This window comes from Aotus nancymaae, unplaced genomic scaffold, assembly GCF_030222135.1.
Source record: "Aotus nancymaae isolate 86718 unplaced genomic scaffold, 86718_ANA_hifiasm-v0.15.2.pri h1tg000003l, whole genome shotgun sequence".
In the NCBI taxonomy this organism is placed as follows: Eukaryota; Metazoa; Chordata; class Mammalia; order Primates; family Aotidae; genus Aotus; species Aotus nancymaae.
Window position 1 is genome coordinate 46,010,721 of NW_026988414.1, and position 72,089 is coordinate 46,082,809.

The window sequence follows — 72,089 nt, forward strand, 5'->3', positions numbered from 1 at the left end:
GAAGTTGTCACTTTGGGCTGTGGATTTCATGATTTTTGGCTCAAAGATGGAGTTTTTCCAGGGGCCCACCCATCTGCCTAGAATTTCTCTGCCTCCTGCCTCTATGAATAACATGGATGGTGAAAGGAGGGGAATCCAGGAATAATGTTGGCTGAGAAAACAGAAGCAGAAGGCGAAATGGGACGTGAAGAGGTAGTTTGAATATATTGAACGTTAAGTTTTGCCAGTAAACAAAATCTGTGACTTCTGTAAGTCTTTCAGTGACACAAAAACCTCAAAGTTGACAAAATTGATATTCTGACTTATTCTACATTTAATATCTTTAGAAGATAAGATAGACAATTTTACATATAAGATCACACAAAACTCTTGAAACTTCCCTGGATTATTCTTATTTGTAGATGTAAAGAAAATGCTCTGAGGAATCATGACCTAACATCTTTAGTATTCTAATCTAAGACTCTCTGTGTCTCACTCTATGGCATAGATTAAAGATTTCAATTCCATGCTAAATATTTATATGTGTCAATAACGATAATAAAAATGATGTAGCTATAACTTCGGAGTGTCTGCTGTATCACATACTAGACTTGCACTGTTGTATCTGGTAGCCAAAAGCTGCATGTGAATTTTGAGCACTTGAAATGTGGCTAGTCCAAATTGAAATACACTGAAACTATGAAATATGCACTGGATTTTGAAGATGAATGTGAAGAGAAAATGTAAGATACTTTATTAATAATTGAAATATTGATTACATGTTATATTTAGAATGTTTTTGATATAATAAAATATAAAATTCAACTTTTTTTTACTTTGCATGTGGCTACTAGCAAATTTAAAATTACACATATGACTTATGCATTTAAATTGGAGAGTGAAATACTAGACAGTTTAACCTTTCAGGTTGTAACAGTCTGTGTCTACTTGGAATTGTAATTTTAGGTAATTAATATGTAACTAAAAATTTATTAAGGTATGCTTTATTATGGTTGGGGAAGCAGCAAAGGAGAAAGGACTTACAGAGTGCCTACATAAATTGGTTATAAGTAACATATAAACAATGGCAAACTAGAGAAGGCCTCTGGGAAGGCAAACTTCTCCATGCCTCATGTTCCGGGTGCAGGGTGACCTAGGCTCTGTTACCATAAACATTGTGCTTAAGGACATAAAGCCCCTTCATAGCACTAAAACATAACCAGACTTGTAGGCTCCTTGTGAAGCCCTCGTTTCACCAGCTGACATAGATAATAGGCTAAGATAACCACATGTTCTTGTTTTGTGAAACTCCCAAAACCACCACTGTTATCAATCTTTAGAATGTCGTACCAGTTCCCACTCACCGATTCACTCCACCATCAGGCCACTCTCTCCCCACCATCACTCCACCACCTACCCTATTGGTTAAAGTGATTGTAATAATAAATACTGTGGAAGATCAGAGCTCAGGGCCTTTGCAGCCTCCTTTATACACTGGCCACCTGGTCCCACTTTATGCATTCCTAATCTTTTTTTCACTCCTTTGTTGCCACCAAACACTGGGTACCCATGGGTGGAGTGTGGGAGCTGGTTCCCTACAATTACTATTTTTAAAAATATATTATGCATTTCTAGTATAGATAGATAGTGAAATAAAGCAATTTTGTTTTTAATCTCTCCTGCTAAAACCACACACACCCACTCACACCCCAATACACATAAAAAAGACATTTGATAGAAATAAATAAATGTCCTGCTTTAGTCCATTTGGGCTGATTAAAAAAATATACTAGGTAACTTATAAACGACAGAAATTTATTTCTCACTGTTCTGGAAGCTGGAAAGTCCAAGATTAAATGCTGGCAGATTTGATGTCTGGTGAGGGCAGCACTTAATCATGGATGGTGCTTTCTCACAATGTCCTCATTTGGTGGAAGTGGCATGTGCACTCCCTTGGGCCTCTTTTATAAGAGCACTAATCCCATTTCTGATGGCTCTGCCCTCATAATGTCATCACTTCCCAGAGGTCTCACCTTTTAGTACCATCACCTTGAGGGTTACAATTTCTTTTTCTTTTTCTTTTAAAACTCCTACCTTTTAAAATTATTAATTGAAAATAATAATTGTATATATTTATGGGATACAATGTAATGTTTTGATATATGTATAAAATGTGGAATTATTAAACCAAGCTAATTAACATTCATCACCTCATTTACTTTTAGTTTTGGTGGTAAGATGTTTGAAATTTGCTATTTTAGCAATTTTGAACACACTATAATCACCATGCTGTGTAACAGACCTTAGATAAAACTTATCTTTACTGTCTAGCTGAAAATGAATCCTCCCGTCTCCTCCCCACCAACCCTCAACTTCTATTAGCCACTTTTCTATGTTCTACTTCTATTGAGTTCAATGTTTTTAGAGTCTACAAATAAGTGAAACCATGCAGTATTTGACTTTCTGTGACTGGTTTATTTCTCATACCATAATGTCCTCTAGGTACATTAATGTGGCAAATGAGAGAATTTCTTTCTTTATAAAGGCTGAATAGTATTCTATTGTGCCTATATACAACAGACATTTCCTTTATTCATCTGTTGATGGAAATTTAGGTTGAATCCACATTTTGGTTGTTGAGAGTTAAGATTTCAACATATAAATTTTATGGGGTAAAAACATTCAGATCACAGCATGACCCTAACCTAAATACAAATCTATAAAGCAACACTATGAAATACAAACAAAAATGAAGGAGGACTTTGAAAATTAATAGATTTTCTGACCTTGATCAAAATTCAAAGATTTCTTAAAGAAAGTTAGCAATAACAATACAAGGATATGTGTAAAATATTGAGTAGCACAACCAGTGATGTCGTGATTAGGTGGACCATGAGAAAAACAAAGATTGTCTGTGTAGAGACCCAATTCCACATAACAGAATGGCAGGGAAAGGAAGTACAGCTCAAAAAGAAATGCTGACATGTCATTTTTGGTTTCTCAGTAATGTTAAAATCAATAAACAAAGTTGAATGAAGAAAAGTAACCAGCAGAATCTGCCATCAGTTCACAATTCAGTGGTCCTGTAACTTAAGCAACAGTGACACCTGAATCTTTAAAGCAGAGAGGAGGGGAGTACTGACAAGATGGCTGAATAGGAAGAGCTCCGGTCTGCAGCTCCTGGCAACATCAGTGCAGAAAGTGGTGATTTCTACATTTCTAACTGAGGTACCTGGCTCATCTTACTGGGAGTCATTGGACAGTGGGTGCAGCTCACAGAGGGTGAGCTGAAGCAGGGTGGGGCGTCACCTCATCCAGGAAGCAAAAGAGGTCAGGGAACTCCCTTGCCTAGCCAAATGAAGCCATCTGGGACTGTACCATGAGAAATGATGTACTCCAACCCAGAGAGTGCACTTTTCCCATGGTCTTTGCAACCGAAAGACCAGGAGATTCCCTCTGGTACCTGTGCCACCAGGGCCCTGGGTTTCAAGCACAAACCTAGGTGGCTATTTGGGAAGATGCTGAGCTAGCTGCAGGAGTTTTTTTGTTTATGTTTTTTTCATAGCCCAGTGGTACCTGGAATACCAGAGAGACAGAACCGTTTACTCCCCTGGAAAGGGGGCTGAAGCCAGGGAGTCAAGTGGTCTGGCTCAGTGGGTCTTACCCCCATGGAGACCAGCAAGCTAAGATCCACTAGTCTCAAGCTGTCACTGCCAGCACAGCAGTCTGAGGTCTACCTGGCATGCTTGAGCTTGGAGCAAGGAGGGACGTCACTATTGCTGAGACTTGAGTAGGTAGTTTAATGCTAACAGTGTAAACAAAGCCTCCAGGAAGTTTGAAATGGGCAGAGCCCACTGCAGCTCAGCAAGGTCACTGCAGCCAGACTGACTCTAGATCTCTTCTTTGGGCAGGGCATCTCTTGAAAAAAAGACAGCAGCCCCAGTCAGGGACTTAGAGATAAAACTCTCATCTCCCTGGGACAGAGCACCTGGGGAACGGGTGGCTGGGGTCGCAGCTTCAGCAGACTTAAATGTCCCTGCCTCACAGGTCTGAAGAGAGCAGTGGATATCCCAGAACAGTGTTTGAGCTCTGATAAGGGACAGACTGCCTGCTCAAGTGGGTCACTGACCCCCATGTATCCTGAGTAGGAGACATCTCCCAGTAGGGGCCAACAGACACTTCATACAGAAGAGCTCTGGATGGCATCTGGCAGGTGCCCCTCTGGGATGAAGCTTCCAGAGGAAGGAACAGAAAGCAACCTGTGCTGTTCTGCAGCCTCTGCTGGTGATACCCAGGCAACCAGAGTCTGCAGTGGACCTCCAACAAATGCCAGCAGACCTGCAGTAGAGAGACCTGACTATTAGAAGGAAAACTAACAAAAAGAAAGGGATAATATCAAGATCAACAAAAAGGACGTCCACTCAGAGATCCCATCTGAAGATCACCAACATCAAAGACCAAAGGTACATAAATCCACCAAGATGGGGAGACTCCAGCACAAAAAGGCTGTAAATTCCAAAACCCAGAATGCCTCTTCTCCTTCAAAGGATAACTCCTCACCAGCAAGGGACCAAACTGAATGGAAATGAATTTGACAAATTGACAAATGTAGGTTTCAGAAGGTGGGTAATAACAAACTCCTCCAAGCTAAAGGAACATATTTGTTTTAACTTAATGCAAGGAAGCTAAAAACTTTGAAAAAAGGTTAGACAAATTGCTAACTAGAATAACCAGTTTAGAGAAGAACATAAATGACCTGATGGAGCTGAAAAACACAGCACAAGGACTTCATGAAGCATACACAGTAGCAACAGCCAAACAAATCAAGTAGAAAAAACAAATTCAGAGTATGCAAAAATCACAAGCATTCCTATACACCACCAACGGACTAATTAAATAAAGCACAAAGATAACATTAGAGAAATAAGAATGAAAAGAAATGAACAAAACTTCTATGAAATATGGGACTATGTGAAAAGACCAAATCTACGTTTGATGGTTGTACCTCAAGGTGACAGGGAGAAAAGAACCATGTTGGAAAACACTCTTCAGGATATTATCCAGAAGAACTTCCCCAACCTAGCAAGACAGGCCAATATTCAAATTCAGGAAATACAGAGAACACTACAAAGTTACTCCTCAAGGAGAGCAACCCCAAGACACATAATCATCAGATTCACCAAGGTTAAAATGAAGGAAGAAATGTTAAGGGCAGCCAGAGAAAAAGGTCAGGTTAACCACAAAGGGAAAGCCATCAGACTAACAGCGGATCTCTTGGCAGAAACCCTACAAGCCTGAAGAGAGTTGGGGCCAATATTCAACATTCTTAAAGAATTTTCAACTCAGAATTTCATATCCAGCCAAACTAAGCTTCATAAGTGAAAGGGAAAAAAATTCCTTTACAGACAAGCAAATGCTGAGAGATTCCATCACCACCAGGACTGCCTTACAAGAGCTCCTGAAGGAAGCACTAAACATGGAGAGGAACAACCAGTACCAGCCACTGCAAAAACAGACCAAATAGTGAAGACTATTGACACTATAAAGAAACTACATCAACTAATAGGCACAATAACAAGCTAGCATCATAATGACGGGATAAAATTCATACATAACAATATTAACCTTAAATGCAAATGGGATAAATGCCCCAATTAAAAGACACAGACTGGAAAATTTGATAAAGAATCAAGACCCATTGGTGTGCTATATTCAGTAGATCCATCTCACATGCAAAGACACACATAGACTCAAAATAAAGGGATGGAGGAAGATTTACCAAGCAAATGCAAAGCAAAAAATGCAGAGTTTGCTATCCTAGTCTCTGATAAAACAGACTTTAAACCAACAAAGATCAAAACAGACAAAGAAGCACATTACCTAGTGGTAAAGGGATCAATGCAACAAGAAGGGCTAACTATCCTAAATATATATGCACCCAATACAGGAACACCTGGATTCATAAAGCAAGTACTTAGAGAACTCCAAAGATACTTGGACTCCCACACAATAATACTGGGAGACTTTAACACCTCACTGTCAATTTTAGACAGATCAACAAGACAGAAAATTAACAAGGATATCCAAAACTTAAACTCGGCTCTGGACTAAGCAGACCTAATAGACATCTACAGAACTCTTCATCCCAAATCAACAGAATATACATAACTCTCAGCATCACATAGAACTTATTCTAAAACTGACCACATAATTGGAAGTAAATAACTCCTTAGCAAATACAAAAGAACAGAAATCATAATAAACAGTCTCTTAGACCACACTGTACTCAAATTAGAAATCGGAATTAAGAAACTCACTCAAAACCACACAATTATATGAAAACTGGACAACCTGCTCCTGAATGTCTATTGGGTAAATAACGAAATGAAGGCAGAAATGATGTTCTTTGGAACCATTAAGAACAAAGACACAACATACCAGAATCTCTGGGACACATTTAAAGTAGTGTGTAGAGGGAAATTTATTTATAGCACTAAATGCCCACAAGAGAAAGCAGGAAAGATCTAAAATTGATACCCTAACATCACAATTAAATGAACTAGAGAAGCAAGAGAAAACAAATTCAAAAGCTAGCAGAAGACAAGAAACAACTAAGATGAGAGAAGAACTGAAGAGATGGAGACATGAAAAACACTTCAAAAAAAATCAATGAATCCAAGAGCTGGTCTTTAGAAAAGATAAACAAAATGGATAGAATGCTAGCCAGACTAATTAAGAATTAAAGAGAGAAGAATCAAATAGATGCAATAAAAAATGATAAAGGGGATATTACCACTGATCCCACAGAAATACAAACTACCATCAGAGAATATTATAAACACATCTATGCAAATAAATGAGAAAATCTAGAAGAAACTGATAAATTCCTGGACACATACACCTTCCCAAGACTGAACCAGGAAGCAGTCAAATCCCTGAATAGACTAATAATAACTTCTGATATTGAGGCAGTAATTAATAGCCTACCAACCAAAAAGTGTCCAGGACTAGATGGATTCACAGCCAAATTCTACCAGTGGTGCAAAGAGGAGCTGGTACCATTCCTTCTGAAACTATTCCAGACTATAGAATAGAGGAAATCCTTCCTAACTCATTTCACGAGGCCAGTATCAGCCTGATACCAAAACCTGGCAGAAACACAACAACAACAACAAATTTCAGGCCAATATCCCTGATGAACATTGATGTGAAAATCCTCAATAAAATACTAGCAATTGGAATCCAGCAGCACATCAAAAAGCTTATCCACCACGATCAAGTTGACTTCATCCCTGGGATGCAAGCCTAGTTCAACATACACAAATCAATAGATGTAATCCATCACATAAACACAGAACCAATGACAAAAACCACATGATTATCTCAATAGATGCAGAAAAGGCCTTCAACAAAATTCAACAGGCCTTCATGCTAAAAAGTCTCAATAAACTAGGTATTGATGGAATGTATCTCAAAATAATAAGAGCTATTTTTGACAAACCCACATACCGAATGGGCAAAAACTGGAAGCATTCCCTTTGAAAACCAGCACAAGATAAGTTTCTCTCTCTCACCATGCCTATTCAACATAGTATTGGAAATTCTGGCCAGGGCAATCGGGCAAGAGAAAGAAATAAAGCGTATTCAACTAGGAAAAGAGGAAGTCAAGTTGTTTCTGTTTGCAGGTGACATGATTGCATATTTGGAAAACCCCATCTCTCAGCCTCAAAAATCCTTAAACTGATAAGCCACTTCAGCAAAGTCTCAGGATACAAAATCAGTATGCAAAAATCACAAGCATTTCTATACACCACCAACGGACAAACAGAGAGACAAATAATGAATGAACTCCCATTCACAATTACTATAAAGAGAATAAAATACCTAGGAATACAACTAACAAGGGATGTGAAGGACCTCTTCAAAAATAACTACAAACCACCTCTTGAAAAAATAAGAGAGGACACAAACAAATGGAAAAACATTCCATGCTCATGAATAGGAAGAATCAATATTGTGAAAATGGCCATAATGCCCAAGGTAATTTATAGATTCAGTGCTATCACCAACAAGCTATCATTGACTTTCTTCACAGAATTGGAAATGTAGTTTAAATTTAATATAGAACCCCAAAAGACCCCAAATAGCCAAGACAATCCTAACCAAAAAGAACAAAGCTGGAGGCATCATACTACCTAACTTCAAACTATACTACAAGGCTACAGTAACAAAAACAGCATGGTACTGGTACCAAAACAGAGATGTAGACCAATGGAACAGAACAAAGGCCTCAGAAATATCACCACACATCTAGAACCATCTGATCTTTCACAAACCTGACAAAAACAAGCAATGGGGAAAGAATTATCTAATAAATAGTGTTGGGAAAGCTGGATAGCCATGTGCAGAAAGCTGAAACTGGATCCCTTCCTTACACCTTATATAAAAATTAACTCAAATGCATTAAAACTTCAACATGAGACCTAAAGCCATACAAATCCTAGAAGAAAACCTAGGCAATACCATTTAGGACATAGGCATGGGAAAAGACTTCATGAAAAAACACCAAAAAGCAATGACAACAAAAGCCAAAATTGATAAATCGGATCTAATTAAACTAAAGAGCTTCTGTACAGCAATAGAAACTATCATTAGAGTGAACAGGCAGCCTACAGAATGGGAGAAAATTTTTGCAGTCTATCCATCTGACAAAGGGCTAATACCTAGAATCTACAAAGAGCTTAAACACATTTACAAGAAAAGAACAAGCAACTCCATCAACAAGAGAGAGAAGGATATGAACAGACACTTCTCAAAAGAATACATTTATGCAGCCAACAAACATTAAAAAAAAAAACCTCATCATCACTGGTCATTAGAGAAATGTAAATCAAAACCACAATGAGATACCATCTCACACCTGGTTAGAATGGCGATCATTAAAAAGTCAGGAAACAACAGATGTTGGAGAGGATGTGAAGAAATAGGAATGTTTTTACACAGTTGGTGAGAGTGTAAATTAGTTCAACCATTGTGGAAGATAGGGTGGCGATTCCTCAAGGATCTAGAACTAGAAATACCATTTGACCCAGCAAAGCTGTTACTGGGTATATACCAAAAGATAAATGATTCTGCTATAGACACATGCACACATATGTTGACTGTGGCACTGTTCACAATAGCAAAGACTTAAAACCAATCAAAATGCAAAGACCTGGAACCAACCTAAATGTCCATCAATGATAGATTGGATAAAGAAAATGTGGCACATAGACACCATGGAATACTATGCAGCCATAAAAAAGGATGAGTTCATGTCCTTTTAGAAACATGGATGAAGCTGGAAATCATCATTCTCAGCAAACTAACACAAGAACAGAAAACCAAACACCGCATGTTCTCCCTCATAAGTGGGAGTTGAACATTGAGAACATATGGACACCAGGAGGGCAACATCACACAGAGGGGCCTGTCAGGGAGTGGTGGACTAGGTGAGGAATAGCATTAGAAGCAATACCTAATTTGGATGACGGGTTGATGGGTGCAGCAAACCATATGGCACATGTATACTTATGTAACAAACTTCCACATTCTGCACATGTACCTCAGAACTTAAAGTATAAGAAAAAAAAAAAGAGAGGAGATGCCATGTAGTGCAGCACATATGTACATACAAAGAATATGTGCGAGCATGCAAAGAAGAGGTTATAAAATTGTAAGACTTCAGAAAGTAATAACAGTAAATTTGAAGCAATGCTTAGGTGAAAGTCATATTAAAACAACATAAAACTGAATAAACTTGCCTGAAAGAACAGTCAGGGATACAGTAGGCAGCTCAAGGAGATCACATGAAATGAAATGAAAAACACCAAAGCGCCCTCAAATCTCATTAGAGAGAAGATATGAAAAAAGTCCTACAACAGAACACATAATAACTGGTATTCCTAAAGAAAAGAACAGAAGAAATAAAAAAGAATTCATCAATTAAATATTGATAACAGTATTGATGTTTACAAGGATACAATAAAGACTGACCTATTGAGATAAACACAATCAAGATTGACCTATTAGGATAAGTACATGATGCCACAAATTGAAAGAGCATCCTATGTCTAAGAAATATCTGATAAAGTTATTAAACTTGAAGTTTAAAACAGAATCTATAAAAACATAACTTGAAAATTATGTATATTAGCATGTGTGACAGATACAAATTTGCTAACATGCAACGCTAGGGAATAGAGTGTCGAACATCTTGGTTTTTGGGTAGGGCAATGGTCGATAAGGTCATAAAATCCAGCCAACTAAAGAAAAAATTAAAATACAGAATTAAAAGGATAGAATAATCATACTGCTAGGACTGTAAGTAGGAATGAATTCATTTAAATGTAAGACAAAGAAATAACTAAAAATTACAGTAACAGAACAGGGTATAATTGTAATAACTTGACAATGTATAAATAGTAATACAGAAGAAAGACTAAAAGATTTTCTCATCTTTCAGAGATGAGAATCAATAGTCATCATGTAAAGTTGAAAACTGTGATTAAAATAATGATTCTTATAACAGCATTTAAAATAACCTTTCTTAATATTAGAACTGAATTTTCGATAACAATGTCTGATGTAGTAAAGCTATATTTCCCTGATTCTCAGCTCTGTCTTCAATTTCACATGAATATATTTTTATTCTATTAAGTCAACGTAAAATAAATTTATTTTATTAAGGCCTTATTGATTCATTTATATTTATCATATATCTATCTAACCATCATCCATCTATTCCTTTGGTGTACCAAGGTGGAGTTACATTGGCAGGGGTCCACTCTAATGTGGGAATATTTCATCATTACTGTTTAGAATTATTGGCACAGGGCAATTATAAAAAGAGGACTCTATTTTAGCTAATTTTATTGTTTCCAAATGTTCAACAATCAGTGTATTACTTTATTGCCTGCATCCAGTGTCGAATGGAGAACTCTCATAGCTTTCTCACTCATGACATGGATTCATGGCTTGAGCCTTCTTTCTATCTCTATTCATGCTTAGAAACTGTTACCAGACATTAATTGTGATTATTCCTGGTTGGTGCAACTTAGAGGTTAATTTTTAATTTCTTTGTTGTACTTCCATGTATAGGTTAGTTTTTTATAATGATCTGTGTTATATTTCAAATAAAATAAAATCATACTTATTTAACAGGGGAAGTTAAATATCATATTTTCAAGTGCCACAAATGGGAATTGATGGCATGTTTTCTTCCATGGGAGTTCAGTTAAAATAAACAGCTTTACCTTGGTCTATAACAGTGTCCTGCTGTGTGATCACAGTTTATTAACACAAAGAGACACTTGTTAGAGACAGAACAATTTATTCTTTCTCACATATTTTCATTGTGTACATTTCCACACAGAAGTCTAAAAATGTGCTCTTAAAAGTGATATTTATTTCTATTTGACTTCTAAAGTGGAACATACATATCACATAGCATGGAAAATGTTAACCACTAATGTCTGGACAGAAAATATTGGAAAATATATTTCTATTTATATGATATCATTTGTAAATTTCTATTTTGGGATATGTTTTGAAATGTGAACTCCATTTTAATACAAATGTGTGTATACATACATGTGTATTTATGTGTGTATTCACACACATATAATCAATTATGTATACATATGTGTATGTGCATGTATGTATGTATCTACACAGACTTTGGTGTGTCAATTTTTTAGTGAAACATTTTTAAGACTAGCATTTGTGTTATAAATGACATAAATATTATAATATGAAAATTAAAATCTTTCCCTTCAGTAAATCTCTATATTTCTGCTTTACCTTAGGTCCTAATTTATTGATATGTTAAGGCCATTTATTTCAGTAAATTGCTTATTATTTATAAGAAGTTTCATTCACATTCAAGTTTGAAATCAGCATACCGAAAATTGCTAACCTTTGGTCTAGGCATCTGAACTGTAGGAACAATTCTTGTGAAATGACAAATTATTTAAAAATTTCATTCCTACATTCTATTATGTAAATGTAGATTCTATTTTCATCATTTATTCCCTGCTTTCCAAAATATAAACAAAATGGAATTTCTCAGATCCAAGGTCTAGAAGACCATGTGACATCTTTGTCTTGTTTCATATTTGATCTCTGCCCTCCCAGTTTGGCTCTCTCCCGGATCTCTTGAATTTTCTTCACTACTACTCTCTCTGGTAACCTAGTTTGAATATCCATGAATCCTCTTGTTTCTATTCCATTCAGGTTTTGCCACCATTTTCCCTTCTAAATCATACTAGATTAGGTCCTACAATATTGTATGTCTTAGAGAGACTTTATCTTCTCTCTAATTGAAGTCTCAATTATTTGAAAGCATAGCATTTCTGGGGTGCAATCATAATTATACTACTAATTATTATAGTCAATGTAGTAATATTTTGTTAGCCGAAGTAATAATTCTCTCATAAAAACTCCAAAATATTCCTTACAGATCTGGTATAATTGGAGGGTAGGATATTTAAACTTGAACAAAAATATACCAAATAGAACTACTTAAAAAAAAAAAAAGTAAAAACCCAGTAAGAACCTCTTTCTTTTGCAGACAGAGTTCAAAGTCCTAATGAAGGTGATATGTGATGATTCTAATTGCTGGATGTGATTCTATTGCTTCATGTCATGGCTACTTAAGGCCTTTTAAGTCTTCTCCAATCTAAGAAACAATAATATCTATAAAATTTTTATGCCTTAGGTGACCTTATGCTTTCTCACTCATTCTCTTGTATTCCTTTTATTCACTTTAAGAAAAACATGCCCCAGGTACCATTTGGTCCACATAGAATGGGAGTGTTGTATAACAGACCTAAACCCAATCTTCATCCTTGCCCCAAATATAAAATACAGCCAATCTCTGCTGAGTTCTTGTGAACCCACAAGTCTACTAGTCAGTTAAATTCTATTGTTTTAAATCAGTGAATATGGGTACTGTTTATTACACAACATTTATGTAGTAATAGCTGACTGATAAATTTTCAGAGTGCACATACATTATTTAACAAAGTCTCTGGTACATACCAAGAGCTCAATAAATATCAACTATTTTAATTACTTATCTTTTGCATTGTTTAATAGCAAATAAAAGTTGAAATCAGAAAATGGCCAGTTATGTCACTGGCTTACTGAGGATTATTACTTGCAGAGTATTTTTTTCAAACTCATTTTCATTCCATGTTGTCAATATCTTAAAATATGAATAATTGTCACTTTGACATAAGTTTAAATCTACTTATTATCCACATCAACTTATATATTTGATCATTAAGCTATTGACAGACTATTTATTATATTTCTTTTCCTTTTGGACACAGCATCCTCTTATGTAAAAGGAAGATACTGATAAACATTTTACAGAGTTGGCAGGAGATTCATCATAAAGTAAATAAAGAATGTAGCATAGTACTTGGCATATTTAAAAAGTGCTGCATTTTTGATAGTTGCTATTACTAGGTAATCTATTTCTTTTTTTTTTTTTTTACTTTAAGTTCTGGGGTACATGTGCAGATTGTGCAGGTTTGTTACATAGGTATACATGTGCCATGGTGGTTTGCTGCATCCATCCCCCTGTCACCTACATTAGGTATTTCTCCTAATGTTATCCCTCCCCAATCACCCTACCCCTGCTGTCCCTTCCCTTGCCCCCACCCCTGGACAGGCCCCAGTGTGTGATGGTCCCATTCCTGTGTCCTCGTGTTCTTACTGTTCAACACTCACTTATGGATGAGAACATGGGATGTTTGGTTTTCTGTTCTTGTGTCAGTTTGCTGAGAATGAGATTTCCAGCTTCATCCATTTCCCTGCAAAGGACATGAACTCATCCATCTTTATGGCTGCATAGTATTCCATAGTGTATATGTGTCACATTTTCTTTATCAAGTCTGTCATTGATGGGCATTTGGGTTGGTTTTCAGAAATATCCTTTCTTTTCGTGCAAACATATCTGAATCAGTTGATACAGTTGCTAACAGACATGTCATTTTTATCTACTATCAAGGTAAAATCATCCCTTACTTATTTCATTTGCAACAAGTTGTAAAGAGACAATTAAATGATCTTAATTTTTGTATTTTATTGAAAACAGAATGATAAAAATTTAAGACAATTTTATTTTCATAAAACATGAATATTTAAAATTATATCAGTAATATGGGAGCATGAATTTTCACAGCAAAACACCTGGGCTTAAGTTTCTGATGTTTGCAATATCATGATTATGGTCTATTGCTGAATGGCTTAACACAGGATTTCTCAATTGAATCTTCATAAAACAAGTTTTATGTTCATCCTTGCATAGTTGAAACTAGACTGTATAGATTCATTCACACATAAAAAATGAATCCCCAAGAACAGACTCACTTTTGTTTAATTCACATGAGACAGATTGTAGCAGAGGTTAGATACGTGCTCAAACTTGCTTCTCTTCTCAGACACAGAGGGAGACACAGTTTCCTTAGAAATTTGGTTGGTCCCATGTGATTGGTTTCTAACCAGTATAATTTGGGGGTATGCTATCCCTAGGACTGGCTCATTAAACTCCCCATGAAACTTTTCATTTTCTGTCTCAACCCATCAGCCAGACAGATAGAGAAGATCCAGAGAATGACTCAAGGGAGGCCTTGGATCTGGCAAAGCCACAAGGTGACTGGAGAGTGGATCCCTTAGTCACTGTTCAAAGAAGAGTATCCCCTCGCCAAGAGCTTCCCTGGACTCATCAGCTGTGAAATGAGCAAGAAATTAACTTTTGCTTTTTTAGGCACTGAGATTTTTCATTGTCATATAAAGCTGGTGATGCTACCCTGGTTAACATACTCTGAAATGTAAATCAAAACGTATATTTATTTCTAATAGGGAATTCTATCTGTTTAGGAGGTAGAATGCTCTTATTTCCTACCAAGAAAATATTCTTCTCTTGATTAAAAATAGCTGGAAGGCTAAAAGATGTATAGAGGGGATTTGGGTGAGGAAGACTCAGAACAAGGAAGGTAGCAACACTGGAGGGAGGTATCTCACTTGATGACTTGGAGAAAACAATGACATATCTCTATTGCAAAGGAGAAACTGCTTTTCAGTTGACTCGATTTATTTGATATACCATGTGCTCTCTTGAGCACATTAGATGCATACTAAGAAAATGTAACTTTTAAGCTCTAGGGTTATTTGTTTTAAATCTAATGACCTTTATTTAGTCTGAAACTAATATTGTATTCTGCATCAAGACCAGAAAATCCAAGTGGATTTTGTTATATACAGGAAATCTGAAAATATGTGGTTGCTCACAATCTTTAGAAACTCAGCAATGTCAAAGAAAGCATTTTTACAATAATCTTGTCCTTTCCCTCATTTTCACTACCTAATGTCTCAAAATGGCTATTGCAGCTCCAGGTATCACACTAAGTTCAAATAGGAAGAAGAAAAGTTAGAAAGAAGATACAGCCAAAAGATTTTTGCTTTAATCTCAGTGACCAGAAATGTGTTAACTGACTATTTTTCACTACAATAAACCTGGAAAAATAAGTCTTTTTTGTTACTTGTTTTTAGACATTACAGCTTCTATACCATGGGGAGATAAGAGAGAAAGGAGATGAAATAGCTATTCAGTGACCCAGACTATAATGTCTACCAAAGTGGACTGGAATTACTCTGGCAGTCAAGTCCCTCCTTGTGTGGGCCTAAAAAACATTCTACATATTTTATTGTTCATTGATTTAGACAGACCATCCTCTATGTAAGACAGTGAATTTACCCAAGAAAAAAAACATGTTATTGTTATTTAAAGTAAGATATTTAAACTTTGACAATTGAAAAGAGGTTGTAATTTACAAAGTGAGATATGCCAGAATATAAGGCGAGAAAAGACAACTTCAGGAAATTTCTATCGGTAGGGGTTAGGAAGAAGAAGAGCTAGATTCAGGTGGCTTTCAATTCTCAAGTTGAAGGGCTGCATTAAATAGTTAAAACTCAGAGAAATGTACAACATATTCCAAAACTTACAGGGTGATGTACAACACTTCTCCATGTGATATAGTTTGGCTGTGTCCCCACTCCCATAATCCCCATGTGTGGTTAGAGAGACCAAGTGGGAGGTAACTGAATCATATGGGCAGTTTTTCCCATGCTATTCTTGTGATAGTAAGTTCTCATGAGATCTGATGGTTTTCTAAAGGGCTCCCCGCTTTGCTCGGTTCTCATTTTTCTTCCTGCCCCCATGTGAAAGAGGACATGCTTGCTTCACCTTCCACCATAATTCTGTTTTCTGAGGTTCCCCGCAGCCATACAGAAATGTGAGTCAATTAAACCTTATAAGGTGATATATATATATATACACATACATATATATATATCTCACCTTAATTGAAGCAGTATGACCTAAAAGAACTAGAGTAACTATGATATTCACAAGCACATAAGGACTGCATTAAAAAATGCTTGGTAAATATTTGTTCTTTTTTGTCCCTTTTTCTTCCCAGAAAAGAGAAGGATGTACTACATGGCATGGCAAAAAGCCGTGGGTTTTGGAGACTACAAGACACAGGTTCAAGTCTTAGCTCTTTAACAAACCAGTTGAATAACATAAGACATTACATAACCTATCCTATGAAATGCTTCTTTGTATCATTGCTATTAACATTAAACATAGGAATCCTCTCCATGAGGCACAATGATGGTCCTTCATTGAAACACCCTAGCCTCCCAATTCTCTTCCCTTTTTGCACCTCTCTACTAGAAATCAGGCTTCATGCTACTTCTGTAAATGAGAAAATCCTGCCTTCAACAATTAGGGGTATAATATCCTCCAAAGCCAAATGTTAGTCTCAATACTCTCCCATCAGCAGGAAAGTGGCCATTCAGTCCCTATGTTCTTTTAAGGAACCTATTCTGCCTCCAATTAGAATGGCAATTAATTAGTAATGGGATTTTAAGTTTGGTAGTCAACCAGAACCATTCTCTAAGGGTAAATGCTTCAGTACAGGCCATAATAGCAGGATATAGAGTTCAATCTAGTGTGCCCCCTCCATTAAAGTGGACTTGTCCAACTATTATACAGTTTTTGTTTTTGAGATTTATTTTTTGAGGAGCCAGGCAGGTCACACAAGTCTAGAAAGTCCAAGGGAAATCACAGCCAGAGAACTAGAGCCACTTGGGTGAGTGTGACTAGCCCCAATCACTTAATTCCTTTATTTCCATAGCTGGGGGTCATGCTTGCAACCATGGGTGACATATTCAACAAGGTGCTGGGACCCAGGAATTATGGAGTGAAAACAGCAGGGAGGATGCCCCCACTGTCTTCCTCTCCACTCTGGGTCACACCAAAGGGAAGGAGACTAAAGGGATGCCTTTTTCTCACTTCTCTTTATTATCTTTGGCCTGCACTCCTCTGGAGTGCATTCTGAAGCACTGGAACAACTTTGACCCTGAGACTTCAAAGAAAAGGCTCTCATTTTAATTTGCATATGGGCATGGCCTTTTTACTAGATCTTTTGCAGGATTACAAAATTAACCCAGTTCTTTTAGCAATTATTTTAGGCAGGTACAAAGAGAATAATACCCACAAATTAGAGAAGCAACATCCAGGGGAACCATTTGAGGATCTTCCTTTTTTGGGGCCCCTTCAAATTCTGTTCTCATTGCAGGACCTTAGGCATGTAAAGAGAGACTTAGGCCAATTTTCTGATGATCTTGATAGGTATATAGAAGCTTTCCAATATTTAACTCAGGTCTCTGACCTCTCATGGAGTAATGTTATAGTGCTCCTAAGCCAAATCCTAACCACAGCTGAGAAGCAGGCAGCCATGTAGGCAGCAGAGAAAATTAGAGATGAGCAGTATGGCTCCTACAGTAGGCCTAAAAAGAGAAGAAAAAATAGGAAAGGCAAAAAAAGAAGGGAAACACCATTCCCAACAGGAAGAGAAGCAATACCTTTTGACAACCCTAACTGAAACACCTGGACTTTTCTATGGTGTTTTTCCTCCTTTGACAGTTTAAAATGGCTCTTTTTAATTTTAATAGCTCCCAGTTCTTCCAACCTGGGAAAAGTTAATTTCCTCAAATCTTAAAATGCTTGGCTTAGAGTTGAGCTGGGGGAAGGGAACCCAGAAGGCTGATGTGCTGGCAAAAGGATAAACATTTCTTACCGGTCGGGATTTTGGAAATGGACAATAAGGATCATTGTTTATATTCTCTGTAAAGGTTTAATTAATAGAAATGGATGTGTGATGTTGATCTTAAGCTGTAGCTAATCTGGTATGCTTTGTGTATCTTTCTGTATGGTCCTGTGAAAGAAAAGGTATTGTAGGTTAGGATGTAGGCCTAGGACCTCATAAGCCTGCCGTTCAAGTCAGCCCAACAAAATGGTCAGTAACAAACTTGGCTACAAGCCTCCATCTTGTTTCATGTCCTTGGGAACATGACCTGTTTTCCTAGGTCATTGTGGCAATACTTCCTTTTAGTTTTTGCCATTTTACAATGATGCCTGTCTTATTGTGCTAAATCAGTTCCTGGGTGAGGGCCACAAAATCAGATAGGTCAGTTTATCAATCTGGGTGGTGCCAGCTGATCCATCAAGGGCAGCACTTAGAAAATATCTGAAGCACCTATGGAGGGTCAAAATGTTGAAACCTCTGGCTGTGTGACTCCTAGGCCATGGTTTTTAATCTTGTATCTAGTTTCTTGTTCTAGTCCCCATGCAAGAGGTAAATATATTTTAAGAAGGTGCTGTTATCATCTTTGTTTTAGACTATAAACTGTAAACCAGGCTCCTCCCAAAGTTGGTTCAGCCTATGCCCAGGGATAGGCAAGGACAGCTTGGGACTGGAAATAAAATGGAGTTGGTTGTGTGGGATCTCTTTTACTATCTCAGTCACAGTTCTGCAATGATTGTTTCAAAAGTTGCCTATCACCCCTTTGAAAATATTTTGTTCACCAATGGTTAAGTCATAACCTAATTAAGTCTTGTTATTTTCACCAGTGAGGTTACTGTCTGTTAAGTTTCCAAAAAAATCTGAAAATCTTAACTGCTTGGCATGGCTAAAATTGAGTAACAAGGGATTTAAAAGGATTTTCTTAAAGAGAACTCAGTTTAATTAAAAGTGTACATTCAAGTTATAGGTATATTTATAAGACCTTTGCTTTTCTATTTTTGGATCTGGTTTTTCTGTAAAAACATTTTTTTTCTTCTCAGTCAACTGAATTTTTTTCCTTTTTTGTCTTGTCACTCTTAGTGCATGCGTGAGAGGCCCAAAGATAACTTCTGGTAGCATGGGACTCCTAGGGAAAAACAGAGGAGGTGCCATGTACCCTGTTTTTGGGGGGAAAAAAACCCCTCTGTTTTCATCATGAAATCCAAGGAATTAAAAGCAGATTGTTCCCTCTCAAAATCAAAGGTTTTGTTCTGTTTTGCATTGTGTTATCTGACTGTTTTGAGTTTGGGGATATCAAGACCTTAAGATAAAATGATCACCAAGCTCACAGGTATTTGAGGATACAAACCCATGGCTGGGCTCAGCTTTAAGAGATCTTATCTGAGATTCCTTGTAGAACAGAGTTCTATCAAAGCCAATCCAAAAGCCTATGTAGAAATAATAATTCTTGCTGCAATTTATGCAAAAAATCAGGCCAAGTATAAGAATAAAGTTTATTTATTTTTTTACCAAAAATGAGGACTGAAGAGAGAAATCATGCTCCAAAGCGTATCATACATTTGTCACTAAATTCTAGTCTCATTCATTGTTTTTAGCTTTCTGCCCACATTTTACACTAACCTTGCATATTCCTATGAATCAAATGGTAATCTTCTGCAGCTTTGAAGAAAGAAAAAGGGATAGGTAATGTAAAAATCTGGATCAATATGCTAGTTCTGGAGAACTATCCTGCAAAGTCTGCCAGGTAATAAAAGTGAGTAGGGTGCCCATAACCAAGAGATGTCTTTGTTTGGGAAAATAACACCAAGGAACTTCATAGACCCCTAAAAGGAAATTCTATATCTTGGTAAGTAAAATTTTAAATGGAAATTATCCACTACATCACACTTGCAAAAACTGCTATACTCATTCTACTATTTGCAATTGGGTTATACCCAGTAGCACCTTCTAACTAAAATATTGGACAGAGTTTCCATTGCTGTAGTATTTTGCTTAATTTTTATCCTTAGAGCAGGGATAATAGCTACCAATAAAAAGGAAGCATGCAAGTTTTACCATCACTGAGTTTGGTAGAACTTTTTAGGTTTGGTAATATGTACCCCCCTGGCTGTATAAAGAAAGTTACAAAGGAAATAGATTTTTTTGTGGAAGTCATGCAGGGATTTACAATTGCAGGAAAGATCTGCCAAGGTTAATATTAAAGTTACTCTAGCCATCCAAATTCAATGCTACTTATCCTAAAAGCAATGTTACTATTTTATTAATGTTTCAGCAACATCTAGTGAAGACAAACCAGTTCTACAACCCATCAGAATAGCTGACAGCAATCAGACTACAAATGGTGCTGCAGACTGAACCATGCATAGACACTCCTTTCTTCTGAGGACCCTTAGATTGACCTCACCAGGAGCACTAGCTGCCATTCCCCACATGAAGTCTTTTTTTCAGCAGGAAGTAGCCAGAAAGAGTCATTTCCCAACAACCCCTAACAGCAGTTAGAGTTAGAGTTACAACTACAGAGGGGTCAAGTTTATGGGAGTTAAGAAGGAATTTCTTAGGTACATAGCAAGGGATTGGGAGTCCTTGGTAAGGCTTTTGTTTTTCATGAAAAGCAGCCTGAAATCATTTTCTAACAAAGAGCAGCCTACAAGCTGGGAACTTGCATGGGTGAATGCCAACAGAAACTAAGGAGTAGACATTTTCAAGATGGCAGTTCCACCTTCCCTTCTCTAGCAGCCACCTGTGCTGTAAGAGGCAGACAAGATGGCACTGATCAACTGGAAAGCCCATTTGCATAAGAAAATTAGGGTGGGGTGACAAGCCTTCCTTGCATGCTATGTAAACATCACACCTGATCCAACCAGCTCCATGTAAATCAGACATTGCCTCCTCAAACTGGACTATAAAACTCTGCGCATTTGCCACCAGCTGGTCTTTTACACTAGGAGACCCCATTCTCTGTAGAGGAAACTGTTTCTTTTTCTCTTCTTTTCTGCCTATTAAACCTCTGCTCCTTAACTCCTCATCTGTGTCTGTGTCCTAACTTTTCCTGGTGTGTGACAACCAACCCAAGGGTATCTACCCCAGGCAATATAGCTGCTTCAATGGTGTATTATCTTTTAGATATGCTATTAGATTTTGTGTTCTAATCTTTTGTGGAGGATTTCTGCAACTATATTCACAAGGAATATTGGCCTATGGTTTTGTGTCTGTGTGTCCTTGTCTGGTTTTGGTATCAGGATAATGCTGGCCTCATAGAATGAATTAGGATGAATTCTCTCCTCTTCAATTTTTTGAAATTGCTTGGGGAGAACTGGTGCTAGTTCTCTGAAAATTTAGTAGAATTTGGAAGTGAAGCCATCTGGTCCTGGACTTTTTTATTTGGGGGACTTTTTATTAATGAGTCAGTCTTGCTACTTGTTATTGGTCTGTTCAGGTTTTCTCTTTTTTTCTAATTCAGTTTAGGCTGGTTGTATGTGTCCAGGAATTCATCTGTTTTCTCTGGGGTTTCCAGTTTGTCAGCATATAGTTTCTGATAATCTTTTGCATTTCTGTACTATCAGTTGTAAGGTCTCTTTTTTCATTTCTAATTTGTTTATTTGTGTCTTCTCTCTTTTTTCTTTGTTTGTCTAGCCAGTGGTTTATCAATTTCATTTATCTTCTCAAAAAACAAGTTTGCATTTTGTTGATTATTCGTATTTTTTTTAAGTCTCTATTTTGATCTGCTCTCATCTTTATGATTTCTCTCCTTCTACCAACTTGGCATTTGGTTTGTTACTGCTTTTCTAGTTTCTGGAGGTGCATTGTTAGATTGCTTATTTCAAATATTTCTACTTTTTTGATATATGTATTAATTGCCATAAACTTCCCTGTTAACACTGCTTTTTCTATATCCCATAGATTTTAATTTATTGTGTTTCCATTTTCATTTGTTTCAAGACTTTTTATTTCCTCCCTAATTTCTTCCTTGACTCTGGTCATTCAGAACATGTTTAATTTCAATATGTTTGTAGTTTCCAAAGTTCCTCATTATTGATTTCTAGTTTTATTTCATTGTTGTCTGAGAAAGATAGTTGACAAGATTTTGGTTTTTAAAATTTGTTGAGATATGTTTTGTGTCTTAACATACCATTTATGCTGGAGAATGTTCCATGTGCTGATGAGAAGAATGTATATTCTGCAGCTATTCAATGAAATGATCTATAAATGTCTGTTTGGTCCATTTGTTCTAATATGGAGTTTAAATCCAATGTTTCTTTGTTAATTTTCTGTATAGATAATCTGTCTAACACTGAGAGTTGTAAATAGAAGTTCCCATTGTTTTTGTGTTGGAGTCTAGCTCTTTGTTTAGGTCTAATAATATTTGCTGAATATATCCGGGTGCTCCAGTGTTGGGTGTATATTTGTTTAGCATTATTATGTCCCATTGTTGATTTTTGAAATCATTAAATATTGCCATTCTTTGTCTGATTTTACTGTTTTTTTTAATTTAAAGTCTGTTTTATCTAAATATAGCTTCTCCAGCTCATTTTGGTATCTCTTCACATGGAATATTGTTTTCCACCCCTTGACTTTCAGCCTATATGTGTTTTTACAGGTAAAATGAATTTCTTATAGGTACCACATAGATCTTTTTTTTTAAAGATCCATTTAGCCAGTCCCTATCTTTTAAGTGGAAATTTTAAATCTCTTAAAGGTTCATATTGATATGGTTTATTCCTATCATTTTATTAATTGATTTCTGGTTTTCTCTTTTCTTTCTTTGTTTCTTTTTCTTTTTCTCTTTTTTTTTTCTTTGTCTCTCATTCATTCATTCATTTGTCATTATGGTTTGGTTGTTTTCTGTTGTGGTAATATTTGAATCCTTTCTCTTTCTTATGTATTTGCTTTACCGGTATGATTTTGACTTTCATGTATTTTTATGATGGTATATGATATGGTCTTGCTCTGTGTTCCCAACCAAATCTCATCTTGAATTGTGTTGATAGAGGAACCTGTAATCCCCACATGTTGAGGGAGAGAGGTGATTCGACCATTGGGCAATTTCCCTCATGCTGTTCTCATGATAGTGAATGAGTTCTCATGGGATCTGATGGTTTTATAAGCATCTGGCATTTTCCCTGCTTGCACTTCTCTCTCTTATCACCATGTAAAGAAGGTCCTTGCTTCCCCTTTGCCTTCCACCAGTTTCCTAAGGCCTCCCCCACCATGTAGAACTGTGAGCCATTTAAACCTCTTTCCTTTATAGATTAGTCTCGGATGGCATCTTTATAGCTGTGTGGGAATGAACGAATACAGTAGACACTGTCCTTTCACTTCTAGGTATAAGATTCCTCTAAGCATTCTTGTAGGACTAGTCTAGTGGTAATGAAGTCCCCTAGCTTTTGCTTGTCTTGGCATGATTTTATTTTGAACTTTCTTTTAAATTTTCTGCTAAGGATGTCTCAATAATCTTAGATCTAACTTTATCTGTAGAACATCCAGTTCCTAGGACAATTACTCAAGATTCACAGTATCATTGATGTCCATAGCTATAGCCTCATCCCCTTTTCCATGGCAAAGACTCAGGAAAGAATTGGGAGAATGACTGCTTCAGGTTTCAATAATATAGGCAGCAGAAATATGTCAAGCTCTATTTTAAAAAATGTACCTGTCCTTGAATAAATCCACTTCATATATTTTTTAACTTTGTGTTCATCTTTTATATTATCAATATTTTCCTGGTGTCCATAATGATATTTTATAAAATGGATTATTAAAAATCTCTGTGAAATTTGCCTGGAGGAAAGCTCCCAATTCAAGAATAATTAAAGTGACAGTTTAAGAGCAAATTATGCAAGCCAGAGATGTACAGTGAAGTTTATTGTCACGCTCATCTCTGTACTCTACAAAAAGAAAGTGATTCAGCTTAATTTTTCATCAAGTAGTATCTTCCCAGGAGGCATTATGGAAGAGTGGAGTATGAAAGCATATATCAGCTTTCACAAAGTGATGGCATAAATAACATAAGGTATTCATAGATGTGTGTGTGTTGAAAAAATAATAATCAGAGCTAATTTTTATGTCTATTTTGACATAATTAAAAAAACAAAATGACTGTGCTAACTGAAATATAATGTGTTTGTTAAATAATTTTTTCTTTCTGTTTAAGAGCTTTTTAAAATCAGTCTCTTAAAAATTATAAACTTTAGCCCTATTTACAATTTGATGGCTAGACTGATAGATCTTTTTTAACAAACTAACTTATTGTCGCATCCCCAGATATTTCAGATCTTCTGAAAAGTTACTGTAATTGAATTACATACCCCCAAAATAATATTTTATTAAAATTCACCCACAGAAATTTAAAAAGTGAAATCATTGTTCTTTCCCTGAAAACACTGTATGAATATTATATTTTAATAAAAAGGCCATGTCCATAATGTATTGCTAGCCTAAACATTTCAATATGATTATCTTCATAGTGATGGTGGTCAGTCCTGATTATGTACAGATTTGTTATTTAATGATAATCTTTTTCATTTCATACTCTTCATATATCCAGAGACTGGGCTATAATTATTCTCTCAGTCAAAGGCCATGAGTCTCTTCAGTCACAGATGACCCCTCATGCTGTCACATTCTGTATGTATTATTAAAGGAGTTGTGTGAACTTGATAATTATAATAAAAGATAACATCTGTCAACATCTATTCTGTATCAAGTACTGTACTAATTATTTTATTTGCAATCACTCTTTGAATTCAAAGAAATATATAAAGTTGATAGAATTATTTTTCCTATTTTACAGATGAGGAAACGGAAAAAGATATTTATATTTTCCATGGTTCTGTAGCTGGTGACTCTGAAATTCAAACTTTTTTTCTAATTCTAGATTCTTAGTCATAAAAAAATATATGCTGAATAAAACTTTCTGAAGAAGCAGACCTAATTCTTCTTTTAATATCTCCTTAAATTACAAATTTTGATTTTTACAAACATTGTTTTATAAGACATTTTGGGAAAAATATTTGTTATATTTTTATAAAATTAGGATTTTCATAAAATTTTGAAAAATTTTGATTTTTACAAACATCATTTTATAAGAAAATATTTGCTATAAGTAATACTGCTTTATTCCGATATCCTTTTGAATCTGGCTATAAACACAAAAGCTAGTTTGACAGTTTTGAGTATCTTGACCTATGTAATAGATAAACACAGTATGAATATCAAAGTAATAGCTACTAGGGACATGAATAAATTTTCCATCCCCACATGCCTCACTGTCTTCATTATCAGTCATCACTACCTATGCGAATTCATCTTGAGGGAGAGAACAGACCTAGACAATTACTTAACAAGAAAATTGCTATTAAAATAGGAATAAGCTAAAAGAATATGTGGAGGTTACATATAATTAGTCAGTTTTAATAGTAAATTTCACTGTATTTGTGCAAAACCTACAATTTTCTTGTCTTCACAGTACCTCCATTTATCTTTTTGACAGCTCAAAGAATAGAAAGAAAAAAATGTTTAATGTAGACTTTTGTAGATTTCTTAAAAATTGAAAAATTGTGCTCTCAGGAGAGATAGAAGTTTATCTCATTTTTAGAAAATAATTGTTTTCTAAATATCATTTGGGTGAGATTAGATTTGGGAAGAGTATGCCTCATGATGGGTTGGATTTAAAAGTTATGTCTTTAAAAAATTATAAAATAGTAAAAAGTTTTTGTCTAATTAAAACTTATGAGAAAAATACCCAAGTACAATCAACAACAATTTTCTCAGAGTGTTATTTAATTTTACAGATTGTCATGGGGCCAGAAGTGCTATATGCTATATATTTTTTCAATGTTATAACTCGAATCAATGTGATGACTTGGACTTAGTGAACTTACTTCCCCCCACAGTGGGATTTCTACAACATATAAGGAAGAATAAACTATTTTCTCCTTTCTTGTAGGATACTGGAACTTGGCTAATGCGGAGAGTGAGGCAGAGATACAATTTGCCTACTCTGTGCCTGATATTTTATGTTCATTATTTTTACAATGGCCTTAAAGGATATATTTTATTCTTTCCATTTTCCATATGAGCTAGAATAGAAAGAAACTAAGTAATTTGTTAAATTTCATACAATAGTAAGTGGAGAATTTTTATTCAAATCAGTCTCCAAATTCCAAGTTTTTTTTTTTTTTTTTCATTGAACCTGTATGACTTTTTCATCCTCCTGCCTAGGGAAATATTTGGCACAAAGCTACAGCTAAATAAAACCTTGGCATATTATCTACCTTAACACTTAATGTGTTATCAGGAAGTAATTTAGGCAAGCCCTCAAAATGAATTTGCTGCTTCACTTTGAATTGTGGCTTAGAACAAAAAATTGGTAATTACTCAATGCAACCCAACACCGGGAAACTCTATCAGAGTCACCAAAATACAAATGCAAGACAACTCATTAACTTGATCATAACAAGGAGCATACATGTTAAAACTGAATAAATGTGTGGGATTTATTTTAACTTAATTACCTGTTCTAGCTCCTTTGGGTGTGTATGCATAACCATTGTACAAAACTCCTTATGCGTATACAATACCATTGTACAAGAACAAATTAGTGATGCAGAGATTATCAATAGTAATGTCCTGAGCCTTTTATTTTAGAGGCCCTACTGACTCTAATAAGTCCGATTATTTCTGGAAAAGTCTTGACCTTTTTAGAGAAATCATTAAGCTCCTTGCACTCCTAATTGCCAACATGTCTCCTGCCTTTGCAATCCAAAATAGTACTATTGTCATTGTTTATAGTTAAGGCATGTGAGACAAATCAGAAAGGCAAATTGTGCATGGAGATAATATTCATATATGCTTTTTACTGCTAGAACTCCGTAACAGGCCTGAAAGGATCTAGTGTGGCCTTGTCAGATAATCATGGACAATTAATTTGCCTCCCATGGCTTTAATTCTGTCATTCAGGAATTAAAGTCATCCTCTGAATGATATTTCAGATCCTTCCAGCTCTAACTTAGTGTGATGAACAGAATTTACATCCATATGTATAAAAGACTTGACTCATAATTTATTTTGAAGCCAAATAGTACTCTAAAATTGAGGAATCATATCTTTCCCAAAACACAAATGATAATGGCTGCTTTTTAAACATGGTGATGCTGTAATAGTCCCAAGATTTCTAAAATAGCAGTTTTGGGTTCAAAAATGTCATGGGAATATGGGGTGTTCTTTTAAAAATGTTTTTAAAGCCGTGTTTGCATAACAAGTGTGTAGTTTTAAATTTATAGTAGTGAATATCAGATCCAGGCTTTGTGGGGCTTACAGTTTGTATATATATATATATATATATATATATATATATATATATATATATATAATTTTTGGGGGGAAAAAAGGATACAAAATTACAATTACAAAGTTAAGTAGAGGACTTAGACTGCATGCAAGTGAAGTTCAGGCTTCAGGACCTTCATAAAAATTTTTTTCTGCTTATAATATATGGTTATTTGGGATAGATTGGGAGATTGTGATAGAGATAGTTGTGGAGGTACTTGGCTAAAGCCTCTCCATTCTACTTATTTTACCATATCCTACAAGTTGGATATATTACTAACACAGAGAATACAATGAAAGCATAGACTGTGTGTAAAATAATGCAGAGAAGATGCTGTATAGTCTTTGAGAAGAAGCTCCATTTAAGTATTTGTTGTTATTACTGTAAACAAAGAATAGAAAAAGGGTGTGCTTGTAGAAGAAAATGACCCTGAGTGGAGCTAATAACTGATATATGCTTACTTAAAACTTTATTGACCTATCCATGCATATTCACTTATTTGTGCTACTCTTGTCCTGTAAATGTTTATGACAAAGTTAAATGTATATAGTAATGAAAGGAGGGATCAGGAAGGAAGGCTGGCAGCTTCATTTTGTAATAATATATTTTCCAGCAAAGCCTGTTTCCCATGGGTATTTTCCTTACCATATGTATCTCTAATGGCAACTGTATGTGGCCTTTGAACAGGTCATCTGGGAAATGCTTTAGGTTCTCTAGGTGAGGTCATGTGCACATCTGTTTTATAAAGTTAGAAAGAGTTCATGCACAATGTAATATTTTCATTCATCAGATAATCAAAGACCAAAAACATAATATTTAGCATCAGTCAGGGTGTGAATAATAAGGTTTGCAAACCATTGGCCTGTTGATGAAATTAAATTTGATCCATGGTTTTGAGCATTCATCTAGCAGTATATATTTAAAAGTTTGAATAGTTTATACTCTTCAGATTAGTAAAATTCTTCTAAAAGTTTTTTCTAAGTAAATAGTCAAATGTACTGCGAATATTTTATACTAAAGATGTTCCTTAAACATTTTAATAATTATGAAAAACACTGTATCCCAATTCTCTAGCTATTTATAATTGGTCAAATAAAATTTACTTTTATATATTGAAAAGGCTGTAGGAAAATTAAAAACTAAATATTAATGGGAGGAAGTGGAGCAAGATGGCAGAATAGAAGTCTCGACTGATCATCCCGCTGGCGAGGACACCAAGTTAACAACTATCTATGCAGGAAAAAAAAAAAAACACTTTCATAAGAACTGAAAATCAGGTGAGCACTCCTAGTACCTGGCTTTAACTTCGTATTACTAAAAGAGATACTGAAGAGATAGAAAAAACAGCCCTGAATCCCTTATGCCACTCCTCACCCACCCCCTTTAGAGGTGGCTTGTGGATAGCATCTCTGGGTGCTGGCAATGGGAGAGCACAGCAATTATGAGGCACTGAACTCAGTGCTGTACTGTTAGAGAAGAAAGAAAAACAGACCAAACTCAGCTGGCACCTGCCCACAGAAGGAGCATTTAAACCAGCTCTAGCTAGAGAGGAATTACCTATCCCAGCAGTCCAAACTTGAACATCTGCAAACCTTGCCACCAAGGGCTGTAGTACTCTGTCTCATGTAAACTTGAAATGCAGTCTAGGTCATAAGGACTGCAGCTCTTAGGTGAGTCCTAGCGCTGCACTAGGCCCAGAGACAGTGGACTGTGGCAAGGGGGGATGTGACATAATGAGACACCAACTGGGAAAGCAAAGGGAGTGACACCAGCACTGGTATCACTGCTGGTATCACCCACCCCTAACACCAGCCTTGCAGCTCCAAAAATTACCCCTTCTTTTTGCCAGAGGTGAGGAGAGGAAAGAGTGGGGAGGACGTTGTCTTGCATCTAGAATACCAGCTGAGCTATAGCAGGATAGGGAAATGGTCAGAGTCACAAGGCCCCTGTTCCAAACTCTAGCTCTCATACAACATTTCTAGGTACACCCTAGCCCAGAAGGTAACCTGCTGCTCTGAAAGAAAGGACCCAGTACTAGCAGCACTCATCACCTGCTAGCTGAAGAGCCCTTTGGCTCATTCCAGCAGCAATACCCAGGTACTACAATGGAGGCCTTGAATGAACCTCTGAGACTTGCTGGCTTCAGGTAAGACTCAGCACATTACTAGCTATTGTGGCTATGGAGTAAAACTCCGGCTTGGGAAAGGCAGAAGAAAAATAAGGGGATTTTGTCTTGTACCTTGTACATGGCCCCAGTAGAGTAGAGCACCAAGTGTGGCTCCTGAAGTCCCTGGTCTCAGGACTTGACTCTTAGATCACATTTCTGGATATGCCCTGGGCCATAGTGGAGCACAGCTCCCTGAAGGGTGAGCCCCAGGCCAGGCAGCATGCACTAACAAGCTGACTTAAGAGACCCTGGGCCCTAAGAGAACATTGGCAGTAGTCTGGCAGTACTTATTGTGGACTGGAGTGGTGACAACTATGGCCTGAGGCTTCTATGCCTTTGGAAAGGGGAGGGAAGAGTGGGAAGAACTGTGTCTTGTGGTTTGAATGCCAGATCAGCAACAGTACAATAGGATACCAGCTAGACTTCTAATGCTTTTGACTATAGTCACTGGCTTCTGGATGGCATTGTGGACTGACCTGGGACCTGGGGGACCTCACTGCCCTGTAGGGAAGGACATAGGACTAGCTTGCTTTGCCACTTTCTGATTGTGAAGCCCCAGGGCATTGAGCAAACATAGGCAGTAGCCAGGGAGTGCTTATAGCAGGCCTTAGGTGAGACCCAAGAGTGTGCTGGCTTTAGGTCTGACCCAGTTTAGTCATAGTGGTGGTGGCCACAGGGTTCTTATGTCACTCTGTCCACAGTTTAGGTGGCTCACAACAGAGAGAGAGAGAGAGAGACTACATGTTTGGGAGAAAGAAGAAAAAACCAAGAGTCTCTGTCTGGTAATCCAGAAAATTCTCCTGGATCTTGTCTTAAGCCCATCAAGGTGGTAAACCTCTATGAGTCTGCAAGAACCACAGCATTACTGGACTTGGGCTGCCCCTTAAAGCAAATAGAGCTTATATCACAACACTCAAGTCCTTTCAAATGCCCAGAAAGCCTTCACGAGAAGGATGGCTCCAAATAAGCCAAGACAATAAAGACTGTAATAAATACCTAACTCTTTTATGCCCAGACACTGAATAACATCTGTCAGCATTAAAACCATCCAGAAAAACATGACCTTGCCAAATAAACTAAATAAGGCATTACAGGTCAGTCCTGGAGAAAGAAAATGTGACCATTCGGACAGATAATTCAAAAATAGATGCATTGAGAAAACTTAAAGAAATACAAGATAATACAGAGAAAGGATGCAGAATTCTATTAGATAAATTTAACCAAAAATTGAAATAATTAAAAGGATAAAGGATAATGAAATAATTGAAAGAAAAAAGGATAAAATCTAGACCTTAAAAATGCAACTGGTATACTAAAGAATACATCAGAGTCCTTTAATAGCAGAAGTGATCAGACAGAAGAAAGAATTAGTGAGCTGGAGATGGGTTATTTGAAAATACACAACCAGAGGAGACAAAAAATAAAAAAAATAAAACACACCTACAGAATCTAGAAAAATAGCCTCAAAAGGGCAAATCTAAGAGTTATTGGCCCCAGAGAGGAGAAAAAGGGATGGAGAGTTTTTTTTTTAATTTTAATTTTAATTTTTATTGCATTTTAGGTTTTAGGGTACATGTGAAGAACATGCATGATTGTTGCATAGGTGCATACGTGGCAGTGTGATTTACTGCCTTCCTCCCCTTCACCTATATCTGGCATTTCTCCCCATCTTCTCTCTCCCCAACTCCCCACCCACTGCTGTCCCTCCCCTATTTCCCCCCAACAGACCCCAGTGTGTAGTGCTCCCTTCCCTGTGTCCATGTGTTCTCGTTGTTTAACACCCGCCTATGAGTGAGAACATGTGGTGTTTGATTTTGTGTTCTTGTGTCAGTTTGCTGAGAATGATGGCTTCCAGGTTCATCTATGTCCCTACAAAGGATGCGAACTCATCGTTTTTGATGGCTGCATAATATTCCATGGTATATATGTGCCACATTTTCCCTGTCCAGTCTATCATCGATGGGCATTTGGGTTGGTTCCAGGTCTTTGCTATTGTAAACTGTGCTGAATGGAGAGTTTATTCAAAAGAAGAATGATTTAGAACTTTCCAAACCTAAAGAATGATATTAATATCCAAGTATAAGAAAGTTACAGATCACTAAGCAGATTTAACCCAAAAAAGACTACTTCTAGGAATTTAATAATCAAACTCCTAAAGGTCAAAGATAAAGAAAGGATTCTAAAAAGAACAAGAGAGAAAAACAAAAAAATGAAGTTTCAATATATCTGGCATCAGACTTTTCAGTAGAAATCTTACAGGCCAGGAGAGCATGGCATGACACATTTAAAGTGCTGAAGGAAACAAACTTACCCTAGAGTAGTATGTGGGGTGAAAATATTCTTCAAACATGAAAGAGAAAAAATGACTTTCCCAGACAAACAAAAGCTGAGGGATTTCCTCAATATCAGATCTTTCCTACAATAAATGCTACAGGGAGTACTTCAAACAGAAAGAAAATTACATTAATGCACAATAATTAATCACCTGAAGGTACAAAACTCACTGGTAATAGTAAGTAAACAGAAAAACACAGAATATTATAACACTGTAACTGTGGTATTTAAACGACCCTTACGTTAAGCAGAAAGACTAAATGATGAGCTAATAAAAAATAATAACTACAACTTTTCAAGACATGGTACAATAAGATATAAAGACAAACAACAAAAAGGTAAAAATCAGGGGGACAAAGTTAAGGATTAGAGTTTTTATTCGTTTTATTTTTGCTTGTCTGTTTATGCAAACAGACTTAAATCATTATCAGAATAAACTAATGGGTTTTAAGATAGTATTTGTAAGCCACATGGTAACCAGAAACCAAAAAACATGCAATAGATACACAAAAAATAAAAAAAACAAGACTCTAATCCATATCACCAGAGAAAATTACCTTCACTAGAGGAAGGCAGGAAGGAAAGAAAGAAGGAAGAGAAATCATAGAACAACCAGAAAACAAAAAACAGTGGTAAAAGTAAGTCTTTACTTATGAATAGTAGCATTAAATGTAAATGAACTAAATGTCCCAATCAAAAGACTGGCTGAATTGATTAAAACTCAAACAAACAAACAAACAAACACAAGTCCAGATGATTTGTTGCCTACAAGAAACACCCTTCACCTATAAAAAAAAGATTGAAAATAAAGTGACAGAAAAAGATATTCCCTGCCAATGAAAACTAAAAAAGAACAAGAATTGCTATACTTATATCAGAAAAAATAGATTTCAAGACAAAGACTTTAAAAAGAAACAAAAAAGTCACTATATAATGATAAAGGGGTCAATTCAGCAAGAAGATATAACAACTTTATATATTTATCTAACACTGCAGCACAAAATGAAATACTTATTAAAACTAAAGGAAAAGATAGGCCGTAATACAATCATAGCTAGAACGTCAACACCCCCATTTCAGCATTGGACAGATCATCCACACAGAAAATCAACAAAAAAAATCAGACTTAATCTGTACTATAGACCAAATTGATCTAATATTTACAGAACATTTTATCCAAGAACTGCAGGCCAAAATCTGTGGGATACAGTGAAAGCAGTACTAAAGGAAAGTTTATAGCTAGAAGTGCCTACATTAAGAAAGAAAAAAAAAAAATACTTCAAATGAACAATCTAATGATGGATCTGAAAGAACTGGGAAAGCAAGAGAATGCCGAACCCAAAATTAGGAGATGTAAGAAGTATCTCGGTATCAGAGAAGAAATAAATAAAATTGAAATTAAAAAATACAAAAGATCAGTGAAACAAAATGTTAAACAAAATTGACAAACCTTTAGCTAGACTAAAGGAGAGAACATGCAAATGAATAAGTTTAGAAATGTAAAAGGAGACCTTAAAACTGATACTGAAGAAATTCAAAGGATCATTATTGGCTACTATAAGCAACTATATGCTAATAAATTAGAAACTCTAAAAGAAATGGGCAAATTCCTTGATACATGCAGCCTACCAATATTGAACCTGGAAAAAATCCAAAACCTGAACAGCCCAATAACAAGTAACAAGATGGAAGCTATAATAAAATGTCTCCCAGTAAAGAAAAGCTCGAGACCTATGGCTTCACTGCTGAATTCTACAAAACATTTAAAGAATAATTAATTCCAGTCCTACTGAAACTAATCTGAAATAGAAAAGGAGGAAATCCTAATGCATTCTTTGAGACCAGAATTACCTTGATACCAAAACCAAACCAAGACATATCAAATAAAGAAAACTACAGACCAAAGTCTTGGATGAATATTGATGCAAAAATCCTAGACAAAACACGAGTAAACTGAATTCAACAATACATTAGAAATACCTTTTATCATGACCAAGTGGGATTTCCCCTTGAGATGCAAATATGGTTCAATGTACACAAATCAATCAATGTGATATATCTTATCAAAAGAATGAAGGATAAAAACCATATGATTATTTCAATTGCTGCTGGAAAAGCATGTGATAAAATTCAACATTTTTTCATAATAAAAAATCCTTAAAAACTGGGCATAGAAGGAACATACCTCAACATAATAAAAGCCATATACTAGAGCTCCACAGCTAGTGTTATACTAAATGGGAAAAAAATGAAAGCCTTTTCTTGTAAATGTGGAATGCAACAAGAATGTCCACTGTCACCACTGTTACTCAATATAGTACTGGAAGTCCTAGCTAGAGTAATCAGATGTGAGAGATACAAAGGGCATCCAAACTGTAAAGGAATAAGTCCAGTTATTCTTGTTTGTAGAAAATCGGATCTTAGATTGGGGAAAACCTAACAGCTCCACAAGAAAACTGTTAGAACTCATAAATTCAGTAAAGCTGAAGAATATAAAATTAACACACAAAAATCAATAGCATTTCTATATGCTAACAGTGAACAATTTGAAAGGAAATAAAAAAGTAATTTTACTTACAGTAGCCATAAATAAAATTAAATACCTAGAAATTAAAACAAAAAGTGAAAGATGGCTGGCATGAAAACTATGAAACACTGATAAAACAAATTGAAGAGGACACCAGAAAATATAAAAATATTTCTCGTTCCTGGATTGGAATAATCAATATTGTTAAGATGTCCATACAACCCAAAGCAATCTACAAATTCAATGCAATCTCTACCAAAATACCAATGACAAGAAACAGAAAAAAAAAATCAATCCTAATATGTATCTGGAATCACAAAAGAGGCAGAATAGCTAAAAGTATCTTACCTAAGCAAAACAAAACCAAAACCAAAACAAACAAAACTGGAGGAATCACATTACCTGATTTCAAGTTATACTACAGAGCTATAGTAACCAAAACCAGCATGGTACTGGCATGAAAACAGACACAGACCAGTGGAACAGCATAAAGTACCCAGAATCCACACACATTCAGTGAACTCATTTTCTACAAAGGTGCCAAGAACGTGCTCAGGGAAAATACAGTCTTCTCAATAAATGGTGCTGAAAAACTGGATCTCCATTGCAGAAGAACAAAACTGGATCTCTACCAGTCACTATGTACAAAAATGAAAACAAAATGAATTAAAAGACTTACATCCAAGATCTCAAACTATAAAACTACTACAAGAAAACACTGAGGAAAGTCTCTGGGACACTAACTTGGGCAAAAATGTCTTGAGTAATACCCCACAAGCACAAGCAACCAAAGCAAACATTAACAAGTAGAATCACATCAAGTTAAAAAGCTTTTGAACAGCAAAAGAAACAATCAACAAAGTGAAGAGAGAGTCCACAGGATGGGAGAAAATATTTGGAGTCTATCCATCTAACAAGGATTAATAACCAGAATACAGAAGGAGCTTGAACAACTCTATAGGAAAAAATCTAATAATGTGTTTAAAAATGACAAAAAGATCTGAATAGGCTTTTGTCAAAAGAAGACATACAAATGGCAAACAGGCATATGAAAAAATGCTCAACATTATTATCACAGAAATGCAAATCAAAACTACAACACGATATCATTTCACCCCAGTTAAAATGGCTTATGACCAAAAGATAGGCAATAACTAATACTGGCAAGAACATGGAGAAAATGAGAACCTTGTACACTGTTGGGAATGTAAATTTGTACAACCACTATGGAGAACAGTTTGGAGGTTCCTCAAAAAACTAAAAGCAGAGCTACTATATGATCTAGATGATCCAGCAATCCTACTGCTGGGTATATTACCCTCCCCCTCCATACCCGTCGCAAAATAAATCAGTGTATTGAAGAGATATCTGCACTCCTGTTTGTTACAACTCTGTTTACAATAGCTGAGATTTGGAAGCAACCTAAGTGTCCATCAACAGATGAATGGATAAAGAAAATATGGTGCATATATATAATAGAATAACTATTCAGCCATAAAACAGATGTGATCCAGTCATTTCCAACAACATGAATAGAACTGGAGATCATTGCATTAAGTAAAAGAGGCCAGACACAGAAAGATAGATATCTCATGTTTTCACTTATCTGTAGGATCTAAATATCAAAACAATTGAACTCATGGACACAGAGAGTAGAAGTATGTTTAACAGAGGATGTGGAGGGTGGTGGGGAGCTGGGGTGGAGGGAGGTGGAGACAGTTAATTGGCTTAAAAAATTAGAAAGAATGAACAGGACCTACTATTTGATGGCACAAAAAGAGTACGATAGTTAATAATAACTCATCATATATTTTAAAATAAAGCATATAATTGGATTGTTTGTAACTCAAAGAATAAATGCTTGAGGGGATGGATAACTAATTCCCTATTATGTGCTTATTTCACATTGCATATCTATATCAAAACATCTTAGGTAAACCATAAATATATACATCTACTCTGCGCCCATAAATTTTTTTAAAAATGAGTCTTCTAATCCAGAATTATAGTGTAATTCTCCATATATTTAGGGCTTCACTTTCTACTGAGTGTTTGCTTTTTTAAGTAGAAATAGGTGTTTCACATTCTTCATTATAATTTTCCCATAATAGTTTCTATTTTGACTGTAAATGACATTAATTTTAACTTCAATTTTTGTTGATAGCATGGAGAAATCGATATTTTACATTAGCTTTTTCTTCTGTGACTTTGTTATATTCACTTATTTGATCTGGTATTTGATTTCTAAAATTCTTAATATTTTCTACACATTGAATCACATCGTCTGCAAATAGAGAAATTTATTTATTTCTTTTCTATTGCTTCTAATGTCTTGTTTTTGCCTTACTGAATAGGTTAGAACAGTGTTGAATAAAAGTTGAATTTATACTCTTGCCTTATTCTGAATCTTCAGTAAAAAGCATTCAGCTCTTCATAATTAAGGTTTTTTGTAAAGTTTTTTTTTTATTATGTAAGTTTTTCTCCATTTCTAATTTGCTAAAAGTTTTTAATTATGAGCAGGTATTAAATTTTGTCAGTTATTTTTCAATTCCCTATTGAAACAGTCTTACAGTATTCTCTATATTAATAACAGTAAATTACATTGATAGGTTTTTATACTTTTCATTCAATTAGTTGTGATTTTATTATTCCTTTTACAAATTGCTAAATTTGGATTGTTTATATTTTGTGAAAGATTTTTGTGTTTGTTTGTGAAGGTAGCTGTGACTTTTCTGTTATCCTTGTCTGTCTTTCCTTTTTTTCTTAATATACAGGTATTATTGGTCTCACAAAATGAGCTGAAAATGTTTTTCCCTTCTGTTTCATGAAAGCGATTGTATAAGATTGACATTATTTCTTCTTTAAATGTTTGCTATAAATAACCAATGAAGACATATGTATCTGCAGTTGTCTTCATGAAAAGTTTTAAACTATCAATTGAATGTCTTTCAATGAACATTAAATGAATGTGAACACAAAATATTAGGATAAGATTTTCTGTTTCACATGTGTTAATCTGGTGTTTTGTAAATTATTTTTGTCTAGTATTAATATAGGTACTTTAGCTTTCTTAGATACATTGTTTTCATGGTGTATCATTTCCTATCCTTTTACCTTTACCTTATTTGTGCCTTTATGTTTAGATTCTTGTAGACTTCATACAGAGGAATCTTGCTTTTTATCCAGTCAATCTATGCCTTTTAATTATAGTGTTTAATCCATTTATTTTCAAGATAATAATTGATATGGTTACTATTGGCTTTACCATTTTACTGTATTTTCTTTTGAAAATACCTCTTAATTGTCCTTTTTCCCTTGATATTTTATTAAGAATTTTTGTTCAATTGTCTCTCTTTTTCTTCTCTGCCTTTTTGTAAACAATTTTTTTAATATTTGAATAACTGTCTTAGGGAATATACTTCAAAAGTTTACTCTAGTTTACTTTGAATTAGTATGATTCTATTTCAAGTATTATGTAAAAGCCATATAATAACATACTTACTTTTAGTCCTTCCCATCATTTGTGCTATGGCTGTCATATATTTTACATCTACATATGTTTTAAGCCCTGGAATACATATTATTTTCTCTTTAGTAAAATTTTGTCATTTAGAATTTTTATATTTATTAAAATAGTTTTTTTCAAACATTTTTGACATATTCATTCTTGTAAACATAATGCAAATAAAATAAATTGGTTGAGGATCTAATATAATAACTACATCCTAGCTGCCACCTGGTTGACAGAGCTCTTAAGACCATTCTGATTTCAAAGATGTTAAAATGTAAAATAATTGGACGTGGTGCCTTATACCTGTAATCTAATCTACCTGGGAGGATTGCTGAAGCTCACTAGTTCAAGACCACCCTGGGCAACATAACAAGACATTGTTTCAAAAAAGAAGTAAAATAATATAAATGTAAACTCCTGTGTACCCATCATCTTGCTTAAAAAATAGAATGCTTCTCAACACTATCAAAGTTCCTGTGTATTCCTCCCTGATCATATCTCTTTCCTTTCACTAGAGAGAAAAACACTAGCTAGATTTTGTATTTGTTATTCTCTTGCATTTTTCTATAGTTTTAATAAATATGTACTCAAAAATAAATGTGGTGTTCTTGAACTATTCTACAATATGACTATAACATATGTGTTCTGTGATTTGTTTTTTGTAAACTCAGTATTACATAGAGTCTTCTATGCTAATATCCATTTTTATTATTTTCACATTTGTATAGTATTCCACTGTAGGCATATGTCCAAATTCATCTATGCTTCTTTAGATGGACATTAGGGGCTGTTTATAGTATTTTGTTTTTGTTACAGATTATTTATTATTTATTACAGATTATTTTGTTGTAAACATTCTTGTCTCCTAGAACATATTTGAGTTTCTCTATATAAATAGATGGGCTTGCTAGGCCTAGATGATAAGAGTTGTCAACTCTCATTGCCATCAAAATCTGCTGCATCCTTCTCTCTCCCCTGAATATTTTTGCTTGGTTTATAGCCTTGACTAAATATCTATGTTCAGGAACCTCCAATAAAAAGAAAGAAAAGAGGAGGAAAATGAAACGAGGTAATAGTTATTTCTAGCCTGCAATCTGAATTTTTTTCAGACATAGTTTTGGGAAAAGCCGGAAAGAGAGTAAGACGAAGAAAATCATTGATATTGTCTCTGTTGGGTATAGGCGTGAGGTGGGACTGCACCTGGAGAACAGAGACTCAGGCTGCACCTGGAGAACAGACTCAGGCTGCCCCCATAGTTGAAATCACAGTAACTACTGAGAAGTCACTACTAGATTTGTGACTACTAGAATAAAAATTCAAACAGAAGAGAGCATTTCATTTTTATGAAGTTTAAACTGTTTCAAGAAAGCTGAAATTGGCTGTCTTAAGATACTTCCCTGAACGCTGGTCCCTATTACAACTTCTGCTCTGTTTCCTATTTAACACGTTACATAACTATCTTCTTGATCTAAGTTATCGTAGCACCAGGGACTTCAGCCTTTCACTCTTTTTTCTTCACGATGACTTCCATATTGTTCCTTTAACAACCTTAGATATGTCCCATCTCTCCATTGTGTCTTGCAATGACTGATATTGTAGTATGACTGGCTGTAAATTTTCTCAAGATTGTTTTCCTACTAGGGCTCTTAAAGAATCTAAACTACTTGTAGATTGGCTCTTCTCCACTACATCAAATATGCTATACTGCTTTGCAGTGGGTCTTTTCAGTGGGTGCCTTTGTTGGGAGAGCAGCTGTGTCTACTGGCCCTGGACTGCACTACATTTTCCCTTTCAGTCTTCTCTAGTAGTTCCATGGTGTATTAGTCAGGGTTCTCTAGAGGGACAGAATAGGCTCTGTGTGTGTGTGTGTGTGTATATGAATTTATTAAGGAGTGTTAACTCAAATGATCACAAGGTCCCACATTAGACTGTCTACAAGCTGAGGACATAGGAAGACAGTGGAAGCTCCGAAGCTGAACAACTTGGAGTTCCATGTTTGAGGACAGAAAACAACCAGCATGGGAGAATGCTGTAGGCTGGGAGGCTAAGGCAGTCTAGCCTTCTCACGTTTTTCTGCTTGCTTTATATTCAGGTCGTGCTGGCAGCTGATTATATGGTGGCCACCTACATTAAGGGTAGGTCTGCCTTTCCCACCTTTCTTCTGCAGGGTTCCAACAGTTGATTCTGTTATTTTTTGTTTTTTTTTTTTTTTTGAATCACAGGTACTCTGTGTGATAAAGAGAGACAGGGCCTCCAACATGCTGAAAGTATCCATTAAGACATGCTTGCAGCACCTTCCATGACCATACGAAGACCCACTGGGGATATGCTGATGACACATACAAGGATCATGCTGAGTCAGTTTCTTCTGGCATGCTCAGTGACTGGTCCTGCCATGGTCCCTTCTTCTCTCTGTCCTGAGCCTGCTGACTGGGTTGCTGTCTGCTGTACCTGCATTTCCCTGATGCTACCAGCTTTGCTGCTCCTGTTGTACTTCTCTCTTCCTAATGCTGCTGCTGTTGCTCTCCCTCCTCCCAAGGATGAGGGAATGTAGAGTTTCTAATTAGGAGAAACTTTGTATGATCAAGTCTAATCTACCATTTGATGGAGAATTCCCTCTTGAGTACTCCTGTCAAACAATAATTTCTGTTTTGCATGAACAGTTTTAGTGCCGAAGAAAGTACTACCACAGTAAGCACACTTGTAGTTTTATATTTTGCATACTGGCATGAATATTTTTGTAGAAAAATGTCTAGAAGTAATACTAGATTCAAGACATATGCACACTTTATGTATAGATGGTTAGTAACAAATTTTACATGTGTGTCTGTATGTGTTATTGCTGATTTGCTCTCTCAAAGCATCTGACCTCATATTCCCGAGTCAGTACTGAAGCTTATTGCTGCTACACACTTGGTCATCTCCATTTGGTGTGCAGCTGGGATGGCTTGCGTATACCCTCTAACCCTTCACTATGGTCTTAGAGATAAATATGTTTTCCCAAATAAGCAAATAGTCTTTTCCATGCTTATCAAATGCAACACAGCTGCAGGTAAAATGTATGACCAATGCCAACCTACAGGCAGAATTGCTGCTTCTTATGAACATAAACAGAGTTCCTTACAAAATTAAAGCAAAGTTGCCTTGCTAGCTTTAAGGTCACTGTAGGCTTGTGGCTTCTTTCTTTGATCACCTAGCCATGTCCAGGATGCTTTTCACAGCCTGTAACTGTTTGGTCAGCAGCATAACACTAGATAGTGGAAGGAGAGGCTAGTAAGTGCAACACCCACAGTAACCAATTGGACAGGGTTATGTACATTAGTCCCTTTTCCTTTTTGCCAACCTGGATAAGAGTGGTTTCAAAAACTTGTGCATTCTTGAATATATTATTTTTCTCCTTGTATAGGTAAGGTATTAAACATGTCCACTGAATCATTGCTTTGGGTGATGTAGTGCAGTAACACAGGTTGACTGCTCATGGCTATATTTTATTAGGACAGTTCTACTTCTGGTTTTTGATGCAATAAACCACAGAACATAATGGGAGAAAGTGACTTGAAATAGTTACTGCCCTCATGGGTTGGCTTTTGTGTTCTACTGCTTTATGTTAACTGCTGTCATAATATAGTTCACTGTTTTTGCTTCAGCAGACATCCCCTCAGGCTAGGGCCAACATCTGCCTCCACAGAACACAGATTAGTAGTTTTACAAATAAATTAAGAAATAACAAATAGAGCACTCTCTAAAATTACTCATTTATTTACCTTCTTGCTGTTCTTCATTCTTTTGTGTAGTTTTAAGTTTTATTTGGTATCATTTGCCTTCAGACTAAAACACTATCTTTGCAATTTCTTGTGGTTCAGATGGTTTGGGTCTACTGATGATGAATTGTCAGCTCCTATTTATCTGAAAATGTATTTTGCCTTTATTCTTGATGAATATTTTTGTAGGATATAGAATTCCAAGTGATGCTTTTTCAGTACTTGAATATTTTTATTCTCATCATTTACATTGTTTCTGATATAAAGTCAGTGACAATATTTACATTTGTTATGCTATATGTAAAGTGTCTTTTTCTTTGGCTACTATTTTTCCTTAGCTTTGATTGTCAGCAATTTGACTAGAATAATTTTACATGTGGTTTCATCACTGTTTATTTTGTTTAACATTCGTGGACTTTCTTGGATCTGTGGGTTGATATTTTTTCATTAAATTTGAAAAATTTTTTAGCAATTATTTCTTCTATATTTTTTCCAGGACTAGTCTTTTTTCTTCACTTCTGGGTTCTACTTACATGTATGTTAGACCAGTGGTCCCCAACTGTTTTAGCACAAGGTGGAGGGGGAGATGTGAGGGATGGTTTCAGGATTAAACTGTTCTACTTCAGATCATCAGGCATTAGATTCTTATAAGGAGTGCACAACCTAGATCTCTTGCATGCACAGTTCACAATAGGGTTCACACTGCTATGATGCCACTGCTGATCTGACAAGAGGCAGAACTCAGGTGGTAATGCTCACTTGCTGTGTTAGACTACATATTATCACAAAGATCACAGAACCTGTGCTGTTTTCATTATTGCTTGTCTGTTTAATCTTGTTTTCTCTGTGTGCATTAGTTTGGTTATTTTTCATACCACTTCAAGTTCGTTGCTTCTCATCTGTCTGCTGTTAAACTCATTCAATAAATATCAGATATTGTATTTTTCATATTTAGAATTCCTTTCAGTTCTTTTTAAATTTTTTACCTGTTAAATCCCCCACCATCTGTTTACTGATAATATTTGCCAATTCTTTTAGAGTCTTAAATATATTTATGATACAAATTTTATTGTCATTTTCTCCTAAGTCCCAAATCGGTGTCTTCTCTTGATCTGCTTCCAGTCAGTATTTTGACCTCCTGGTTAGGAGTCATATTGTTGTATTTCTGTGAACATTTTTAAATATATACTAAACATTATAAATGCTATTATGTAGCATTCTGAATGCTACAAAATCTAGATTTTCTTGTCTTCCTTTAAAAGATAATTGAGTCCTGTTCTGGAAGGCAGTTAATTTTGTTTTTAGGCTTTGTGGCCTTTGTGGGATGTTAACTAAATGCCTGAGATTTTCAACATTTTTGTCTGGTTCTAATTCTTACATGCTCTATCACTATATACCCTCCAGAATTTTACTTCAGCTCAGTCTCCATTAGCTGTTTGCTGCTAAGCCTCATGGAGTCTTGTTCTCACCATGTGTGGCTTAGTATTTAGTCATACACTCAAGGTAATTCCTATGTATATTTCTATCATTCTTTTACTGTTTATCTCTATCCTCTCTAGTATCCTGACATGTAACTTTCATCTATCTCAGCATCCTCATATTCTGATGTCAATTTCCTCTGCCTAGTGATAGTCTGTTCTGTTTTTTCCCTACTTCCCTATGCTGCTACTTACAAAGTGCCCCAAAGCCAATGTGGATATAATGCTCACTGTATGGGTCTTTTCTCTTAAGGATTATAGCCCTGCACTTCTTGTAGTTCAATGCCTGAAGACAGTTCTTGTGAATATTACATTTAGTGTATGGTTATGTACAGTGAGATATACATTCAATATCTGTTGTTCTATCACATCATATTATTAAACCTGATTTTGAATTCAAACTAAAATTTTTTAGTGTTGTGACCCTGGAGAAGCTTCAAAAATTCTTGGTATCTTGGTTTTCTCATCTCTTAGAAGAAGAAAATAGTTCCCAGTTAACTATAATGTAACACAGGCCTGCCACTGTAGTTCATTAGTAAGTATTATTTTTACGTCCTCTTTTCCCATCTCTATATTACTTTCACCTTGGCATAAGAGCACCGTACTTGCTCCAAATAACTAACCCTCTCAGTTTTCTCTGAATTTTTAGGGACAATGGTATGAAGAAAATAATGAGGCTCCTTAGGGAAGAGCTCTCTTGATAAGAACTATTTGTTCTGAGTCCTGAAGTGCTTCAAATCCCATGTTTTACATGTCACCATAAAAACTAACACTGAGATATTCTTACCACTCATAAGCTTCCTCTATGTGTATAGAGACCTATTATCCTCCTGTAGCTTTCAGAATAACTAGTAGCATGCTCTAGGCTTGAAGGGGAGATTTTGCCTAAATGTGGTTCTATGTAAGTCTTTAAAAGCAGTAAAAAATTGTTCAGTGGAGCAATGCAGAGATGGTTTTAAAACTTTAGAACCTCTTATCCAGACTCCATAAGCTTTGACAATTGTTTTATTTTAAGGTATTTTTAAAATTTTAAGAACTGTTCAGAAGGAGGAACATATTTAGAAACAACTATATATAGACTACATTAATGCACTGTAGAAATACTCTACAATGGATTTATGGTGCTTTTTAAAGTGATATACAGTTATAACATAGCAACAACTATTCCAACACATTTACTTTACTTTGCCACATGGATTATAAATAGCTCACTAAAAATGCTAAGCAATTATATTGAAATGTGACATCCTTTCTGAACAACAAAAAGAAGATATAGTTCTTGTTTTTGTTAGAATTCTGTTCTGTAAATACATTCTTCTTGGTATTCATAAATTGCTACCTACTATATATACATCGTGAGAAAACATAAAGGGGAAATAATCAACCATTTTTTTAGAATAGTTGCAGGACTTGAGAAAAATGAATCCAAAGTTTTATTCTCAATAACAACTGGAGTTTCCTTTTCCAGCAGCTCTAATGACCCCCCAAAATAGTCTGTGTTATTTATTCATTTATCCACCCTCCCCTTACTTACCTATCCATCCCATTATTTTTTTTTTAACTGAGCCTGATATTTCTGATTTTTTTTATTATACTTTAAGTTCTGGGATATATGTGCAGAATGTGCAGGTTTGTTACATAAATATACACATGCCATGATGGTTTGCTGCATCCCTCCCCCCATCATCTACATTAGGTATTTCTCCTAATGTTATTCCCTCCCCAATTCCCCCATCCCCTGCTATCCCTCCCCTAGTCCCCCCACCCCCGACAGACCCCAGTGTGTCATGTTCCCCTCCCTGTGTCCATGTGTTCTCACTGTTCAATACCTACTTACAAGTGAGAACACATGGTGTTTGGTTTTCTGTTCTTGTGTCAGTTCACTGAGAATGATGGTTTCCAGATTCACTCATGTCCCTGCGAAGGACAACAACTCTTCCTTTTTTATGGCTGCATAGTATTCCATGGTGTATATGTGCCACATTTTCTTTATCCAGTCTATCATTGATGGGCATTTGGGTTGAAGTCTTTGCTATTGTGAACAGTGCTGCAATAAACATAGGTGTGCATGTGTCTTTATAATAGAATGTTTTATAATCCTTTGGGTATATACCCCGTAATGGGACTGCTGAGTCAAGTGGTGTTTCTGTTTCTAGATCCTTGAGTAATTGCCACCCTGTCTTCCATATGGTTGAACTAATTTACACTCCCACCAACTGTGTAAAAGTGTTCCTATTTCTCCACATCCTCTCCATCATCTGTTATCTCCTGATTTTTTAATGATCGCCATTTTAACTGGTGTGAGATGGTATCTCAATGTGGTTTTGATTTGCAGTTCTCTAATGACCAGTGATGATGAGGTTTTTTTTCATATGTTTGTTGGCTGCGTGAATGTCTTCTTTTGAGAAGCATCTGTTCATATCCTTGGCCCACTTTTTGATTTTTTTCCTTATAATTTTAAGTTCTTTGTAGGTTCTTGTTATTAGCCCTTTGCCAGATGGGTAGATTGCTAAAATTTTTTCCAATTCTGTTGGTTGCCTGTTCACTCCAGTGATAGTTTCTTTTGTTGTGCAGAAGCTCTTAAGTTTAATTATCTGCCATTTGTCAACTTTGGCTTTTGTTGCTTTTGGTGTTTTAGTGATGAAGTCCTTGCCTATGCCTATGTCCTGAATGGTATTGCCTAGGTTTTCTTCTAGGGTTTTTATGGTGTTAGGTCTTATGTTTAAATTTTTAATCCATCTCGAGTTAATTTTTGTATAAGGTATAAGGACGGTCCAGTTTCAGCTTTCTGCATATGACTATCCAGTTTTCCCAACACCATTTATTAAGTAGGAAATCTTTTCCCCATTGCTTGTTTTTGTCAGGTTTGTCAAAGCTCAGATGGTTTTAGATGTGTGGTCTCCATCAACCCCCATTATTCTTTGTTGTCAGTTGCCCCTAAGCATCCAAACTGTGCTGCCTTCATCATTGCTCCACTTTACTTTCCCACAAAGAAGAAGTCCTAAGTAGGATTATGTCTCTGGGCTCTGAGCTGTGCCAATTAGAGGCAGGGGCAGATATGGATATATGAAATGTTATTTTTACCAATTTCATTGTAGTTGTTTTCATCTTTGCACCTGCCTGGGGAATTACAGCTTCTTAACTGTATTCTGGAATACTCATTAAAATGTTTCGGCTAGTTATTATTAAATCGGTGTTTCTCTGGGGGGAACCAGAGCTGGAACTTCCTATTCTGCCATCTTACTGATGTCGCTCACCTTTAATTTGCAGCTAGCTGTCTTGTTTAATCAGTAAAGTATTCAAGACTTCACATTTTCTTCTAATCATTGCTTTTGTGACTGAATTACAGGGAGATGGGGAGTCTCAGCTCCCCCAAGAGGATGTTCTTCCAGGCTTTTGGTCTCTCACTAACCCAAGAATGGGAGAGGGGACCACGCTGGGTGTGGTGAGTGATTAAATATCGGACCCCAAAGAGTTTTGCAGAAAGTGATTTATTTAGGTAGAGAAAGAGAAAAAGGAGAGAAAAAAAGATGAGAGAGAGAAGCTTCCATGAGATTGTGGAAGGGAATTCAGATATGGAGTCCAAAGAGGTGTGGAAGAAGGGGACTTTTAACCTGGGAGGAATTCCCACCTCATCCAAGCCCTCTGGCTTATGAAAGGAGTTCCTTTAAACTTCCACTGGAGTGACTGATCTTTGATTTTTCCCACATGTACCAAACTTTAAACAGAGACCCTTAAGATCCCAGATGGAGAGGTGAGGGTATGGTGCGGGGAAGTTCTTGCCTTTGAAACTACATTCCCTTTTGGATCTGGGAAGAGAATACATTCTCTCACTTTCACTTTGACCCACAGATTTGTGGTAGGATATTCTCAGCTTCCTTAATTTCTAAAGAACAATTTTACTTAAAATTTTTTTATTAAGATATATCTAAGATTTATATCATAATTTTTAAATATTCACCTAAACGTGATTATTTAAAATTACTTGTTCAATAGAGTTAAGATCAAAGGTAGCCTATAAAACTTCAACTATTAAAATGTATGAAGGTTTTCTTTTTTTTTTCTTTTTTTTTATTGCATTTTAGGTTTTGGGGTACATGTGAAAAACATGCAAGGTTGTTGCATAGGTGAATACGTGGCAGTGTGATTTGCTGCCTTCCTCCCCTTCACCTCTATCTGGCATTTCTCCCCATGCTATCCCTCCCCAACTCCCCACCCCCCCGCTGTCCCCCCCACTCTCCCCAACAGACCCCAGTGTATAGTGCTCCCCTCCCTGTGTCCATGTGTTCTCATTCTTCAACACCCGCCTATGAGTGAGAAAATGTGGTGTTTGATTTTCTGTTCTTGTGTCAGTTTGCTGAGAATGATGGTTTCCAGGTTCATCCACGTCCCTACAAAGGACGCGAACTCATCATTTTTGATGACTGCATAATATTCCATGGTGTATATTTGCCACATTTTTCCTGTCCAGTCTATCATCGATGGGCATTTGGGTTGGTTCCAGGTCTTTGCTATTGTAAACTGTGCTGCAATGAACATTCGTGTGCATGTGTCCTTATAGTAGAACGATTTATAATCCTTTGGATATATACCCAGTAATGGGATTGCTGGGTCAAATGGAATTTCTATTTCTAGGTCCTTGAGGAATCACCACACTGTTTTCCACACCGGTTGAACTAATTTACACTCCCACCAACAGTGTAAAAGTGTTCCTATTTCTCCACATCCTCTCCAGCATCTGTTTTCTCCAGATTTTTTAGTGATCGCCATTCTAACTGGCGTGAGATGGTATCTCAATGTGGTTTTGATTTGCATTTCTCTAATGATCAGTGATGATGAGCATTTTTTCATATGCTTGTTGGCCTCATGTATGTCTTCTTTTGTAAAGTATCTGTTCATATCCTTCGCCCATTTTTGAATGGGCTTGTTTGTTTTTTTCTTGTAAATCTGTTTTAGTTCATTGTAAATTCTGGATATCAGCCCTTTGTCAGATGGGTGGGCTGCAAAAATTTTTTCCCATTCTGTTGGTTGCTGATTCACTCTATTGACTGTTTCTTTCACCATGCAGAAGCTGTGGAGTTTGATTAGGTCCCATTTGTCTATTTTGGCTTTTGTTGCCAATGCTTTTGGTGTTTTGGTCATAAAGTCCTTGCCTATGCCTATGTCCTGAATGGTTTTGCCTAGGTTTTCTTCTAGGGATTTTATGGTGTTAGGTCTTATGTTTAAGTCTTTAATCCATCTGGAGTCAATTTTAGTGTAAGGTGTCAGGAAGGGGTCCAGTTTCTGCTTTCTTCATATGGCTAGCCAGTTTTCCCAACACCACTTATTGAACAAGGATTCCTTTCCCCATTGCTTGTTTTTGTCAGGTTTGTCAAAGATTGGGTGGTTGTAGATATGTTGTGTTGCCTCCGAGGCCTCTGTTCTGTTCCATTGGTCAATATCTCTGTTTTGGTACCAGTACCATGCTGTTTTGATTACTGTAGCCTTGTAGTAGAGTTTGATGTCCGGTAGTGTGATGCCTCCCGCTTTGTTCTTTTTGCTTAGAATTGACGTGGTTATGCGGGCTCTCTTTTGGTTCCATATGAAGTTTAAGGTGGTTTTTTCCAGTTCTGTGAAGAAGGTCATTGGTAGCTTGATGGAGATAGCATTGAATCTGTAAATTACTTTGGGCAGTATGGCCATTTTCACGATATTGATTCTTCCTAACCATGAACATGGAATGTTTCTCCATCTGTTTGTGTCCTCTCTTATTTCGTTGAGCAGTGATTTGTAGTTCTCCTTGAAGAGGTCCTTTACATTCCTTGTTAGATGTATTCCTAGGAATTTTATTCTCTTGGTAGCAATTGTGAATGGCAGTTCGTTCTTGATTTGGCTCTCTTTAAGTCTGTTATTGGTGTATAGGAATGCTTGTCACTTTTGCACATTGATTTTGTATCCTGAGACTATGCTGAAGTTGCTTATCAGTTTCAGGAGATTTTGGGCTGAGATGATGGGGTCTTCTAGATATACAATCATGTCGTCTGCAAATAGAGACAATTTGACTTCCTCCTTTCCTATCTGAATACCCTTTATTTCTTTTTCTTGCCTGATTGCTCTGGCTAGAACTTCCAGTACTATATTGAATAGGAGTGGTGAGAGAGGGCCTCCTTGTCTAGTGCCAGATTTCAAAGGGAATGCTTCCAGTTTTTCCCATTCAATATGATATTGGCTGTTGGTTTGTTGTAAATAGCTTTTATTATTTTGAGATATGTTCCGTCGATACCTAGTTTATTGAGAGTTTTTAGCATAAAGGGCTGTTGAATTTTGTCGATGGCCTTCTCTGCATCAATTGAGATAATCATGTGGTTTTTGTCTTTGGTTCTGTTTATGTGGCGAATTACATTTATAGACTTGCGTATACTGAACCATCCTTGCATCCCTGGGATGAATCCTACTTGATCATGGTGGATAAGCTTTTTGATGTGCTGTTGCAATCAGCTTGCCAGTATTTTATTGAAGATTTTTGCATCTATGTTCATCATGGATATTGGCCTGTAGTTTTCTTTTCTTGTTGAGGCTCTGCTGGGTTTTGGTATTGGGATGATGTTGGTCTCATAAAATGATTTGGGAAGGATTCCCTCTTTTTGGATTATTTGGAATAGTTTCAGTAGGAATGGTACCAGTTCCTCTTTGTATGTCTGGTAGAATTCAGCTGTGAACTCATCTGGACCTGGGCTTTTTTTGGGTGGTAGGCTCTTAATTGCTGCCTCAACTTCAGACCTGGTTATTGGTCTCTTCAGGGTTTTGACTTCTTCCTGGTTTAGGCTTGGGAGGAGGCAACTGTCCAGGAATTTATCCATTTCTTCCCGGTTTTCTAGTTTATGTGCATAGAGTTGCTTGTAATAATCTCTGATGATGGTTTGAATTTCTGTGGAATCTGTGGTGATATCCCCTTTCTCATTTTTTATTGCATCTATTTGGTTATTCTCTCTTTTCTTTTTTATTAGTCTGGCTAGTGGTCTATTGTGTTGATCTTTTAAAAAAAACCAGCTCCTGGATTTATTGATTTTTTGTAGGGTTTTTCGTGTCTCTATCTCCTTCAATTCTGCTTTGATCTTAGTTATTTCTTGTCTTCTGCTAGGTTTTGAGTTTTTTTGATCTTGCTCCTTTAGCTCTTTCAATTTTGACGATAGGGTGTCAATTTTAGATCTCTCCTTTCTTCTCATGTGGGCACTTATTGCTATATATTTTCCTCTAGAGACTGCTTTAAATGTGCTCCAGAGATTCTGGTATGTGGTGTCTGCATTCTCATGGGTTTCAAAGAACATCTTTATTTCTGCCTTCATTTCAGTGTTTATCCCATCAACATTCAAGAGAAAGTTGTTCATTTTCCATGAAGCTGTGCGGTTCTGGGTTGGCTTCTGAATTCTGAGTTCTAACTTGATTGCACTGTGGTCTGAGAGACTGTTTGTTATGGTTTCCGTTCTTTTGCATTTGCTGAGGAATGATTTACTTCCAATTATGCGGTCACTTTGAGAGTAGGTGTGATGTGGTGCTGAGAAGAATGTATATTCTGTGGATTTGGGGTGGAGAGTTCTGCAAATGTCTATTAGGTTTGCTTGTTCCAGGTCCGAGTTCAAGTCCTGGATATCCTTGTTAATTTTCTGTCTCGTTGATCTGTCTAACATTGACAATGGGGTGTTGAAGTCTCCCACTATTAATGTGTGGGAGCCTAGGTCTCTTTGTAATTCTTTAAGAACTTGCCTTATGTATCTGGGTGCTCCTGTATTAGGTGCATATATATTTAGGATCATTAGCTCTTCTTGTTGCATTGATCCCTTTACCATTATGTAATGTCCCTCTTTGTCTCTTTTGATCTTTGTTGCTTTAAAGTCTATTTTATCAGAGATGAGAATTGCCACTCCTGCTTTTTTTTGCTCTCCGTTTGCTTGGTAAATCTTCCTCCATCCCTTTATTTTGAGCCTTTGTGTATCCTTGCATGTGAGGTGGGTTTCCTGGATACAGCACATTGATGGGTTTTGGCTTTTTATCCAATTTGCCAGTCTGTGTCTTTTGATTGGGGCATTTAGTCCATTTACATTTAGGGTTAATATTGTTATGTGTGAATTTGATCCTGTCATTTTGATGCTAGCTGGCTGTTTTGCCCATTGGTTGATGCAGATTGTTCATTGTGTTGATGCTCTTTACCATTTCATGTGTTTTTGGAGTGGCTGGTTCTGGTTGTTCTTTTCTATGTGTAGTGCATCCTTCAGGAGCTCTTGTAAAGCTGGTCTGGTGGTGATGAAATCTGTGAGTACTTGCTTGTTCACAAAGGATTTTATTTTTCCTTCACTTATGAAGCTTAGTTTGGCTGGATATGAAATTCTGTGTTGAAAGTTCTTTTCTTTAAGGATGTTGAATATCGGCCCCCCACTCTCTTCTGGCCTGTAGGGTTTCTGCTGAGAGATCTGCTGTGAGTCTGATGGGCTTCCCTTTGTGGGTAACCCGATCTTTCTCTCTGACTGCCCTTAGTATTTTCTCCTTCATTTCAACCCTGGTGAATCTGATGATTATGTGCCTCGGAGTCGCTCTTCTAGAGGAATATCTTTGTGGTGTTCTCTGTATTTCCTGGACTTGAATATTGGCCTGCCTTGCTAGGTTGGGGAAGTTTTCCTGGATAATATCCTGGAGAGTATTTTCCAGCTTGGATGCATTCTGTTTGTCACATTCAGGTACCCCTATCAAATGTAGATTAGGTCTTTTCACATAGTCCCATATTTCTTGTTGACTCTGTTCATTCCTTTTTACCCTGTTTTCTCTAATCTTCCCTTCTCGTTTTATTTCATTTAGTTGATCTTCTACCTCTGATATCCTTTCTTCTGCTTGGTCAATTCAGCTGTTGAAACTTGTGCATGCTTCGCGAAGTTCTCATGTTGTGTTTTTCAGCTCCATCAATTCACTCATATTCCTAAGTTGTCCATTCTTGTTAGCATTTCGTCAAGTCTTTTTTCAAGGTTCTTAGTTTCTTTGCATTGGGTTAGAACATGTTCTTTTAGCTCTCGACAGTTTCTTATTATCCACTTTCTGAAAGCTGATTCTGTCATTTCATCACATTCATTCTCCATCCAGTCTTGTTCCCTTGCTGGTGGGGAGTTGTGCTCCCTTGTAGGAGGAGAAGTGTTCTGATTTTGAGTGTTTTCATCCTTTTTGCGCTGGTTTCTTCCCATCTTTGTGGATTTATCTGCCTATCGACTTTGTAGTTGCTGTCTTTCTGATTTTGGTAACTTTAAGTCTGCAGCAGCAGAACTCATAAACCCCCTTTTCTTCCCCCCAGGTGTTCTGTCCCAGGGAGTTAGTGCTTTATGATTTTCCACTGTCTTGCTGTTGTTTTCCCTGCCCACAAGGTGGCAGCCTAGTCACACTCAGCCTGCAGAGGCTTCACTGAGCTGCTGTAGGCTCCGCCCAGCTTCCTTGTGAACTTCCCTGCAGTCCTGTTTATATGGGTGTAGTTAGAACTGCTTCCGCTATGTTGGCCTGCCCCTGTAGTGATGGAGTCTCTGTAGTGGCGGGTTGCCTTGGTTATGGCACATTGCCCTGGGAACTGCAGGGTGTGTCCTAATGGAGGATGCCCCTCCTCCCCAGAGCTGGACCGACCCGGGTCCAGTTGTGTTTCCTGTGGCGCTTTCTTTGCCCAGGAATCTCCTGGCTTTACTCCCTGTTTCAGCTCCCCTTGCTGGCTTACAGGGGACTCAGTCTCACTCTGCAGAAGGAGCCACTGCCCCCTGCCTCAGGGCACAGGCCGAGCGGCTGTGTCGGTCATACCAGTGGCACTGGCAACCCATGGGGCTCTTCCGCCTGTGAATCTCCTGGTCTGTGGGCAGTAAAAATCCGCTGCCCTGTGAGCCATTGCGTCAGCTGAAGCCGCAGCTCTGAGATTCGTGGCGTGTTTTTGCCCGGGAATCTCCTGGCTTGACTCCCTGTTTCAGCTCCCCTTGCTGGCTTACAGGGGACTCAGTCACACTCACTCTGCAGAAGGAGCCACTGCCCCCTGCCTGAGGGCGCAGGCCGAGCGGCCACGCTGGTCAAACCAGCGGCGTTGGCGACCCGTGGTGCTCTTCCACCTGTGAATCTCCTGGTCTGTGGGCAGTAAAAATCTGTCTGGAAATGCGGCATCCACTCACCCACCCACTGCGCTTCCTCTTGGAGCTGCAATCCCGAGTTCCTAACTGGCCATCTTGGATCCTCCCTCTGTATGAAGGTTTTCTTGTGACCAGGTATGGGATTAATTTTTCTAAGTACTTCTTCATAAATATAGGGAAAATACATAGTCACTATCCAAGGAATTTAAAGATATTTCTATATGTCTATGATATCAAATGTACTGACTATATTAATTTCCCTTGTCACTTATGTTTTTCTAATAATTTGTCCAATTATTAGAAATATGTATTTTTAAAATTGTACAATGATTTAAGTTCTTACCACCATCTCCTGGCCAGGTTATTTTTAAATGCAAATGTTTAGACTCTACTCCAGAGAGTCTACTTAGTTGATTTTTGTGGGGGTCATGAATCTCTGTTTTGGAATTTCTTCTTGGATGATTAATCTACAGAAACTCTGAGGAACTGCCAAGCAAAATGCAAAACCCAATTTGCTGAGTTTTTCTCTTTGTGTATCTATTAGTTTTTATTTTTGTATTTAGATATTGGTGCATATGGGTTTATGACTTATCTTCCTCATCATTTGTACTTTATCTAATTTATTATACTCCCTTTATATTATACTTAGTATTTTAACCACAAATTCTACCATATTTGATGAGAAAATTGTATTTCTGATTCTTCTCTCCTTCCACCCTCCACTTTTTAAAAGAAATTTCATTTCCCTATCTCCTTACTTTCAGCCTTTCTATTTCACATTTTTGTTACATGTGTATTTGTTAACAAGGTATGGCTGGTCTTATATTTTAATTCACCTATTTACTGGATGTTTTCTTTCATGTGAAAAAATACAATACAGTTATTTCATATGGTATTATATAGATGAATATAATTTATTTCACTTGTATAATATAATTATGCCTTTTAGATGTGTTTTGCATTTTTTTAAATCAAGTTACTTCCCAGTTTTTTTTTTTTTTTTTACAGCTTTCTAGCTATTGGTATTTAAATAAAATGAACTTGTTAAAATGAATATTAATAGCAACCTGGAAAGGAAAAAGGATGCAGTGTGAGGAGGTTGCTTATATGGAAGAAATAGTAATCTAAGTCACTTGATTTCAGTAATTGAGAATGTGTTATATATTTTGCATAACAGCTTTAGGTCTTATTTAGAATCTAATGACAATTTCCCCCTGCTCCTATATAAGCTGCTTCCCAGGATCTCTGATGAGCCACTTGTAAGGTATATTGCCGAGTTAAAATGAGGAAACTGAGGCCAGTGTAAGAAAATGAGAATCCAATTTATTCAGCTCCCAGGCGAGGTTCTGTGGTCCAGGAAGGGGCCAGAGAAGTTGCACTGGGCTTCTCAGGGAGTGGGGTTTTATAGGGAGTGGAGGTAATTGATTGGTCGTTAGGGAAATAAAGGGCAGACAGTTTCATTGGTGAGGAGGGTTGATTGATTATTAGGGAAACAAAGAGCAGACAGTTTTATTGGTGAGGGGAAGTCAAGGTGCTGATGGGGCGAGCTGCCATTGGTTGCTAGGCGGGACTACTGGTGGGCTGACCGGCTGGGGAGGTCAATGTTAAGCTGCCGTTGGACAAATCTTTGGTGGGCTTTTTAAATTTTGAAGGGGTCGAGTGAGGAATGCAGGAGTGGGTGTGTGGAGCCTGCATAGAGAGACCAGATAGGAGTGGGTGTGGGGAGCCAGCATAGAGAGGCTGGCATGGGGAGAGATAAGTGTGTCAGCATGGAGAGGCCGGCATGGGGAGAGATGTGTGTCCATTTAACTCCCAGTGAGGCAGCCGGCCTTACATCCTAACCTTTTTGATGATATAGGATGCCGCTTCTTTCTGGCTACTTCCTGCTGAACGGGGGCAGAGTAGGGAGGTTAGTTAGCCGGTGCCTTGGTTGGGAGTTGGACATGGGGTGAAGTAGCATCTGATTTACAGCCACTCTGGAGATTTTTTTATGCGAGCTTGTAAAAACCTGAGAAAGAACGGAGCTAACATTAGTAGAAGGCATACCACGATGAGGGGAACAATAACGGGAGCTAGCCAGGTAAATATGGGAGAATGCCACCAGTTAAGGGAAGAGCCTGGTGTATTTTGTTTCCTTTGGAAGTCTTCTTGGAGGTGGTAGAGAGTATTGACATTTTCTTCTACTAGGCCTGTTTCGTTGATGTAATAGCAACACTGTTCCTGGAGAAATAGACAGGTACCTCCTTTTTCTGCTGTTAACAGGTCTAGGGCCCACTGGTTTTGGAGAGTTACCTGAGCCAGTGACATTATCTGCCACTGGAGGGATGCCAGAGAGGCGGCTGATGCCTTAATGGCCACACAGAGCTTATCCTCCAGTTGAGCGGCCAAAGTGACGCTGTAGCCCATGGCTCCACTTCCTACTTCAGCTGCTGCTAGAGAGGATGCTAAAGAGAGGCTTATTACTATTGGGAAGAAGACTGTTTGTTTATCCTGGTGATTAGGGGACGGTGCAATGAGGGACAGGAACTCGGATTGTCTGTATACTTCTAACTGTGGGACTAGGGTGACGGGAACACAGGGTAACGTGAAGGATGTTTTGATAACTTTGGTTAGGGTTCCATTACACTAAAAGTATTCCCCTGGAGGTGCATAAAGGGAAGATTTTACATTTACTGTGGTGTTGCACCTGAGGCTGGAGTTGTTAGCTATCCTGTAACATAGAGAGAGAGACTGGGAGTGTATATTGAATAAGGGGATTCCTGTTAAGGTGGTGTTGGGTCCTGTGGGTGTTAGTGACAGGTTGAATCCGGTCCGGAGGGGAACTGCGGCTAAGGGAGGGTTGTTAAGAGAGGCACATAAAAAGCAGTGAGCGAGGTTTATGGTTTTGGTTAAGTTTAACATGTTGGCTCCCTGCTGTACTAGAGTTAACTAGGAGAAAGAATGAGAGGTGTTATTTGAGGGTTTGATTTGGTTAGTTAGGGTGGCTTTATTTTTAGGATTGTATGGCTTACAGAGCCAAGTTGTTTTATAACTTTAGGGACAATGCAGGTATAGGACTGGAATATTAGCTATGTTTCCTGGGGGTATTTTTGGCTGCCGCATACAAGGGCTTAGCCAGAGTAGCGAAGTTAGGAATTTAGTGATGAAAAAAATCCCACAAATTTTAGAAAGGAGAGGATTTTGTTAGCTGTTTTGGGGCGCTGCAGTGCAAGTAGTGCCTTTTGATGGTCTGTTCTTAAGCCCTTAGTTTGGGGAGTAAGGTGAATACTTAAATAGATTACTGAGGTGACTGAGAGCTGTGTTTTGGAGGGGGAAATCTGGTATTCCCTAGACCCAAGGAAATTAAGGAGAGCAGCAGTATGCTGCCGTGACATGGAGAGGGAAGGGCTGCAAAGCAGCAGGTTGTCCATGTACTGTAAGAGGAGACTAGGCTGAGAGGGGCAAGAGATTAGGTTAGCTGCTAATGCTTGTTTAAATATGTGAGGGCTGTTTCTAAAGCCCTGGGGCAGGATCGTTTAGGTTAACTGCTGTGAGAGGTTAGTGTCTGGATCGGTCTAAGTAAAGGCAAAGAGGAAATAGGACTTAGGGTGAAGAGAAATGGGAAAGAAGGCATCCTTGAGGTTAAGGACTGTAAAATGAGAAGTAGTGGAGGGAATGTTCGATAATAGGGCGTATGGATTGGGAACTACAGGGTGGAGGGGAATTACTGCCTTATTGATAAGGCACAGGTCCTGAACCAGGTGAAAGCTGCACGGCTTTTGGACTGGCAAGATAGGAGTGTTGTAAGGGGAACTGGTAGGAATAAGGAGTTCCTGTGCTAGGAGTTAGGTGATAATAGGCTTTAGGCCCTGGTGGTGGGTTTTTCAGATGGGAAACTGAGGACATGAGGGAAAGTGGGTAGGATTTTTAAGAAGTATCTTAGCTGGCATGTGATGTCTGGCCACTACAGGCTTAGAGGTATTCCATACTAAGGGATTAACTACATTAGGAGGGATGGGGGTTGAGACAAGGGGTTGAGCCTGGGTATAGGGTTAGTTAGGAGGGGCAGTAGGAGGTGAGTGGGTGATGGGTTTGAGTATGGGGGCCAGTAAGTTGGAGAGTGGCCCCCACAGTTTGGAGAATATTTCATTTTAATAGGGGAACTGGGCATGAGGGTATGATTAGAAAAGTGAGAAAAGGGGTGTCTTTGGAGGACACAGGCTAAAGGATGAGTTTGATTAGGGCAGGAAGGCTCTTTATTAATTCCCATAACTGAAACCTGGGAAGGTATACTAGGCCCTGAATAGGAAGGCAATACAGAATAGGCAACCCCCATGTCCATTAAGAAGGAAATGGACTTACCCGCTTTTCGTAGTGTTACCCTGGGCTCGGCAAGGGTGATGGGGATCTCCGAGTTCGGGCTGTGTCAATTATCCATGAGGCCAAGGAGTTCAAGTGAAGGGACTGCATCCTTTGGACTGGCTTGCCCTTCACATGGAGATGCAGGGGGTGAGCCTGTAGTCCAGAATGGGCAGTTTACCTTCTAGTGTTGAGTTCATTTGCAGATTGGACAGGGTCCAGGAGGTGGATGTGGACAGGGGCACTGCCAGGCCCAGTGTTCCTTTTGGCCACATTTGAAGCAGGGCCTGGGCGGGACCTTTGAAGCAGTCTGGGCAGGTCCTAGGGGACCTTTATGGAGGAACTTTGAGGAGTTTTCCCCACCAGATGCTGGGCGTGCTGCCGGCCTTAGGGCTGCTACAATAGCTTGGGTTTGGAGGCTTACCCATTGCTGTAAATGGGCCTGGTGGACGGCCTTAGCCTTTTCCTCCTGGCCATTAAAAACTTTAAATGCCAAGTTTACCAGGTCTCGTATGGGAGTTTGGGGGGTCCTCCTCTGCTTTTTTTAGTTTTTTTTTTTTTTTTAATGTTTGGTGTTGACTGGGAGATAAAATGGGCCACTAGGAGGATGGTTCTGGCTGAGGAGTTTGGGTCTACTTGGGTATGTAGGACTATAGCATTGGTTAATTGGTTAAGGAAGGCAGCTGGGTTTTTAGTAGGAACCTGGGTTATTTTATGCAGCTTATTATAATTAACTACCTTATGAGCTGCACTTTGCATGTTTGCTAGGAGTTACTGCAGCATTTGGTCTTGGTGACGGCGGTTATTTTCATTAGGCGTAAGGGTAGAGGACAGAATTACATAAATGTTGTGCCAGGTTAAGTTATAGGCTTGAATGAAATAGGGAAATTCTTTAATATAAAGAGTAGGATTGGTGGAGAATGACCTTAGGCATTTCTTAATGGTGGACAAGTTAGAGAGAGAAAGGAAAGTGTACCTGGACTACACCCTCCGTTCCAGCCATTTCACGGAAAGGACAAAGGAGGGAGTTCTCATTAGTGGACGTGCCATGCAGGCGAATGTGAGCACTAGCGGGTGGGGTTACATTAGGACTTGGGAGGGCAGGAGGTGGTTGGGGTTTTGAAAGGGGAGGAGCAGAAGGGATTTGAGATTCAGTATAGAGGGGACAAAGGGGGGAATCCCCATTGGTGGGAGTGCTGTGTGAATGAGTGTGGGCACTGACTGGAGAGGTTAAGACCTGGGGAAGCAGGAGCGGTTTGGGGTTTTGCATAGGGTGGAGGATTATTAGGTTGGGTTGGGGGTAGGGAGAGTTTTTCAGGCAAGTTGGGATTAGAGAAGGAGGAGGAGGTCGCTTGTGGGGCTGAAGGCTGTTTGGGTAAGTCCTTTGCTAGGAGCACCTGAGCCGTAGTACAAGAAGAACAGAGGTTGGGGTGGGCGTGGAGATACCAGAATGCTTGGATGTAGGGAACCTCGGCCCACTTCCCGTTCCTTTGGCAAAAGTTGTTTAAATTAATGAGGACATTAAAGTTAACCATGCCCTCTGGAGGCCACTTGGACTGGTTGTTTAGTGGATACTGTGGCCAGGCTATGGTAGAGAGGAAGAGTAGCCTTTTCTTTTTTATAGAGAGGCCCAGCTTGGGTAGGTTTAGAACTAGGCATCCCAGTGGTGACTTAGGGTTTGGGTGGGATTTCTGGTTACCCATTTTTTCTTTTCTTTTCTTTTTTTTTTTTCTTCTTTTTGTGAAACAGGAGGATTTTATTAAGGTGGCTACAAGCTTAGCAGATTAGCATCTTAATATTAAGCACTTAACAAAGACAGGGCTTGGCTTTTTATACATGAAGTACACAGTGGCACTAAAACAAAGGCAATTTATTAAGCAGTAATAGGTACTTAACTTAAGCTTACATGTGATAGTTGCTATGTGACCCAGATGTTTGTTTTCTGTAGAGCTCAAGGATTTTAGCACAGGCCTTATCTATTTCTTTTTGATACAATGTTTAGAAAGCTAGAGGAGTCCTGCCTGCTTGGGCATTTTTTATGACCTTCACTGTAGAAACTTACAGTTATTAGCAATAGAGAACAAGAATACAAGAATTTGTAAACTTATAAAACTTGCAAAGCAGGATACAATTTTACTGGAAGGGAAAAAACTCACATACTCACTCAGGAACAGAAGGAGAAACAGAAAGAGAAAGTGAAAATATTTAAATGGGAGCTGACTTGCCAAAGGGCGAGTTTTGGGGTTAGGAGCCGAGGTCTAATCCAGGCCTTAAGGGCCTGGAGGAGTAAACAGGGCTTCTGGTCACCCGAGCCTCACCCGCTGCTGCGGAGATGACCGGTAGGCATCCCGGACGGCACTACCGAACACCGGAGAGGATTCAGGAAGAAGGGGACATCTCCCTCAGGTTCCTGACCCTCCGCAGACCCCTTACGGGGGGGAAGACAAGAATGTAGGGACGTCTCCTCTACACTCAGGTCCTCAGAACAGAACCGGGGCCCCAGGCCCACGGCGGGGAAGAGTCCCTGACGCGGCCATGGTTACAGACAGGGAGTCCAGAGGCAGGCAGTGGGAGGGGCTATGGGCAATAGAAGTTTTACCTTGCGGCAGAGCGGCTCCCTGGTCTAGCTTCAGGTGGAGGAGTCGGTTACCCGCTTAGGAGGGGGTCTCACAAGCCCCCCCGGGTTTCGGCACCAGCTGTAAGGTATATTGCTGAGTTAAAATGAGGAAACTGAGGCCAGTGTGAGAAAATGAGAATCCAATTTATTCAGCTCCCAGGCGAGGTTCTGTGGTCTGGGAAGGGGCCAGAGAAGTTGCACTGGGCTTCTCAGGGTGTGGGGTTTTATAGGGAGTGGAGGTAATTGATTGGTCTTTAGGGAAACAAAAAGACCAGACCGTTTCATTGGTGAGTTTCATTGGTGAGGGGAAGTCAAGGTGCTGATGGGGCGAGCTGCCATTGGTTGCTAGGTGGGACTACTGGTGGGTTGACCGGCTAGGGAGGTCAATGTTAAGCTGCCGTTGGACAAATTTTTGGCAGGCTTTTTAAATTTTGAAGGGGTCGAGTGAGGAATGCAGGAGTGGGTGTGTGGAGCCTGCATAGAAAGACCAGATAGGAGTGTGTGTGGGGAGCCAGAATAGAGAGGCTGGCATGGGGAGAGATAAGTGTGTCAGCATGGAGAGGCCAGCACGGGGAGAGATAAGTGTGTCCATTTAACTCCCAGTGAGGCAGCTGGCCTTACACCACTCAGCATGTTGTGCACAAAGTGCAGTCTGGTATCAGGATCATTCCATGTGCATGAGCCTAGTGAATTCTATAGCAGTTGAAGTAAATCCCCTCTATGTAAGTTCTACCTCAAAACGTTTTGAGCGTTAGCTATGAGAAACTTTTTATTTTTCCTGCAACAATTGAAAGTGATCTATCCTATACACTTTTCTGTAATTTCAATGAGAAAAATCAGGAAAACAATATTTAGCAATGTGCATTCACTCAATGATTCTAAAGATTTTTCACCTTTATTACAACCTCTTCCATTTCCATTTTTTGTATAGAGACACTCCCAGCTCCATGAAGCATACTCCACTAGAACCAAACATGGCTTCTACTATGAGCATTGGGCAGCAAAATGAAGAGAAGAGCTGGAAATTTGTAAGTTAATTCACTCTATTTGTAGGAAAACAACACAAGTATGAAAATTATGCTTTGAAAAAAAGATTTTAATGCAATATATATCTTTAACATATTTTGCTGAATTGTTTAGTATATTTCAATTTCTAAATATGTTTTATTTACACATTTAGGGAATACATTTATAATAGTAAGTAAGAGTTAAGGGCTTGTCTTGTTCTCCTCAAACCCAGCTATATACATCACAGTCTCCTGGCCAGGTTATTATTTTTAAATGCAAATTTTTAGACTCTACTCCAGAGAGTCTCACCTTAGTTGATTTTTATGGGGGTCATGATCTGTATTTTGGAATTTCTTCTTGGATGATTAATCTACAGAAACTGAGGAATTGCCAAGCAAAATGCAAAACTCAATTTGCTGAGTTTTTCCTCTAAGATTTTGATCATAACAACTTTACACAAAAAATGTTTGACTGTTCTAGATAAGCTCTCTAGATACTGTGAATAGGCTAATGCTATTTAAGCAAATAATTGTGCAATCCAAGCATCAATAAAGCAGTAGTGTTATTGGAAGCATTTATAATTAGCTTTCCATACAGAATTAGCCTAAAGGAGCAATTTTACTATTAAAAATTAATAAATCATAGATTTAAGACAATGAACTTATTGTTCAGATAATATAGTCAAAATAAATGTATTACAAAACCAGGAATGTAAAAAATAAAGAGCTACACACAACAGAAATACCATCTCATATTTTATTCTGTAATATCACATCCGGCAAGAACAGAAGCAGGTTACTATGAGTCTGATCCATACATATTATTGCCTCTGGTGCAATACATTAATTCTAGTCTTTCACATGCCAAAATGCTGTGAACTCTTTTAAATGAACTAGTGATAATAGAAATTTGTCAGGCCTCCAAGTCCAAGCCTGGCCATTTTAGCCTTGGTGACCCACACATACACTTCTGGATGGTCCTCAGGAGCCAGAAAGTCTGAAGTAACCAGATGACCACAAAGAGAAATGAAACAACTGGTTTCTACTTCAACTAATTGCTCTGCCCCTGCAACCTGCAACCACTGTTCTTGCTCAGCCTTGCAAAAATTTCCCCCTGGACATTGGGTTTCTCAAGACCCCCACTCCTGTAACTATGCACTTTACTGCACCCTACCCTCTGCTTGCAAACAATACCACCCATCCGTAATAAATGACCCCTACCCTTATGATCATGCATCCCGTGACGTGCTTCCCCTCCCCAAGATAGATTACCACCTTTAACTGACTGTTTGCCCCAACCTATAAAACCAACTTCTATCCCATCACCCTCTGCTGACTCTCTTTTCAGATTCAGCCCACCTGCACTTGGGTGAATTAACAGCCATATTGCTCACACAAAGCCTGTTTGGGGGGGGTCTCTTTATGCAGGTGACACACCTAACATTTGGTGCCAAAACCTGGGACAGAGGATCTTCTACGGGAGACCAAACCCCTGTCCTTACTCCTCCTTGTGCTCCCTCTATGCAGAGATCTGCCTACGACCTAGGCTCATCAGATCAACCCACAGATCCACTCACCATCTTTAAATCAGGTAAGCAGTTAGCCTCAACTATCTTCTTTAGCCCTTCTCACTACTATCAGCCTCCTTCTCCTTTCAGTTTCATTTTCCTCTCCCTTTCAATGGAGACAAGACAGACAGGACTTTCTGTGAGGTTCTTGACTAGAAAAAATCCCATGTGAGTCATGGAACCAGGAAGACAGTCTTCCCTTGGTGATAACTCATCATTGTGGAGACATCTGCTCTCGTCACTCACTCGCACTCACTGGTAGGTGATGGATCAATGTGGGGGATGCCCCCTTTGACCAATTCACCTCAGACACAGACCAAGGTTTAGTCTGGGATGCCTGCTAAGCTTCTTGGTCATGTATTCACTTTCCTTGTCTCCACCACTCTTCTTAAACTATGGGCAACCTCCTGCCATCCATTCTTCCCTCTTATCCCTTAGCCTGTGTTCTAAAAAATCTCAAACCCCTCTAGCTATCTACCTGACCTTAATCCTAAACATCTTATTTTCTTCTACAACACTGCTTGGCAACAACATAAATTGGACAATGACTCTAAATGGCCAGAAAACAGCACTTTCAATTTTTCTATTCTGCAAGACTTAGACAATTTTTGTCAACAAATAGGCAAATGGTCTGAAATTCTCTTCATCCAGGCATTGTTTTACATTCCAATCCCTTCCTAATCTCTGCTCTCAATTCAACTGCAACCTGTCCCAAATTTTCCTTCTCTTTTCCATCCACTCCTCCTGCCTCTGCCAGTGATTCACAATCCTTCTTGTCCATTGACCCTTCCAAATTTATCTTCCCCACCGGTCTGAACCAGACCATAAACCAGGCCCCAACCCCTCCCCCAGAGCCTCCCTCCTCCTCCTCTGTCCACAACCCATCTCCTTTGCCCCTCCTGTCACACTCCCCACCTCATACCCAGTCCGGATTGCAGTTTAGTCCTGCGGCTAATTCCGCTGCCCCTACCCAACAATTCCCCACTTCAAGAGGTGGCTGGAGCCTAAGGCATAGTTAGGGTGCACTTCCCTTTCTCTTTATTGGACCTTTCCCAAATCAGCCAATGGTTAGGCTCCTTTTCATCAAATCCGCCAGTACTTAACCCAGTCCTGTATTCTCACCTGGAGTAACTTAAATGTCATGCTTACTTCTACCCTCACCCCTGGAAAAACGTTTATCACCCAATCAGCCCCTAGCATTAAAAACACAACTGAAATAAAAATCTGGCCCTGAAACCCCACAACAGGAATTAACCTTGACTTCAAGGTGTTTAACAATAGGGAGAAAGCAGCCAAGTGGCAGTGCATTTCAGAACTGCACTTGCTTGCCTCTGCCATAAGACATACCTCAGCCACACTACTGGCTCACAAAGACTTCAAAGCACCCAGACTGCAGCATCCAGCTGGCCCTCCTAGACCTTGCTTCAGGTGTTGGAAACCTGGTCACTGGGCCAAGGAATGCCTGCAGCCAGCCTGGGATTCCTCCTAACCCCTGCCCCGCCTGTGCAGGCCCCCGCTGGAAGTTGGACTGTCTGACTCATGTCACTGCTCCTTGGCTTGGTGGCTAAAGACTGAAGCTGCCCGAACATCTCGGAGGACCCCTGGAACATCACAGATGCCGGGCTTTGGGTAACTCTTATGGTGGAGGGTAAGTCCATCCTCTTCTTAATCAATATGGAAGCCATCCACTCCATACTAACTTGTCTCCTTGACCTCCATAACTGTTGTGGGAATTGATGGCAAAACCTCCAGGCCTCTCAAAATTCCCCAAGTCAGTTAGGCCAACACTCCTTTCCACATTCTTTCCCATTTGTCCCGACTTATCTAGTTCCCTTGTTAGGCCAAGATATCCTAACAAAATTGTCTGCCTCTTTATTCCTGGGCTACAGCCACACTTCTTTGCCGCCCTCCTCCCTGAACCTGTACCTCCCTTAGTAGCTCCCCTTATGTCCCCCTACCTTAACCCTAGGGTGTGGGACACCACCTCCCCATCCTTCCTGTAGTGCCAAACCCCTCAAATTCTCAAAAACTCACCTGAATTCCTAAGGAAACTTCAATGCCCTGCTCCTGTCTATCTTGCCGCCTCACTCTCTTCCTCCATTCTGTGTGCCAAGACATTTTCTGGCTGCCACCCTTAACTCTTTTCTAAAGTAAATAAATAACCTTCTTTTCCAAGGTACCCCATGTAACTTATCTGCCTATTCCTCCTGATCCCTTGGCCGTCCCACATAATGGCATCTATTGTTTCCAACCACCTGTACAGAATCCTTAACTTAACTCATTCTTTGCTATAGGAATCCAACCCAACCCTTTACCTCATACACTGCTGAGATTCAGGGTTGTACACTTAAAGTTCTTACACAACAGCCAGGCCCACAACCAGTTACCTTCTCGTCTAAACAGCTTGACCTCCCAGTCCTATGGTGGCCATCATATTTATGCACCACAGCAGCTGTGGCTGTAATACTCCTAGAATCCCTTAAAAGTACAGGCTACACTCCACTTACTCTCTATAACTCACACAACCTCCAAAGATTAGTTTCTTCTTCACACCTTACAGGCTTACTTTCAGCCCCTCACCTTCTCCAGCTTTATGCACTCTTTATTAAAACTCCCTCTGTAACCCTTACTCTTGGTCCTGACTTTAACCCAGCCTCTCACTTAAAACCCAACACAAACCCCAATCCCCATTACTGTATCTCCCTAATCCATATAGCATGTTCCCCATTTCCACGTTTCTCTCTTTCCCATTCCAGACCCAGATCACACATGGTTTATTGATGGCAGTTCTTCAAAGCCCAGTCAGTTGGCACTGGCTAATGCTGGTTATGCAGTCATATCCCACTCAACTTCAATGGAGGCTGCCACCCTCCCTCTCTCCACCGCTTCTCAGCAAGCTGAACTAATTGCCTTAACCCATGCTCTTACTCTTGCTAAGGGATAACATGCAAATATCTATCCTGACTCAAAATATGCCTTCCACATCCTACACCACCATGTCACCATATGGGCAGAAAGAGGTTTTCTCACCACACAGGGTGCCTCTATTATCAATGCCCCTTTAATAAAGGCCCTCCTTAAGGTCACTCTTCTCCCAGCTAAGGCCAGAGTCATCCACTGTAAAGGACATAAAAAAACTTTAGATCCCATTGCCCAAGAAGGCAGTAAATGCACCAATATACCCTCCTCACTGACAATGTTTTTATTTTTCATCAATTACTCCTACTTACTCTCCTTCTGAATCCTTAACCTACCAGTTGCTTCCCATTCAAGGCAGTTGGTTTTTGGAGCAAGGAAAATTCCTTCTTCCTGTCTGTCTCATAAGCCCATTCTATCCTCTATTCTTTCCATACCATTTTTGAGCCTTTGGCATCTCTCTCAGAACCTCGTATCTCCTTCCCCTCATGGAAATCCATCCTTAAAACAATTATATCACAGTGCTTCATCTACCACTCTACCAACCTCAGGGAATTTTAAAACCTCCCCCCATTCCCACTCACCAAATGCAGGGATTTACTCCCATGCAAGATTAGCAAATTGACTTTACTCATATGCCTTGTGTCAGAAAATTCAAATATCTTCTTGTATGGGTGGATACCTTTACAGGGTGGGTTAAAGCCTTCCCTGCTGGAAAAGGCCACTGCTGTTATCATTCCCCGATTTGGCCTGCCTCCTTCCATACAATTTGACAATGGCCCTGCTTTCATTAGCCGAATCACCCAAGCAGTCTCTCAGGCCCTTAGCATTCAGTGGAATCTCCATGCCCCTTACTGCCCTCAGTCATCAGGAAAAGTAGAAAAAGCTAATGGCCTCCTAAAAACACATCTTACCAAACTCACCTTCAGTTAAAGAAGAACTGGGTATCCCTTCTACCTATTGCTCTTCTAATTCATGGCACTCCCTGGGAAACCACTGGATACAGCCCCTTTGAACTCTTATATGGCCACACCTTTTTGCTTGGGCCTAACCTTCTCCCAGACACTAGCCCTCTTGGAGACTATCTTCTAGTTCTCCAACAAACTAGGCAGAAAATTCATCAAGCTGTTAACTTCCTATCCACTCCAGATACCTGGCTTTCTGAGGACACCTTAGCCGGACAATCAGTGCTGGTCAAGGATCTAACCTCTTCAGCTCTACAGCTTTGGTGGAAGGGTCCCTACCTGGTTGTCTACAGTACCCCAACTTCTGTCCATCTACAAGACCCTCCCCACTGGGTTCACCAGTCAAAGAAAGATTAAGCTGTGCTCCTCAAATGACCAGCCTAGCCCATTCACCTCCTCTTGGAAGTTGCAAGTACTTTCTCCTACTTCTCTTAAGCCAACTTGAATTCCTGAAGAGTAGACACCAACTACACGTGAGTTTTGTTTATATTCTAACATTGACAGGAATTCTTCTCTTAACTTTGCTACTTGCAGTGGGACTCTAAACAGTCACCCGTAAAGATTGGTCTACACCCCACGAGCTCTCTATTTCTGTTATTTTCTGTCTAATCATACTTCTAATCATCCTGCCTGCCTTACCAGTTCACTGTTTTCCTCCAGACCATTTTAGCTGATATCAAGTGGTTCTACCTACGAACTTCCACTTGACTTCATGAGTGGAAAAAATGACCTTACATTGCAAAGGACACTCCCAATTCTTTCACCCTGATAAAGTCCTCTTCTTTACTTTTCTACTCACTCTTATTCTAAGCCCCATTCTGTCACTCCCTAACCCTTCCTAATTACCTTCAATATACCATTTAACTCAATCCTTCCTCACTAATTCCAACCCATTGTTGGCAAAAAATTGCTGGCTCTGCATCTCCCTTTCTTCTTCCTCTTATACTGCTTTTCCTGCTCTGCCAGCTGACTGACTGAGCTACTTCTTCTGTCTCCCTGCATCTCACACCTCTTTTAACAGTCCCCATCTCCACCCTCCTGCAGAGCTTCTTTATTTCTTAGAGAAGTTCAGCAAAGACCTCCTCAGACATTTCATATCAGCAAGCTGCTATACTTCTCCGTAGCTATTTACAGCAACTCTCACCTCATATCAACTCCACTCCGCCCATATTAGGACCCCTTACTACACAGACAACTAACTATCCCTACTCCTGTTCCTGTATGCATTTCCCATCAACAAACCACTGGAATTCCCTTGGGTAATCTTCCCCCTCTAAGTGTTCCTTTACTCTACATATCCAAGGCCCTGACAGACATGTTAATATGCCTGTAGGAACATACTCACTTTACTGACAAACTCTCTATCACTATTAATAACCTCAAAAATATTAACAGTCATTATTGTTCAGGTTGGCACCTTCCCTGTCTCTCAATCCATCCTTGGCTACGCTCTCCCTGTTCCTCAGATTCTCCCTCTAACCCCTTCTTCATGCTTACTCATACCTGGTCCTACATATCTTAGTAGCAGACTATTTGTTAATACTACACGCTTCCCCATACATAATGAAAATCAAACCACACTCACTACACAATTACCCCATCAATCTCCCTTTCAAGCTCTAATGGCTGCTCTACTTGCTGGATCATTAGGAGTCTAGGTATCTGACTCCCCTTTCAAGAATCCCTCCCATCTTTTCACCCTACATTTTCAATTCTGCCTCGCCCCAGACCTGTTTTTCTTAAGTGGTTCTTCCACCTATATGTGTCTACCTACTAACTGGACAGGCACCTGTGCCTTAGTCTTCCTTATTCCTAGACTCCAGTTTGCCAATGGTAATGAACAACTGTCTGTCCCCCTAATGACACCTACTTGACAAAAAGAGTCATCCAGCTAATGACATTACTCATGGAAATAGGGCTTGCATCCTCCACTGTAGGCCTTGGAAGTGGCGTAGTGGGGGTCACCACCTCTGTCACAACATTCTTCAGTCTGTCCACTGATTTCTCTGCTAGCATTGTAGACATATATAATACCTTGTCCATCCTTTAAGCTTAAATTGACTCTTTAGCTGCAGCTGTCCTTCAAAACCATCATGGCCTCGACTTTGTCACTGCAGGAAAGGGAGGACTTTATATTTCTAAATGAGGAATGCTATTTTTACTTAAATCAGTCTGGCCTAGTTTATGATATTATCAAAGTCTCAAAGACAGAACCCCAAAATTTGCTAACCAGGCAGATAACTATGCCAAATCCATAGGCTAATGCTACTTTTGACAACCCCACGATATCATCCCATCTCAGGACCTCTCAGCAGCTTAAGAAAAGATGCCTTACCAACCCTCTCACCTCATTTACCTGCCTTGTCCCCGGTTCTGTTTCATCGCCTTCACCCTTCTAGGATCAACTAGAAATACCAATCCATCGCTTATGAATTCCAGGCAACGCATGGCTAATGCCAAGATGCATCATGACACCTCTCCAGAACCTGCACATATTCCTTTCAATCCAAGTCTTCTGGGACCACTTCCCTACACTGGACACTATTCCAACTTTGGGCCAAGGCTTCCTCTAAACTACAAAAATTGCAGACTTTTCCTTCAGGTGTCCACGCAGCCCCCTGTCATGCTCAAAGAAAGAAGCCATGAGAAACATCACCCCACTCCCTTCTCTAACAACTTTTTTCTTTTATATATATATATAAAAATGGGAATGCCAGGCCTCCAAGGCCAAGCCTGGCCATTTTGCCCTTGCTGACCCACACGTATACCTCTGGATGATCCCCAGGAACCAGAAAGTCTGAAGTAACCAGACGACCACAAAGAGAAGTTAACCACTGGTTTCTGCCTCAACTAATTGTTCTCCCCCTGCAACCTGCAACCATTGTTCCTGCTCAGCCTTGCAAAAACCTCCCCCTGGACACTGAGCTTCTCAAGACCCTGCACCCCTGTAACTATGAAATTTAGGGTGACCTCTACTCTGCTTGCAACTGATACCACCCACACTTATGATTGTGTCTTTTTGTAATAAATGACCCCTACCCTTAAGATAATGCATCTTGTGACACCCTTCTCCTCCCCAAGATAGATCACCACCTTTAACTGACTGCCCCAACCTATAAAACCAACTCTATTCCACCACCCTCCGCTGACTCTCTTTTCAGAGTCAGCCCACCTGCACTTGGGTGAATAAATAGCCATGTTGCTCATACAAAACCTGTTTGGGGATCTCTTTACTTAAGCGACATGCCTAACATTATTGTCTACATGTGAGGCCAGCAACAACATGGAAATACAGGCTAAGGTAGATTGTTACTTACTTATGAGAGAGCTATTCATTCCAGTTTGATCTCAAATATGTAGATTATAAAATATATATTTTTCTGAAAAACCAGTATAGTCTCAAGAATTAATGCTTGAAACTGGATTTGAGCCTGCAACTTTAATATAGGAGAAATGCAGACTCATTTGCACATAGTAGTACACTCACACATGAACAGAATAACCCAAATTGAAATGAGGCACAATATAAACCATCTTGTCATCCAAAATGTATCTTTGATTTGGTTCAAGATGTGAATTTGCAACACTCACTCCCTTTATATTCCACCCTAGACCTGTGTCAAGGACACTTAGAATGTTAAAAATGGAAAAGCACAACAATTAAGTCAGAATAATAAAAATTATTATTAAAAAACTAATCAAATGGTTAGGAGGACCTGTACTGAAAAATTTGTATTATTGTTCAATACAGCCCCACTCTTCTCTTCTAACAAGCGAAGTGTTGCACATCCATAAAATGAGCTTTCTTAAGGGTCTTGAATAACATTTTGTGTTTAATACACAGGAAAGCAACTTCATAGCTTATCTTCATCATCATTCACATCTATAAAGATGATGCTCTTAATTCTCTCAGGGTAGTTTATTGATAAATTAATTTAAAAAGAGTATTATTAACATGCCATTTATTGCTCTGCAGCTTTTTTTATAGTGAAGTTGCTCCTTTGGAAAATGTGAAATACCTTTGATGATACATTGATATTTTAATCCACATGAGTTTCATGGAATGTTTACACATTAATAAGAAGGCATACTAGCTTTTGGAAAGTATGGGTGACCTACTTCAGCCTCAGGTATTCTCATGTTGTCCATTCAGTACTTGAGCAGCAGACATCTAGAGCATATAGTACAGCTGCTTCTAGAGAAATATATGCTCAGTTTGGTGTTTCTGTGGAAATTACAATGATTCGCATGCTAGAGACACCATCAGCCACAGCTTAACAGAATAACTAAGTGATTGGCCAGGTCCCAGACACCCCATATGGACTCAATCTCTTAGACTGTACCTTTAGTCTATATCCTGACCTTAATTCTTTCAATAAAACAGAGCAGAATTATCATCAGATAAAGAAGGAGCCCTTATTTTGGAAGGACATTTGCTGAGAGAAATAGGAAATCCTGTTTTCAAAAGAAAACAGATATTTATGAGATGATAAGTAGCATGGGAAGATTATATAGGACAAGCACCAAAAAAAAGGGTAGAGAAAACTATTGGGAAGAAAGACTTGTGAGCATGGGAATGCTTGAATGAAGATGTGGGCTCCTTGTTGGGCTTCAATAGCAGAAAGCACCTAGATAAATGTGGAAGAAAGAGAAGGGGAAGAATGTGTATGGAAAGTTAGCATAAACACAAGGGTGGAAATGTTACAGTCCTTGAGAATTTGAGACAATTAAGAAATCTCTTTGACTATAGATTTTGTAACAGAAAAGTAAAATGTAAGTTTAGAAAGTGGAGTAAGGATTAGATAATGAGCAAAAGATGGAAATAGTTGGCTAGGTGCAGTGGCTCACGCCTGTAATCCCATCATTTTGGGAGGCCAGGTGGGTGGATCGTGAGGTCAGGAGATGGAGACCATCCTGGCTAGCATGGTGAAATCCCATCTCTACTTAAAATATAAAAATTAGCCAGGCATCGTGGCAGACACCTATAATCCCAGTTACTTGGGGGGCTGAGGCAGGAGAATTGCTTGAATCCAGGAGGCGGAGGTTGCAGTGAGCCAAGATCATGCTATGCACTCTAGCCTGGGCAATAGAGCGAGACTCCATCTCAAAGAAAAAAAAAAAAAAAAATTCACAGAAGAACAAAGAACCAATTAAATTAAAAATGCCAACTAGCATGCAAAAAATGTTTAAAGAAGTCGCATTGGTTAGTAGAATGTGAATTATGTTTATTGCAGTTACCATTTTAAGCCCTTCAGATAGTGGACAATTAAAAATG